This window comes from Lathyrus oleraceus, chromosome 4 (assembly GCF_024323335.1).
Source record: "Lathyrus oleraceus cultivar Zhongwan6 chromosome 4, CAAS_Psat_ZW6_1.0, whole genome shotgun sequence".
Classification (NCBI taxonomy): Eukaryota; Viridiplantae; Streptophyta; class Magnoliopsida; order Fabales; family Fabaceae; genus Lathyrus; species Lathyrus oleraceus.
Genome location: NC_066582.1, coordinates 216,250,646 through 216,322,734, shown reverse-complemented (window position 1 = coordinate 216,322,734; position 72,089 = coordinate 216,250,646).

The window sequence follows — 72,089 nt, the reverse complement described above, 5'->3', positions numbered from 1 at the left end:
ACGACATCTTGAGTAGGAAGAGGTTCAATTGTATCCAAAAAGGCTTTTTATGCTTCCACCTTAGCAACCTTCTTATTAAGTTCATTTATTTGAGTTTGATAATCTGAGATTTACTGATCGAAGGCTTGTTGTTGGTTGAGACGCTCCTGTCTCTTGGCCTCGAAGTCACTAAGTTTCTTCTCACAGTCTTCAATAAAATCCCACTCTAGCCTCATATCGTTAATTTTAATTTTAATCTGAAAATCAACATTCTGATGAAGAACAAGATCCTTGACCATTTGGGTGAAGAAAGCTTCGAACTCAATCAAGTATTTGGCAGCCGGGGCAGGAAGCTCATGAAGGGCAAGTTCGTCGAAAAGTTTAAAAATGTCGCGCGTCATACCTTCTTTTTCTTCGACAACAATTAAAACTTCGTGCTCAAATAGATAATCTTTTAACTGTTGAAGCTTGAGAGTGACGGTGGCATCCTACCCCGGGGAAGGTACAAAGGCTGAGCCATAGTCGAAACTTTATGAAGTTGTTACAGCTTCCTTAAGACCTATACCGGATTTTGTCGCTTCATGGCCAAAACTTCTTCCAAAGTCAAAGTGCTAATAGAGATGCCTTCGCCAGTAACCATCAAAGGGGCATGAGTTTGTTGAGCAGTGAAATTTTGTTGAGCCTCAGGCGACACGCTTCGGAACTCGTCTTGTTTTTGAGGACTCAATATAGTCTCAGCTACTTGACTTTCGTCCCTCACGTCAACTATGGGCTCAGTAGGAGTTGAATCTTCCACATGTTCCTATAACCAAGAAGTAAAGACCCACGTCAGAGAATATTTCGTGAGTTGGTAAAATAAAGGGAGACAAATATCTAAGAAGCCACGTGTTGTAGGGAAGCAAGGGTATTTGTTTCTTGACCATGAGGGGAAAAAACCTCAATGAGATCATCTGGAACTAAGGTCTTCGTGGTCGAAGAAGCAATTCTTGAAGGGGGTTTCTTGGCCTGGAATTTCTTTTTTGGGACCAGAGTAGGTGGCGTAACCGGTGGCACCTTCAATGCTGGAAAGATGTATGAATGCACACTTCCATCAGAGTCTTCACTATCGTCTGAATGCACCTCTTCAGGAACCTAAGTCATAAGATAAGTAAGAGGGTGACGAAATTTTAAAAACAAATCCTCATGAAATGCGACACGAAATATCTTCGGTTTTGGAGTCGATGGCGCCCTTTGTCCTTTGGAAGGTTTGCTAGGGGATGGTGCAGTGGCTGGAACCCTTTTTCGACCCTAACAACAGAGAAAAGAAGTGGTTATTTTTTCTCTCTAAAGAAGGAAAAGGCGAAATAACAATGGTTACCTTTTTTGTTGGGACTTCGTGAGCATTAGTAGTTTGGATTGTTGCGTCGGGGGCATCAGTAATCGGCAACGGAGGCGGCATTTCGCCAGCGAGAATGGAAAAAGAATCAATCATATGTTGAAGAAAAAGAGCACTAGAAAAACATTGACGTTAGTAGTCGACCCACCATTCGTCGAAGTCGACAGTTGTCAAAAAAGGTTGTTGGAACTTAAAAACCGATAGTTCATGGCGTTGAGTGGACTTGCGGAATCTTAGGCAAGCTTTATGGTCGTAAGCGTTTAGTGATCGACCAACCCATACGATGTCAGTCGAATGTGACACCAAAGGCTTCAGTAACATCTAGCTAAGGCCAAATTGGAGAGCCACCAAGTTAGGTTGGTAACTCATGAAACAGTACCCCTTCGACCCCGCTTCTATCCTAAAGGATAGCAGTATAGGAGTCAAAAATGCCCTCCATATAACACTCGACTATGCTGCAGCTTGAGGAGAACCACCTGGGAAAGGATTTTTGAACCATTTCGGACCAAAGCTTCGGTCCACAAATGGAGCCATACCTGGAACAAAGGAGTCGACCTCGATAAACATGTTGAGGTACTTCATAAAAAGATGTTTGCTAGGGGTTTCCTGACATGTCATCATGGAGAGTCTTGCGCCTTTGACTGGTCGATCCTTGTTCAAACGCATTATGCGGTATGACATCGGATAACCCCACTGGTATTTGAAAATGGTGTTCAACCAGTGTCGCAATAACCACATAGGACCTGGCAAGTTCAGGGCCTTGGAAGTAGAATGGAGATATTTCAATTTTAGGGTCACAAGCCCCAGAGAGTGGTACAAGGAAGCTAGCAAAATCTTACCTATAGAAACCTGTCTACCTTCGTGGATTTGGATCGCCAGGCTTATGTAACTTTTGGCTATTTGTAAAGAGCCAGGACAAAAAACATAGTATGAAAGCCATAGTGTTATGAAAGCAATATGCTCTTTGTTAGAGACTTCGACAGAATCCTTGTTATGGTGATCTTCGATATAGTTTTGAAGGCTAGCACGACTGAACGAAAAGGTGGTCTCTGTAGGAAGTACGGGGTCAAAAGTTTTGCCCAGTGGTGATAAGCTTGAGATAGCCGCCACATCAAAGAGAGTTGGCGTTAACATACCACAGGGAAACTTGAAGGTATTGGTCGAACATTTCCAGAAATATATCGAAGCCAGCAACATGCAGAGGTTGATTTGATGAGCATTCTTTGAAATTTGGATAGTGTCGAAGATCCCCTCGTTTCTCCACTGGTCTTGGCGTTTTCGTTGAACCTTGTTAAGCCAAGCTACATACTCTTTATTGCCTAGAGTAGGCATCGACCTGAAGATTCTAGCCTTTGGGTCCATGAATCTAATATCGATGGTACCGTACCTTTCAAAAGCTGGAGGAATAGAAGGAGTGTAACCAGGAAAATGGGCTTGAATGATTTTTGGTTGAGTTTTGGTGTCTGGGTAAGGCTTGTAAGAACAAATTTAGTTCTACAATGTATCTCTAAGATTTTTAGGATAACAAAGGATGAAACAAAAATGGTACCCTAACAAAAATTTTCTAAGTGTGCAGGACTCTGATCAAAATAAGCAGATAGACAATCATCAGATACAGAATCAAGCGCTAAGATGCTACTCAGAAGATACGCGGCCATGAAGCTTGACTATGATCAAACGTAGGCGTTAGATAAACTAAAGAAGTCAAACACTCTGAAGGGGAAGAATGACTCTAGACTCTGAAGACGTACGCTCTGAAGAAGTCAAATAAAGAGAAACTTTGAAGACAGTCAGCAACAAGCATCCTCTGAAGTTGCAATCGCTAAATAAAGACTCTGACTATAGGATCCTCTGATTCAAGAAAGCTTAATATTGAAGAAACTCGCTTATGGAAAGAAACTATTTTTAGAAGAAAGTTATGGCGCTCCAAATACTGCTTTGGAAAGAACATAGAGATTAATGACGTTAATCATCCTTCAATGCTCAAGATTCTGATATTAACATCACTCAACGGTCTGCCCACTACTCCTATATAAAGGACGGAACACCACCCAAAGAAAACACCGAAAACACATGAGAATACAACACTTCCGCCATTCATTATTCTTTCTCTCACGAGCTACTGCTCTAACATGGAAATATTTCTTGTTCTTATCTTGTGTAATATCTGCTTATTGTTAGAAGCATTATTCATTACTATAATCATACTATTGCTAAGATGATTCCTCAAGTGACTTGTGAAGTCTGAAAACTTGAGAGGACTAAGGGATCATTATTCTCTTAGACGGTTGTTTGTGTAATCTTTCAAGATTAGTGGATTAAGTCCTTTTTCAAGGTGAAATCACCTTGGTCGAGTGGATTGGAGTAACTTTGAATTTCAAGCGAACCAGTATAAAATTCTGTGTTGAATTCTTTTGTTTCTGCGTGTGTCTAAGTTCTAAAAAGTTTTTATTTTCCTAAAATAATTCAAACCCCCCTTTCTTGTTTTTCTCTACATTCAATTGGTATCAGAGTCTGGTTATGTTATTGATTTTCTAATCAAACACTTAACAATATAGAGAGATCCAATATGAGAAAAACACTATGGCTAACACCAATGAAAGAGATAGTTACAATGCTAAACCTCCAATCTTTGATGGAGAAAAATTTGATTACTGGAAAGATAGAATTGAAAGTTTCTTTCTGGGCTATGATGCTGATATGTGGGACATAGTCACTATTGGCTACATACCTCATGTATCTGACGCTGGTGTTGCCATTGCCAAAAGCAAGATGGCAGATGATCAGAAGCGCGACTTCAAAAACCATCACAAATCCAAAACAATACTGTTGAATGTCATTTCCTATAATGAATATGAAAAGATCACCAATAGGCAAACAGCTAAAGAAATACTTGACTCCCTGAGGATGACTCACAAAGGAAATTCTCAAGTCAAAGAGACAAAGGCTCTGGCTTTAATTCAGAAGTACGAAGCCTTCAAGATGGAGGATGATGAAGCTATAGAGATAATGTTTTCTAGATTTCAAACTTTAATTGCAGGACTTAAGGTTCTGGACAAAGGCTACACAATTGCAGATCATGTCAAAAAGATAGTCAGAAGCTTCCCAAAGAAGTGGAGACCCATGGTCACATCATTAAAATTGTCAAAGGATCTAAACAATATCAACCTTGAAGAACTCGTTAGTTCACTCAGAAGTCACGAGATAGAACTTGAGGAAGATGAGCCTCAAAAGAAGATCAAATTTGTAGCACTAAAGTCCAGATCTGAAAGATGCAAACCAGAAAGGAACAAAGCCTTCCAAGTTGAAGAGGAAGACAATGATGACTCTGAGAAGGAAGACTCCGACGATGAAAAAGAGTTATCCCTTTTGACCAGAAGAGTAAAACAACTCTGGAGAAAGAGGAATAATAACTTCAGAAGACCAAGACCCAAAGGAGATCGCTCAGAATCAACTTCCAGAGGTAAATCTAACAAAGAAGTAACATGCTATGAATGTAAGGAAATAGGTCATTACAGAAACGAATGTCCAAAGTTGAAGAAGGAAAGCTCCAGAAGAGAAAGTTTCAAGAAAATCTCCTTCAAGACCAAAAGGGACTGATGGCCACCTGGGACGATACTGGATTTGATTCCTCTGAATCAGACTCTGAAGAACAGGCAAATGTTGCATTCATGGCTACCACCTCTGGAAACACATCAGATGGAGAATTTGATCATGAAGAGGTATTTCCTGATCTTTCTTGCTCTGACCTTGAATCATGCCTTTCTAAATCTTTGAATTCATATTAGAAACTTAAACAAAAATTTAAAGCACTAAAAAGGGCCCTTGAAGGAACCATCGAAGAATGTGATAAGCTTGAGATGACAGTTTCAGAACTAAAAGATGAAAATCTAACTCTGACAAAAGAAAGAGATTCCACAAATAAACAATGTTTAAAACTTGAAGAAGCTTTATCTCAAGCCCCATAAAATTCTAACACAATGATATATAAATATGAAAAATATTTTCAAAAGTTTCTGAAAAATGGGATAGAAAGAAGCAGAATGACATCCATGATTTATGGAGTCAGTCAGAATAATAAAAGAGGAATAAGGTATGATCCTAGTGAAGATAAAACTTCCATAGATGACAAACCCAAATCTCCTTTTTCTTATCACTACACACATGTGTAGCGGGGTATTCGTTACCATTAGAGATATTGACTAAATCCAAGGTAAACCATACAAGTCGAGTCGCCACCGCACTTCTATTTATCCAAAGGAATGGTTAGAAAGCGAACAAAAACCTAAAAGTTTTAACAAAAACTAGTAAAAGAGAAACAGAGATCTGGGTAAGGGGGTTGGTTATGTAATGGGAAGGTGTTAGGCACCCAAAACATCCTAGGTACTCCTAGGGAGCCCTTTTTATACTTGTTGCAAGGTTGTTATTTTGTGAAAGTTTATTTGTGCAAACATGATTGAAGAGATGAGAAGAGAATATACAAGTTATTTACATTTTGTGTTTGGATGGATAAACCCACTGCCTACGTACCATCTTAAAAAAGATTAGGATCAAAACCTCGTAGTTTGGGGTAAAAATCTCAAAACAAGTTGGTGAATTGATTGGTCCAAAAGCCTTGAGGTCTTTTGTTATCCAAGGGAGAAAACTCAACCTAAAACCACAAATCCACCATGTGAGGATAGCTTCAACATGTTAGTGAGGGGTTAACCCTATAATAAGCATGGAAGACTCATTGTCCATCACTAAGGATATAGGTGAGTATTACATCTACCACAAGGATAACTCAAACCTAATATCTAAAGGTTATGAAAAATTTGATTAAGAAAGTGGCCATTGGAACCACAAAAAGACATTTGAATGGGTTATATTTACCAATTAGAAGTATATACAAAAATGGTCAAAGTTGACTTAAAGATTCAATTCAAAATAAGTGTTATGAAAAGAAAGTTTGAAAATCAAAAGCCTAAGGCTTAGGTTTCTAATGTTTGAAAACAATGGTTAAATGTTTGCACAAAAAGTTTTGGCTTGGGTTAGAGTGGAGAGAAGAAGAAGAAGGGCTAAAGTCCTAAGCAAAGCAAAAAGAGGAGGGATAAAGAAACAAAACCACAATGGAGTTCCTCTCTTGAGATCATATAGATGATCCAAGTAGCTCCCATCCTTTGGAATAAGCAATCACAATAATAGTAAGCTCAAGCAATCAAACAAGTCTCTTAAGAGATCCCCAATGTATCTTGTGTCTTTCACTTTGGATGAACATGGCAATGGCCCTCCAATTTGAGCTCTCATAGAATTCCCTAGCACAAAAGCACACACATCAAAAGTTTCATGAAGTAAACCAAGGATGGACAAGAGTGAGTTTAAAGGCTTGGTCCTTTTAATCCAATTTTTCATAGGAATGTCCTAGAAACTAAGTCCATTTCTCCATTTTTGCATAGGGAATGTCCTAAGATCTAAGTCCAATTCCTTGCATTTGGTTCACAACAATCAAAATAAAAACACAAGCACAATAGTATATACACAATTATGTGCTCAAGTGAGCAAAAGGCAAATGACATTAACATAAACATGTGCTCAAGTGAGCAAAGAGAAAAGCAAATGGATAAAATGTGCAAGAATAGTAAATTGCATAAAAGTAAAGAGCAAAAAGTAAATGTTAGTGGTTAATGATTAGTGTTAGTAGTTAGTGTGCCATAAGGCAAATTTAGCACTATGTTAAGCAATCGTAATTGGACTTATGTAGAAGTCACAACTATCTGAGGCCGGTCAATAACAATGTAGGCAACAACACAAGTTAGAAGTCTTGATTAGTGAACCAAGTTCCAACAACTTGCCATGCCAAAAAGGAAAAGAGAATTGATCTTGTATTGGTTTAAGCCTTTTGCATGATTTAGAAAACAACCTATCCTTAATGCAAAGCCATTCACTTGATCAATTGATCAAGATGAATTAGATTTGAATCCAGGAAGATTAAGTCTCCCTAATCAATGCTAACTTATCAACCTTCAACTCATTGATCAAAAAGAAAGAAGAAGAAGAAGAAGAAGAAGGAGATGAAGAATGGATAATGAAAATGGAAAGATCAAAATGCATAAAGTGAAATAAGATGTACCAATCCATATGTACTGACTAAATGACATTGAAAGTCAAAGCCAAACAATGAGAAATCAGAAGTGAGATGAAGATTGGAGATCAAACAATAAGCATAATATTTTTGGCATTTTTAATATTAAAATAAACTTGAATTAAAAATAAAAGAAAGGTCAAACTTCAAAATTACTTCAAATTAACCTTGAAAGGTCCAAGTAATTTATCCCAAGTTCAACAAGATCAAACAAAGTTTGACAAAAAATTTCAGCATTTTTAAAAGTCAGAAACTATTTTTAATCAATTAAAAAATGAATAAAAATAACCTAATTGAACTAAAATCTCAAATAAATCTCAAATCAATTACAAAATTGATGAGAATATTTTTCATAGATCCATCATCATTCAAATAGGTTAGGAAAATATTTTTGTATTTTTTGAATATCAAAAACTATTTAAAATGAATTAAAAATTACCAGAAAAGAGAAAATTCACAAAAAATATCAAATGACAAAATAAAAAATATTAAAAATAATTTTAAGAAACTAGAAATTAATTGGAGACTAATGCAATTGGTCCCATATTTTTTGGATTAAAAGTGAGAGAGTTATGAATTTTTGAAATAAAAAGGAATTAAAGAAAATAAAATCAGAAATTGAAAAATGTGGAAAATCAGGAAGCGTTGGATCACGTTCATTAATTGACGTGGCCAATCTGATGGTCCTGAAGCGCGCGCTCATGGTGAACCTTGGTCAAACGCGTCACACAAAGAATTAAAAAAAGTAATAACATCTAAAGGCTGAGATTGAATCTGGAGATGAGATCCAACGATCCAGATTCAAACTGGCAATGGACGGCCACTGGAGCCACCTTCTTCTCCGGTGAGCTTCCAAATTCCGGCCAGATTTGCAGGTTTTCAAACCTTTACCATTTTGTACGATCCTTATACCAAAATGAAGCTGGGGTGATGTACATCACCCCTGTAACCTTGAATCACACTCAAGATTCCTATAGGTTAAGAAATTTGAGGTGGAAGATTCAGGTATGAAAAATGCAGATCAAAGAAAAACAAAATTGAAGCTACCACTAGCTTGCCTCTCAAGTGAGGACTTCAGAAAACACTTTGGCCAGGCAAATGGATCAATATATGATGAATTTCGAAGAAAATACCAGTTGGAGAACAAAATTGAATTCTGGAGATTTGAGCTCGATTCCTTGCTTGTTTTGCCAAAACAGAAGATCAATGAGCTGAAGGATGAAGGTTTAGAAGCTTTAGATCCAAGGATTCAACCAGATGTAATTGAATTTTGGATCTGAAATTTTTGAAGAAAAGTGAAATAGCTTCTTTGGTAATGGTTATGGAATCAGTTGTGCAGCATCTCAGGCGCCATTAGGTTGAGAATTGAATGAAGAGGAGCATGTACTTATAGCTGAGCTTGAAGCAATGCAAGGCAATACTCGTGTGCATGAGAATTGGGTCCTCCATGCATGGGCCTGTACAGGCGCATGTGAGGCCCAAAAGCTGATGCAAATGAATGCTGAACATAAACCAAGTTGAATTGGACGTGTAATTTGAATGGCATTTGCTTGTGTATCAAGATTTCATGTGAATTCCATATTTGGACCTAAATGTTCCCTTCTTCGAAAGTCCCATTTGGAAAATCCAAACATGGGCATGTGAGTAATGGTTGGAAAGGTTTTGATGTAAGGAACAATTGTAATGTTGGGCAAAAATCCATTTGAAGTGTGGAAATTGGTGAATTTTGAGTTTAAAGTGTAATGTGGAAGACATGTCAAGGCAAGGTTTCCAAATTTGGCCAATATTCAAGCCCTTCTGTCTTGATGATGCAAGCCTCAAATAAGAAAATCTCCAACATAAAAGTTGTATATCTTTTCAAGACAATAAAAATGGACTTAAATGTTGCATCATTTGGATTTTTGATGAAAGAGTTATGGGCAGTTGAAGTTGGATTTTTTTGCCTTTTAATGCATTTGGCCCAAAATGACCTATAATGTCTTGCATTATCACATGTATTTCCTTTGAGATTTTAAGATTTTGTTCAACATAACATTTGAAGTAGACATCTTAAGATTTACAATGCATTTGATCCCACCTCAAAATCATAAAAAATGGATGAGTTATGTCCTTGGGAAGTTGACCCAAAATTAGGGTTTCAGTCAAAATGACCTATAATGTCTTGGAATGGGAGATGACCTTCCAAGCTTCAAATAAATTTTTGATGAACATGAAAGTTGTTCATATTGTCCTTAAGAACATGTTTTCTTTTGTAACCATATCCATTTGACCAACACATAAAAAGTTAGATCTCAGTGCATTTCAAAATAGTTAGATGAATTGACTGATCAACTTCTCAAGGCCATGACTCATGTCTTGATGAATTGATGATTGAGGACACTCAAATAAGTTCAAATATGCATGAAATGATGAATTAAAGAACTTACCTTGATTGTATTTGACCATGGGTTGAGGTTGCTTCATGAGTAAGGCATTGTGGTGCACAGATGAATTATGGTTTCCCTGAGGAACCACCCTCAAACCCTTTGACTTGCTTTGATAAAAATGATGAATTGAGATGCTAGGGAGGCATATTTGATGGATGAGAGCTTTGGGAACCAATGCCATGCTTGCTTTCATCTTCTCTTGGCCATGTCATTGCACAGATGATCTCCTAGAAGCTTTGAACCTTGTGATTGCTCTAGCTACAAACAAAAGATGTTAGTGACATATTTTTGTGCTTTTGGTTAGTAAACAAAATGAGAAAAGCAATGATATACAATTCAAGCATGCTTGGTGATCTCAAACCACTCACAAGAGGTCCCACCCAAAGGCAAAGGGAACCAAGATGCTAATGATCCTTGAGGCAATGCAAATGCAATGTTATGATGCCATGAGGGATCTTAGGGCCAAAATTGGGGTCTTACAACATGCACAAGCACAACATTTTGATAATGCTAGAAAACCCAAAGTTCTAAGAAACTATGGGAAAACTAATCACAAATGACCCAAAAGATTCTGGGTATCAAAGGATAAGATTGTTTATGTTAGAGATATCTTATGCAACATAGTTAAAACACCAATCATGGTACCTGGACTCTGGATGCTCGCGACACATGACGGGAATAAAGTATATGTTCCAAAACCTGGAACTTAAAGATGTTGGCTTCGTAGGTTTCAGAGGAAATCAGAAAGGAAGAATCAGAGGCTCCGGAACTATTGGTAATGGAACTCTTCCCTCTATATCTGATGTTCTCTACGTAGAAGGGTTAATGCATAACCTATTATCAATAAGCCAATTAAGTGATAACGGTTATGATGTAATCTTCAAACAAAAAACATGTAAAGCAATTAATCAGAACAATGGAACCGTTTTATTCACTGGCAAGAGGAAAAACAACATTTACAAAATAAATCTTCCAAATCTAAAATATCAAAATGTAAAATGTTTGATGTCTGTTCACGAAGAGCAATGGGTATGGCATAGACGCTTGGGCCACATTAGCATGAGAAAATTTCTCAGCTAAATAAACTTGAGTTATTCAGAGTCTACCTAAGCTGAAGTTTTCTTCAGATGCTTTGTGTGAGGCATGTCAGAAAGGAAATTTTTCTAAAACATCTTTTAAAAAGAAAAGTGTTGTTTCCACCTCAAAGCCTCTGGAACTTCTTCACATTGACCTTTTTGGGCCTGTTAAGACATCGTCAGTCAATGGAAAGAAGTATGGACTAGTCATTATTGATGATTTTAATCGCCGGACATGGGTAAAATTCCTAAAGCACAAGAGTGAGTCTCACTCTGTATTCAATAGCTTCTATTCTAAAGTGAAAAATGAATTTAACTCTAAAATTATCAGAGTCATAAGTGATCATGATGGCGAATTCGAAAATAAGTTCTTTAAAGAACTGTTTGACTCTAATGGAATATCCCATGATTTCTCCTGCCCTAGAACTTCACAACAAAATAGAGTTGTAGAAAGGAAGAATAGGACACTCCAAGAAATGGCCAGAAACATGATCAATGAAACAAACGTGGCTAAGCACTTTTAGGCTGAAGTAGTAAATACATCATGTTATATTCAGAATAGAATCTCTATAAAACCTATTCTGGAAAAGACTCCCTATGAACTGTGTAAGGGAAGAAAACCCAACATTTCTTATTTCCATCCTTTTGGATGCTCTTGTTTTATTCTCAATACTAAAGAACATCTGAATAAGTTTGATTCAAAAGAACAAAAAGGTATTATGTTAGGATACTCAGAACGCTCTAAAGGCTACAAAGTATACAACACAGAAACCAAAATTGTGGAAGAATCAATACATGTTAGATTTGATGATAAGCTTGACCCTGAAAAGTCAAAGCTAGTTGAGAAACTTGCAGATTTGGAGATAACTCTTGCAGTCTCTAACGAAAAGACTAAATCATTAAAAGAATATGAGAAACAAAGTCCAGATGCAACTGAAGTTTCAACTATCCAGAAAAGATAAAAAACTCGCCCTAACATCTCTGAAGATTTGATTCTGGGAAACAAGGATGAACCTGTCAGAACTAGGTCAACATTCAAAGTATATGAAGAAACTCCTCTAGGATTAATATTTATAATCGAGCCTACTTCCTGTGATGAGGCACTTCAAGACAATGATTGGGTTCTGGCAAAGAAAGAAGAACTAGATCAATTCTCAAAGAATGATGTCTGAGATCTTGTCCCAAAGCCTAAAGGAACTCACATTATTGGAATAAGATGGGTATTCAGAAACAAACTGAACGAAAAAGGAAAAGTAGTCAGAAATAAAGCATGACTGGTGGCACAAGGTTACAGTCAACAAGAAGGCATTGACTACAATGAAACCTTTCCCCCAGTCGCCAAGTTAGAATCTATTCGCTTACTTGTTTCATTTGCTGTAAATCATTCCAGCAAACTATATCAGACGAATGTCCAGAGTGCATTCCTTAATGGTTATATATCATAAGAAGTGTATGTCAATCAACCTCCAGGCTTTGAAAATTCTAAATGTCCAGAACACGTTTTTAAACTAAAGAAATCACTGTATGGACTAAAACAAGCTCCTAGAGCTTGGTATGAAAGATTGAGTAACTTTCTCTTGGAACATGATTTTATTAGAGGAAAGGTTGACTCTACACTCTTTTATAAAAACATTAGAATGATCTCATGATATGCCAGATATATGTTGATGACATTATTTTTGGTTCAGCTAACCCCTCTGTATGTCAAGAATTCTCTGAGCTAATGCAGGCAGAATTTTAAATGAGCATAATGCAAGAGCTAAAGTTCTTTCTGGGAATTCAAATCAATCAAGCCTCAGAAGCTACCCACGTATATCAAAGTAATTACATAAAAGACATTATGAAGAAATTCGAAATGGAAGAATGCAAACCTGCTAAGACACCCATGCATCCAACCTGCATTCTGGAGAAAGAAGAAACTAGTCAAAAGGTTTGTCAGAAGCTTTATTGTGGTATGATAGGCTCTCTTCTCTATCTGACTGCTACGCGCCCTGATATTCTCTTTAGTGTATGTTTTTGCGCTAGATTCCAATCAGATCCTAGGGAATCTCACTTAACAACTGTTAAAAGAATCCTAAGGTATCTGAAAGGAACCCCTAACCTTGGCCTGATGTATGAGAAAACATCAGAGTATAGGCAAAAGTACATCTGGGAACTGTCAGTTCCTGGGAAATGATCTCATATCATGGGCCAGCAAAAGACAGTCAACCATCGCCCTGTCTGCTGCAGAAGCAAAATATATATCAGTGTCACTCTACACTACTCAGATGCTCTGGATGAAAAATCAACTAGAAGATCTTCTGATCTTTGAGAGTAACATTCCTATCTTCTGTGATAATACTGCTGCCATCTGTTTAAGTAAAAATCCTATCTTGCATTCCAGAGCTAAGCACATAGAAATAAAACATCATTTTATCAGAGACTATGTTCAGAAAGGGGTAATATCATTAAAATTTATTGATACAGACCATCAATGGGCTGACATTTTTACTAAACCCCTCGCTGAAGACATATTCTCTTTTATTTTGAAAATTTTAAACAGTCAAATTTGCCCAGAATAACCCAAATGTGCTTCTATGAAATAGCAAAATAAGGCTATGAATTAAACATCTGGTATCTGGATCTGACTTTGATACTTCTACCAGTTAGGAGTTATCTGAATCAGAAATCCTCAGGATCCAATCCTTTGGTATTCCTGAAGATCAGATAAATCAACACGTGGGGCATCATACATATGACTTTGGATCTTCTAGACATCTGTCTAGCAGAAATTAAGAGACATACCCTTGAAATCTCCTCAAGCAGTATGCTGATTTGGGGATTAGACCTCCATCATGGGCGGTAATCATTTCTCCCCTAAGCGTGTAAACTTGGATAATGTGCATCATTAATTTCATAACTTCTAAACTACCTCTAACATTGTCGTTTTGCATGCATCTATTTGGGTATTAATACTTTTAACTCATCACAAGCTCACACTTTACACTCACGCCCTACACAAACCCTCTCTCTCTCTCTCTCTGTTCATCATCTTCATCAAGGCCTTCATCATCTTCAAGCAAGTTCTTCATCTTTCAAACCTTTTTCAACATTTTCTACATGGATGCTCAACAACAATCCGTCTACAACTACTCACAACAGATGGATTCAACTGATCAAACACCCATTTCTACTCAACAAACAACTACAACTACTGGTGTCGTCTCAACCCCCATCTATAGAGAACCCCACATTCTTGATCATGAACCTCACATCCATCTTGCAACACCATTTGAGAAGCTTGAGGTACTGTGCGAATCACTGGTAGATTTCGATAATATGAAGCGTAATGGCATAGACCTTACTGAGGAGTTAAGAATGCAAGGGTGGGAAACCTACTTCCAGAGACTCTACGGTCCGGTGTACACCTATCTGGTGAAGGAGTTCTGGCGTTTCACAGACTCAGATGATCACTGTGATACGGTGAACTGACTTTGTGTTGTTGCTTTGAAAAACTATGTTGCGGATAGCAAGAGTCGCCACCGACTTTTCTTTTATCCAATAAGGAAAGGCGGAAAAGAACAGGAAAGACCTTGATTAGATTTTGAGTTCGGGAGGTACATTATACAAAGGGAAGGTGTTAGCACCCTTTGTATCCATGGTTATCCATGAGCTCTTAATTGCTTAACTCACTTATGTTTTCCTTGTTTGAGAAAGTGTTTGAGAAATGTGGTGTGTTTAGAAAATATTTTGAAAGGAGAGTTTAGCTTTGTAATGATTCTTGTACTAATGTATACAAAGTGTTTATCTCGTTTGATTTTGAAAGATGTTTAGAAAAATATAACTCGGCGATGATTCTGGTGCGAATGTATACCAAGTGGTGATTTTCTAAAAGATGTTTTGAAAAGTGTGAGGTGTGAAAAGTATTTTAAGCTGTGAGCAAGCATTTAAGAGTTATACCTAACCAAGGTCTTTATAGGTATTTCCTATCCTTAGGAGGGTAAAACTGTCCTTACTATTGAGAAGTAAGTAGTCTTATCCTTTGGATGTAAAGGGACATCGTGGGGTCGTCGATTGGTCATTGAAGGAAACATTTGTAAGGATATCTTAGCATTCGAAGAGACGATTATCATTTAATCGTAGGCTACAACGAAGGGTCATCGAGGGACAAAGTCATATATTCGAAGGCAACGTTCGAGGGACAAGGTCATATATTCGAAGGCAACGTTCGAGGGACTATGATTTATCTTGTAGGGACATTGCCCTTTTGATCGAAGGGACTATGACTTATCTGTTTAAGGATGATGATGATTTAATCGAAAGGGTCTTTGCTAAGGGTATCCCCACATTCGCGGGACATGACCGTAATATCGTAAGACAACAAAGAGAGGGTTACCTTGGAGGTGCAAGTATGGAAATGATTGGATTCAGATATATTATCTTGAATTAATTTATCTAAGTTCGATTATTTATCTTTCCATGCAATCCTATTAGCATACATGTAGACAGTTATATTCACGGTATGGAAAAATTAAAGTGCGAAAAATAAGACTACGCTATTACATGGCTTCGGGATGGGGGTACATAATTTAAAAGGGGATATAAAATATCTAAATCTTAATTAACGAGTACAAAATTAAAAGGGCATACAAACTAATAAAACCTAATTAAACTAAAAAAAAATAATTAGATTTTTTATTATTCAAAATAGCCCATTTTAATTAATTAAGTGATATATGAAAATTTAATTAATAAACTAGATTAAATTATATCCTAGTTTAAATAACTAATATAATATATTAATTAATGGGTTTTATTTTAATAATAGAAAAATAATGGTGAATTAATTATAGTGAAAAGGGAGTAAACATAGTAAAAACACTGAAAAGCTACCCCAGGACCTCTACGTTGCAGTGAGGGGGGAACTACCAACGAGCCATGTTGGTCAATTCGTTATTTATTCGTCTTCATTAAAATATATATTAATTCTACATGGATTTTTCCCTTTTGACACAACACCACCATGCATGTTACAACTTTCTCTCTTACGGCAAGCTACTTTATTTTTTCTCCCGCTGTTTCTTTCATGTGAATATAACAGACCTGTAACTTCATATTATATCAAACCACACACATAAAATAAGATCATATGTAATCATAATGCAATAATAAAAATAGCCATGCACAAATCAAGAAGCTTATATTATTTTACTCATGTATTAGTTCTCTTTACTGCAAGTGATAATGATAAAACAAACTTTACACATACATGTTAAAGACAACCAAGGATTTATATTATCACCATTATAACATCATCATCATTATTATGTAATAACAGCATGTGAAATAAACATAATCATGCTAGAAACAACACTCATATAATAATAATTAAATGGCAGATATAATTCTTTAATCATGCAAACAAAATTTCTCCAACATGCTATGACATATCACGAACATATGCATACTTGAATAAAGCAATATCAACATCCACCAAACCATGAATACATCATCTCAATATATATATTAAACCAATATTATTCATGCATGAATTAAGGAGTATTGCAAGGTAATCATGCTGGATGCAAATTCCCTAATGAACACTTACTAGGGATTTGATTCTTCTAGCTTGCTCACTGTATGTGTGTTGTTCTTATTCAGGCAAACAGTGCTTTATGGTTGCTTCTCTTTTCCCTGCCCGTGAACCTTCTTGCTTCTGCCTTGCCTTGTGTATCTTCTTCTGCTGTATCTCTCCTCTTTTCCGTCTTTCCCTCTCGCTGCAGCCATATGAAGTATTTATAATGGTGTGGATTAGGGTTTAACCTTGCTAAATATTTGGATCCCTTCCTATACTTTAGGATCTCACCATATAATTTAGGAGAGTTAGCTCTAACATTTTGCACAATTAAAATTTAAATTTTTGTTATTAAATTAGAGCCAAAATTATTTTTATAAAACAAAACCATCATATGATAAATAATACTATGATTATTTATATATTTTTGGTTTGGATTTGGTCTTAAATATCTATTATTATAAATAAATATTTATACAAATATTATTATAAATAATGAATAATTTAAATGACTCTTAACAAATAAAAATTAATTTAAATTTTAGTTACATAATTGAATTAAAATTTAAACCTATTTCTATTTTTTACTTTCATCATTTAAAAAAATCAAAATTATTCTTACTTATATCAACCAAAATTATTTTATAATTTATGGACTTTTAAAAAATGTTACTCTTATAAATAAATTTTATTAAGTAAAAAACGTGAATTACTAAATAAATACTATTTATAAATAATGAATAAATGGAATATGAGTCACTAAATTATAAAAAATAGTTATTATAATTTAATGAGCTTTAACAAATAAAATTAATTTAAAATTTTAATTATACAATTTAAATTCAAATCTATTTTTATTTATCATTAAATTAAAACTATTTTATTTATATATATATATATATAATTTATTTATATCATACAGATAACCAAAATCATTATTATTTTTTATATCTGTATCATATAATAAATAAATTAAAATTTATAATTTATATGAGAATGTATGCTAATGAATGAATGCAAATGTGAAGTGAATGCCATGCATGAATCAATTTATCATAAAAATTAATAGGCAAATTTTGGGGTATGACAGTTGCCCCTGTTCAATATTCTTAAACCGAGAGAATTAGAATGGTATGTACGCCATTCGTGATCTGGAGGTGGAAGATTATTGAACACTTAGAATGCCCCAAAAATTTGCACTTGTTAATTAAAAGATAGTCTTGATGGAGATGGGCTTAAAGATGCCATCCAGAAAGTTTGATGATGAGAGCTTCAGAGTGCGTCGTACATTAGACCATATCTGAAGACATGGGTGTCACACTGGGTCGTACGCTAGACCGTATAATGAGTCATCCATTAGGTGATATTAGGGTGAGCTGAACCTGATGAGATAGGGATCAGAATGGGTCATACGCTAGACCGTATCTGAGTAGCAGAGTGAGCTGTCCGTTAGGCTGTATCTGGAGAAATAAAGATCAGAATGGATCGTACGCTAGATCGTATCTGAGTAGTAGAATGAGCCGTCCGTTAGGCTGTATCTGGCGATAAAAAGTAGTCGTACGCTAGACTACATTTCAGAATGTACCGTATGCTAGGTAGTATCTGATGAGAAGAGCCAGACTGGGTCGTACACTAGACCGTATCTGAGTTGCAGAATGAGCCGTCCATTAGGCTGTATCTGAGGATAAAAGATCAGAATGGATCATACGCTAGATCGTATCTGAGTAGCAGAATGAACCGTCCTTTAGGCTGTATCTGATGATAAAAGGGGGTAGTCATACGCTAGACTACATTTCAGAATGTACCGTACACTAGGTAGTATCTGAGGGGATGAATATCCAAATGGGTCGTACGCTAGACCGTATTGGAACAGTTGAAGGAACCATACGTTAGGCTGAATCAGAATGAGTCGTACGTTAGGCTATATCTGATAATATTTGTATATGTTGTATTTGCAATAAATGTCTGGGATGGGCTTAAAGATGCCATCATTAGGAAGATATCAGAATGCTTGTCAGAATGAATATTCATATGGATTATATCTGAAAGATGTATCTGAATCTTGAATGTAATCGATAAAGATATCCGTCTGAATGAATCTTTATTTTGACTGTATCAGGAGGATAATTAACCTGGAAAAAAAGAGAGTTAGCCTCATGCCATGTCATGATGCATGAGATGTTTTATGCTCTTGAAAATAAATGCGAACATTGCATGCATGTATATGCTGTGAAATGATGCATGAATGAATTATGCGTCTGAAATTTTTTACCATGGGAAAATAAATCCCGATATTCTGGTTGGAGATATTTGTATTGATAACCCTTTCTTAGCTGGGGATATTTGATTTCTGTCTGATGGTAGAAATATTCAACAGAACCTGACTGGGGATAAAAGAGATGACCAGTCTGTCTAGTAGTGCCAATTTCTTCTGGGAATAACTGGTTTTGCTGGGGAATAGGATTTGCAACCGGATTTGTTAGAACGCATGGTTAAACCTTATCCTTGATCCTAAAGTCTTTTAGTAATTGCTATTTCTATTTTATGCATGTATTTTCGGTAAACATCAATCATATTCAAATGCATATATTAATTCGAATTAAATCAATGGACGTTTATGCAAACAAAACGGAGAAAGTAAAACAAAAGTATCTTTTTGGAAATAAAATTGTATTGATTTTGAAAGAGGGCCTATAAACAAGCAATTTTAATACAAGGAGACAGAAATCCTAGTAAGAGGAAATTGTCAAGAAAGCAAAGAAAAAACAGCTATGAAAAAAAAGTCCTATTGATTTTAATTCTACTACTGCTATTATGTCTTCAAGCATCTCATCTCTTGTTGTCGGATAGAAGTGATTGGCTTGTTCAGTCTCTTTGACTTTGGTGAAGCTGACAGAGAACGGGACATAGTCATACGCTTTAATCCCTAATTTTTGCCTGGACCGCCTTTTCAGGTTTTCAGTCCACCAGGATACCCTTTTTTGCCCAAGCCGCCTTTTCAGGTTTTCGACTTGCCGGGTGTATATTTTTGTATGTTTATCCCTAATTTTTGCCCGAACCCTTTTGGTTCGCCGGGATTCCCTTACTTTTGCCTAGATATGTCGACCTAGCGGGTCTCTTTTATGCGTAGTATTTTTTAACTATGTCCGCGTTCACGGGATGCGGGAAATCTTCGCCATCCATTGTAGCAAGCATCATGGCTCCACCAGAGAATACCTTCTTAACTACAAATGGCCCTTCGCATGTGGGAGTCCATTTGCCTCTAGGATCACCTTGTGGTAGAATGATACACTTTATCACCTGTAAGACCCCAATTTTGTCCCTAAGATCCCTCATGACATCATAACATTGCATTTGGCATTGCCTCAAGAATCATTAGCATCTTGGTTCCCTTTGCCTTTAAGGTGGGACCTCCTGTGAGGTGGTTTGAGATCACCAAGTATGCTTGAATTGTATATCATTTGTTTTTCTCATTTTTGTTTACTAACCAAAAGCACAAAAATATGTCACTAACATCTTTTGTTTGTAGCTTGAGCAATCACAAGGTCAAAGGCTTCAAGGAGATCATTAGTACAAAGACATGGTCAAAAGGAGATGAAAGCAAGCATGGTAATGGTTCCCAAAGCTCTCATTCCTCAAATATGCCTCCCTAGTACCTCAATACATCATTTTGATCAAAGCAAGTCAAAGGGTTTGAGGTCTTGTTCTTCAAGGAAACCCTAATTCATCCGTGCACCACAATGCCTTGCTCCTGAAGCAACCTCAGCCCATGATCAAATACAATCAAGGAAAGTACTCTAACTATTCATTTCATGCATATTTGAACTTATTTGAGTATCCTTAATCATCAATTCCTCAAGACAGGAGTCATAGACTTGAGAAGTTGATCAGTCAATTCATCTGACTATTTTGAAATGCACTGAGACCTAACTTTTTATGTTTTGGTCAAATGGAGATAGTTCCAAAAGCAAAAATATTCTTAAGGATAATATCAACAACTTTCATGTTCATCAAAAATTGATTTGAATCTTGGAAGGCCATCTGTCATTCCAATACATTATAGGTCATTTTGACTGAAACCCTAATTTTGGGTCAACTTCCCAAGGACATAACTCATTCATTTTTTATGATTTTGAGGTGGGATCAAATGCATTGGAAATATTAATATGTCTAATTAAAATGTTATGTTGAACAAAATTTCAAAATCTCAAAGGAAATACATGTGATAATGCAAGACATTATAGGTCCTTTTTGACCAAATGCATTAAAAGGCAAAAAAGTCCAACTTCAAGTGCCTATAACTCTTTCATCAAAAATCCAAATGATGCAAAATTTAAGTCCATTTTGATTTTCTTGAAAAGATATACCACTTTGATGTTGGAGGTTTTTCCATTTGAGGCTTGCATCATCAAAACAGAGGGGCTTGAAAATTGGCCAATTTTAGAAACCTTGCCTTGACATGTCATGCACCTTGCACTTTAAACTCAAATTTCATAAATTTCCACACTTCAAACGGATTTTTGCCCAAGATAACAATTGTTCCTTACATAAAGACCTTTCCAACCATTACTCACATGATCATGTTTGGATTTTTTCATTAGGACTTTCGAAGAGATGAATGTTTAGGTACAAATGAGGAATTCACTTGAAATCTTGGTACATAAGCAATTGCCTTGCAAGTCACACGTCCAATTTCATTTGGATGATGCTCAGAATTCATTTGGCATTGTTTTTGGGCCTTGTGCATGATCATGCAAGCCCATGCAATGAAGCTCCACATGCCATGCACACGGATTGATCACATTCTCCTTGCCACTTCCTCTATAAATAGAGACCTCATTCCATTCATTTCACACACCTGATTCAACCTGAAATGCTGCAGAATTATCTCCATAGCCATCACTAAAGAAGCTAGTTCATTTCTCTCGAATTTTTTCAGATCCAAAATTCAACTACATCTGGTTGAATCCTTGGATCTAGAGCTTCTAAACCTTCGTCATTCATCTCACTGATCTTCTGTTTTGGCAAAGCAAGCAAAGAATCAAGTCCAATTCTCCAGAAATCAAGCTTACTCTTCAACTGGTATTTTCTTCGAATCTCTCATTTCTGTGATCTATTTGCTTGGCCAAAATGTTTTCTGAAATCCTCACTTGAGAGGCAAGCTAGTGGTAGCTTCAATTTTGCTTTTCCTTGATCTGCATTTTGCATACCTGAATCATCCACCTCAGATTTCTCCATTTATAGGAATCTTGAGTGTGATTCAAGGTTACAGGGGTGATGTACATCACCCCAGCTTCATTTTGGTATAAGGATCGTGCATTTTCATTAAAGTTTGAAAACCTGCAAAATTGACCGAAATCTGGAGGCTCACCGGAGAAGAAGGTGGCTCCGGTGGCCGCCTGTTGCCAGTTTGAATTCTGGCCATTGGATGTGTTTCCCAAATCGAATCCTGACCATTGCTTGTTATGACTTTTTATTCTTTCCCATATGATTGCATTGACCTGGATTACCATGAGCGCGCGCCTCTGGATCCTTGGATCTGCCAGCTCAATTAATGAGCTCAGATCCAAGGGCTCTCGTTTTTTTCCAATTTCTAATTTCTGTTTTTATTTTCTTAAATTCCTTTTTATTTCAAAAATCAATATCTCTTTCATTTTTAATCCAAAAATTATGGGACCAATTGCATTAGTCTCCAAATAATTTCTAGTTTCTATTTCTGATTTTTTTTTTGTCATTTGATATTTTTTGTGAATTTTCTCTTTTTTGGTTACTTTTAATTCATTTTAAATGGTTTTGATATTCAAAAAAATACAAAAATATTTTCCTAACCTATTTGAATGATGATGGATCTATGAAAAATATTCTCATCAATTTTTGAATTGATTTGAGATTTATTTGAGATTTTAGTTCAATTAGGTTATTTTTATTCATTTTTAATTGATTAAAAATAGTTTCTGACTTTTAAAAATGCTGAAATTTTTTGTCAAACTTTGTTTGACCTTGTTGAACTTGGGATAAATTACTTGGACCTTTCAAGGTTGATTTGAAGTAATTTTGAAGTTTGACCTTTCCATTATTTTAATTCAAGTTTAATTTTAAATATTAAAAAATGCCAAAAATAGTTTATTCATTTCTTGACTCCCAATCTTCATCTCACTTCTGTTTTTGATTGTTTGACCTTGACTTTCAATGTTATTGGTCAACATATGAGGATTGGTACATTGTATTTCATTTAATGCACTTTAATTTTGCCATTTCCATTTCTCTTATCCATCTTCTCCTTCTTCTTCTTCTACTTCTTTTCTTCTTGATCAATGAGTTGAAGGTTGATAAGTTAGCATTGGTTAGGGATCTTCAATCTTCCTTGATTCAAATCTAATTCATCTTGATCAATTGATCAAGTGAATGACTTTGCATTAAGGATAGGTTGTCTTCTAAATCATGCCAAAGGCTTAAACCAATACAAGATCAATTCTCATTTTCTTTTTGGCATGGCAAGTTGTTGGAACTTGGTTCTCTAATCAAGACTTCTAACTTATGTTGTTGCCTATATTATTATTGACCGACCTCAGATAGTTGTGACTTCTACATAAGTCCAATTACGATTGCTTAACATAGCGCTAAATTTGCCTTATGGCACACTAACTACTAACACTAACTATTGACAATTAACATTTACTTTATGCACTTTACTTTTATGCAATTTACTATTCTTGCACATATTATCCATTTGCTTTTCTCTTTGCTCACTTGAGCACATGTTTATGTTAATGCCATTTGCCTTTTTCTCACTTGAGCATATAATTGTGTATATATTATTGTGCTTGTGTTTTTGTTTTGATTGTTGTGGACCAAATGCAAAGAAATTGACTTAGTTTCTAGGACCTCCCCTATGCAAAGAAATGGAGAATTGGACTTAGATTCTAGGACCTTCCTTATGCAAAATTGGAGTAAAAGGATCTTAATGGTGAAGATGGATTAGAAGACCCAAATCTCTAAACTCACTCTTGTCCATTCTTGTTTTACTTCATGGAACTTTTGATGTATGTGCTTTTGTGTTAGGAGTTTCCATTTGAGCTTAATTGGAGGACCATTGCCATGATCATCAAAGTGAAAGATACAAGATACATTGAGGATCTCTTAAGAGACTTATTTGATTGCTTACGCTTTGTGGTTGCTTATTCCAAAGGATGGGAGATACTTGGATCATCAATATGATCTCAAGAGAGGAACTCCTTGTGTGGTTTTGATTCTTCATCCCTTCTCTTTTTGTTTTACTTAGGACTTAGCCCTTCTTCTTCTTCTTCTCTCACTCTAACCCAAGCCAAAACTCTTTGTGCAAACATTTAACCATTGTTTTTTTAACATTAGAAACCTAAGCCTTATGCTTTTGATTTAAAAACTCTCTTTTCATAACACTTATTTTGAATTGAACTTGTAAGTCAACTTTGACCATTTTTGTATATACTTCTAATTGGTAAATATAACCCATTCAAATGTCTTTTTGTGGTTCCAATGGCCACCTTCTTAATCAAAATTTCCATAACCTTTAGCTATTAGGTTTGAGTTATCCTTGTGGTAGATGTAATACTCACCTATATCCTTAGTGATGGACAATGAGTCTTCCATGCTTATTATAGGGTTAACCCCTCACTAGCATGTTGAAGCTATCCTCACATGGTGGATTTATGGCTTGGTTGAGTTTTCTCCCTTTGATAACAAAAAACCTTAAGGCTTTTGGACCAATCAATTCACCAACTTGTTTTGAAATTTTTACCCCGAACTACGAGGTTTTGATCCTAATCTTTTTATAAGATGGTACGTAGGCAATGGGTTTATCCATCCAAACACAAAATGTAAATAAACTTGTACATTCTCTTCGCATCTCTTCAATCATGTTTGCACAAACAAATTTTCACAAAAAAAACAACAACCTTTGCAACAAGTATGAAAAGGGCTCCCTAGGAGTACCTAGGATGTTTTGGGTGCCTAACACCTTCCCATTGCATAACCAACCCCCTTACCCAGATCTCTGTTTCTCTTTTACTAGTTTTTGTTAAAACTTTTAGGTTTTTGTTCGCTTTCTAACCATTCCTTTGGATAAATAGAAGTGCGGTGGCGACTCGACTTGTATGATTTACCTTGGATTTATTTAATATCTCTAATGGTAACGAATACCCCGCTACATCCCCAAGTTGCCAATTTGATACACCTGTCTCTTGACTTTTTTATTAAATGCCTGGGTCATGCGCTTCTGATATATCTTCCCATGACAAACAGCCGCAAGTCTCTTTTCATCAATCAAATTTATCTGATCGAGTCGAGTCTAAATCCATTCATCTTCATCTAAGCCTGCATCTTTCATAATTCTTAGAGAGGGAATCTGAACTTCCACTGGTAAAACGACTTCCATTCCGTAGACTAAAGAGAAAGGAGTTTCCCCTGTCGAAGTGCGTACTGAAGTGCGATAACCATGAAGAGAAAATGGTAACATTTCATGCCAGTCTTTGTATGTTACTGTCATCTTTTGTATAATCTTCTTAATATTCTTATTAGCAGCTTCTACGGCGCCATTCATCTTTTGCCGGTACGGAGAAGAGTTATGGTGTTTTATTTTGAACTGCGTGCAGAGTTCAGTAATCATCTTGTTGTTCAAATTAGTACCATTATCAGTGATAACTCTTTCAGGGATGCCATACCGACAAATAAGACTATTCTTGATGAACCGTGCCACCACATTCTTGGTGACAGAAGCAAATGAGGCTGCCTCTACCCACTTCGTAAAGTAATCAATAGCAACAAGAATGAAACGATGTCCATTAGAAGCAGTAGGTTTAATCTCTCCAATCATATCAATGCCCCACATTGCAAAGGGCCAAGGGGATGTCAACACGTTCAATGGAGCAGGAGGTACATGTACTTTATCCGCATAGATCTGGCACTTGTGAAAAGTTCTGGAGTGATGGTGGCAATCAGCTTCCATGGTAGACCAATAATACCCTGATCTCAGAATCTTCTTGGCCATCGTATGTCCACTAGAATGAGTCCCAAAAATACCGTCATGCATGTCTTCCATAATCTTTTCTGCTTCCTTTTTATCCACACAGCAAAGCAAAGTCGAATCATGATTACGTTTGTATAATACTCCATTACTCAAAAAGAATTTAGCGGAGAACTTCCTCAGAAATTTTCTGTCATTGTGGATGCCCCTTCAGGGTATTCCTGAGTTTCTAAATATCTTTTTACTTCGTGGAACCAAGGTTTCTCTTCTACTTCATCAGCATTAAGTTCATAACAATATGCTGGTTCATCTAATCGTTCAATGGTGATCATGGGAGCTTCATTGTCCCATCTGACTCTGAACATAGATGACATGGTAGCCAATGCGTCTGCCAACTGATTCTCTTCTCGTGGAATATGTTCGAATGTAATCTCTTCAAAGTATGGGATTAATGTCAACACCCTCTCTCGATAAGGGATGAGATTTGTATGTTTAATGTCTCATTCTCCTTTGATCTGACTGATTACTAAGGCTGAGTCTCCGTACAAACTCAAAAACTTGATTCTCAGGTTTATAGCAGCTCTGAGCCCCAAAATACATGCTTCATACTCAGCCATATTATTGGTACAATCAAAACATAGTCTAGTAGTGAAAGGCGTATGGCAACCCTTGGGAGAAATAATTACAACACCAACACCATTGCCCAATGCATTAGAAGATCCATCAAAAACTATAGTCCATCGGGATCCCAGTTCGGGTCCTTCATCCGGTCCAGGTTCTTCATAATCAGTAACAAGCATAACATCCTCATCAGGGAACTCAAAATTCATAGATTGGTAATCATCAACTGCTTGATGAGCCAAATGATCAGCTAACACGCTTCCTTTGATTGCTTTCTGGGTAGTATACTGGATATCATACTCTGTTAAAATCATCTGCCATCTTGCTATTCTTCCGGAGAGAGCAGGTTTCTCAAATATATGTTTGATAGGATCCATCTTAGAAATCAATAAAGTGGTATGATTCAACATATACTTGTCGCATCCGCGAAAAACAACTGGCGGGAAAAACAAACAAACAGAGCCGCCACCGTGCGTTATTTATCCCAAAAGAGGGAAAGGAAACGCTCAAAGTAAACCTGGAAAGGAAATGGTCTTACGACCGGAGATTACAAGGACCGGGAGTCGGTTACGCAAGGGGAAGGTATTAGCACCCCTCACGTCTGTCGTACTCGACGGGATCCACGCTCAAAAGAATAGAATAAGGTTGCTGAATAACTGCTCAAAGAATGCACACACACTGGATTAAACAGATGAAAGAAGACGGAGGAAGGTGACTTGGTAGGATGTCGCATCCTGGGCCTACGTAGTTTGTCAGAAACAAACATCAGAGTCAACGTAGTTCGGGGAAATGGGAAACGGGCTCGCTAGGATATCGCATCCTATGCCTACGTATCTCATCTGGAATGAGAATCAGAGCTACCGTAGTTCGGCTAACGCGCGCCGAAACAAAACACACGCATAGACGCTGAGACGTCAAAGCAAACACGCAAATGGAAACAGACTGCCAATGGCTGGTCTTACGTCCGACTCCAAATAACAAACACAAACAAGGAAACCGAATGCCAATCGCTGGACTTACATCAGACTCCGAACACACAAACAAACACAGGAAACCGACTGCCAATCGCTGGACTTACGTCAGACTCCACACAAACAACCAACAAACGGGAAACCGAATGCCAATCGTTGGACTTACATCAGACTCCACACCCACACACAAGATATTAACAGACAAGCTAAAAGGGAGTCTGGAACTCGAGCCTGATAACTGTCAAGCAAACACACACAAAAAAAGAAAAAGGGTGCCCGGAGAGATCTCGCACGATCTCCTGCCTACGTACCTCATCTGGTATGAGGATCAGGGCAACGTAGTTCCCCTTAACAGGGGAGAAATTTTTATCCTAACCAGAGACTGGGAAATGACAAACTAAAAGGGAGACTGACTCGAGCCTAATAATTATCATGTAATCCACAATAGTCCTAGGTTGAGGTTTCTAACAAGAGTTTGACTCACACAGGCAGTGAGTCAACTCAAGTCTATCTCTACGTACGTCAACTTCCTCAAAAGTTGATCATACGACTCCTACAGAAAGGAGATGAGAAGCTAAGCAGATAAACATCAAAAGCAAATAGCACACACTATACACAACCAAGGGGGCTCAAGCGAGGTTGGGCTTTAGTCAAGGGGTCATATCAACCTTGACAAACAAGCCAACTGGAAAGGTGGTCAGACTCTTAACCTCTAACATTGAGAGTTAGGGTGAGCAGATGAAATGGAGATGAGGGTTATGCCTCATAGCTCTTAACCCAGGCCTGGGTGAGCTTGAATCAAAGAATGTGTGGGATCCAGAATGTGGGACTCTATTCCACATGACTTGACACGACAAGATTTTGGGTTTTTATTCAAAGTGCATCAACACAGGGTGTGAGCAAGATGAATGACACAACTGAGTAGCAGGGGATGGATTACACATCCCTTTTATCTGCCAATGCCTCTTCACTTAGGAGGTCTTTAAATGTACAAGGCACAAAAGTAAACAACCACAAGCATTGCCTCTTAAGGAGGGCTTCAGATAGGTGCCTGCCAAAATAACATGACAGGTCTTCCAGACTACATGAAGTTAAGGAAGTTACCTAAGTGGTATGCCAACCATAAGCAAAGCAAAGTTCAAATGAACTTAAAGCAACTTAGGTACCTGTGTAAATAACTAAACAAATCAGTACAGTATTCAGACAAACAGACAATAGTCAACAACAAACAGACAATCCCAATGTACAACATATAAGCCATACAACTCAAGGGAGTTATCATCAAAGCCTACAAAACAACCAATTGTTAGCAATCAATAGCAAATATCAACATTCAAACGATGAAGCAACATCAACCATGGAGACTAGATGCTTGGTCCTGAAATTCAAAGCTCACATGTAAGTACAAACCACTAGGTCAAAGCCTAGGGTCAAAGGTGAAGAAAAAATTCAAAACAGGAGCTGAAATTCAACACAATGCAACTTCAAACACATATTAACATGTCCTAAAAAGGACCAAAACAAAATCATCAAGCAAAGGCATTTCATGTGCAAGGGAAGTCAAAGACAATTTCAAAGCATTCAAATGGACATTGAGAATGAAAATTCCAAATCAAAATAGAAATGGTTCAAATAATTCTAGAAAAATTCATGAACATTCAACACATCAAACATGATCATCATACAAAAAATCAGAAGCATTAGAGGTCATTTGATATGGAATTAAATTGCACAAGTTGAACAACCAAAGGTGTGACACAAATTGTCACACCATGCAAACATGTGTATAAAACAGAAATGGCAAATGAGAAAAATACCAAACCAAGCCTAAAACATCCATTAACATGTTAGGAAAAATCATGCAAAATTTCAAAGCATTTGGATCAATATTAAGAATTTCACAATAAGATGAATGGAGCAAGGTCACAAATGTACACATGATCACATATTCTAACACAATCTAAAATCCAGCCATGCACAACTTCAGAATTTATCATCATCAAATTCTAGACATTCTAAGGAACAAGTAGCAAAAAACCAGGCATTTTTTGGAGCATTTTTCAAATTGTTATGAATTTTTAAAGTTGGAAGAAAAAATAAAAATCAAAATGATCATAGCATGGCAAATAAGGAGGGAAATGAATAAATTGAAGTGCAATTTGAAAAAAATGCCGCGCGCCAGGATCGAACCAAGTCCATTTTCAAATGAAGCGCGCGCCAAACTGAAACGACGTCGTTTCAAACGGAAACCCTAGCGAACCAGAGTGGACGCTAGGTGGACGCAAGGCTAACGCTAAGATGAAGATCATCATCTTCCTCACGAAGATGATGATGAACAGTAACAATGTCCAGAATTTTTTTCCAGAATCTCAAAATTTCTACATCATTTTAAAGCTCTTTCAATGGTGATTACAGATCAACTAACATCTAAACCTAATTCATCATGATCAAAGAGAATCGAGCAAAATAAAATTGATGCATCAAACTTCCATCACACATAACTCACTCAATATTGCACTAAATCACACAAAATTCATATCAGATTGCTCAGAGAAAAGAGATCTACAAGATTATGCATACAAAACAGTGAATTAAGAAGCTCGAAAATATGACCTCTTGAAGAGCAATTCTTGAAAACGCACGATCCAAGGCCTTGTGATGGTCCAAATCAACTCCAGGACACTTGTTATGATGATTGATGAAGAGTTTGAAGCTTGGAAACGTGTAGATCTAGCTCAAATCTCAAATGCCATGGCAATGTTCTTGAACTTCAACTACTCGATTATGGCTCCAACTCTTCAAACAAAGGCTGAATTCACACTCAATCACACTCACTGATCATGAATCTTCAATCAAAACAAGGTGTTATGTTGAAGAAATTTGAATTTTGCTTAGAAGAAAATTTTTGAGGGAGAGAGAATTTTGAGATCTAGATCTAGAATCTTCTCCAATTCTGTTATGATTATGAATATATATGCTTCATTAATCCACTCTTAATCCAAATTAACCATGTTTTAGTTGAAATTAATCAAGATAAGGTGCATGGCAAAAAATGACAAATTGGAGGGTGTGTGAAGCATGCACACGTGAACAGTAACCATTACCAGCTCAAATGCACTTAAAATCATTTTCTTAACACATTGGCAATGGTAAAAAGTTCATGTAATGCACCATTTTTAAATTTTGCAATTTCCCTCCAAAATGGGCATGGATATGCAAATGATCATGTGATAACATTTTATGCAATGTGATGATTTATTTGGAAACTTCATGACATGAGAAGCATTATGCAAAAAGAACCACCAAATTTGGAGTTATGAATCAAAAGTTATGCCCTTTTGAAGTTCCATGCACACTTGACAATGATGGGATCATATCTCCTCAACCATTCATCATAAATTCATGATCTTGGACTTTTTGGAAATGGGAGAGAGAGATCTTAAACTTTCATGTTGGACAAAATTTCATTTGAAGCTTATTTGATGATGCAAGATCAAGTTGAATTTGAACCAAAAACTTTCCATTTTTGGAAACTTCCAATTACATGTCACTTTCCATTTTTGGAAACTTTTGATCTGACCTCAAATTCTTCAAGATATGCATTTGTAATGACAAATGAACCCTATTTGAACATGAATGAGATGTTGAAAACCGTTTCTCCACCTCCTAGCCCTCAGTTGACTTTTTGTTGACTTTTTGGTTGACCGATGACTTGGAAATGCTCTGATTAGCTTGAGCCTCAACCACTTGAGGAAATGGCTCCAAAATGAAACCCTAGCTTATACAAGCTCAATAAAATCATATGATAATCTCCTTCTCAAGAAAGACCTCATCTCCTTGAAAATCCCTGACTGGTAGAATGCAACTGATTAAGGTTGACCAGAGGTCAAAACCCTAATCCCAAAGGATCTGAGCATGAACAATGAGCCCCTTGAGGAGGACATAACCATGATGATGATGATATATCCTTGCCAACAAGATAATGCTCAACCTCCTTGAGGGACCCACGAGACCCTCAGGCATGAATCTCTTAACCTCTCTATCTTCTGAGAAAGACTTTAGAGGATGACTTGCTTGTTCTCACATGATATGCAATATGCAAATGTCTAATGTCCTAAATGAAATGCAATATACTAAGCTAGTCCCAAGAAAGGAGGGAAAATTTTGAGGTGTTACAGCTGCCCCTATTCAATCCACTGTGAACCCGTCGATATGAACAGCCTCGGCTTTCAGATGATCAGGATGAAGAGTGATTGAATACCAAGAACAAACGAACAATTTGCACTCCGCGAGAAAATAATTAACAATGCCTGTCAGAATCGGCAAAGAAGCAATCTCAAAAGAAGAATCCGTCTGGTACGGTGAGAATCGGCCTGAATACCGAAAAAGAAAATTGACCTGGATACCAAAATAAATGGTAACACAGGAACCACCATGGCCTGAACGCCGCTCATCAGTCTGAATACTGAACATCAGACTGTGAGAGTATTAATGTCGGTCTGAATGCCCGAAAAAACTGGTCTAAATGCCATTTCAGTCTGGATACGACTTCGATCTGGATACCACTTCGATCTGGATACCGGAAAACTGGCCTGAATGCCGCAAGCTGCATCGATCTGAACTTCGGGAGCTTCTTCGATCTGAACATCGGAAATTGGTCTGAATACCCACCTCGGCCTGAACACCGGAAAACTGGCCTGAATGCTGCAAGCTGCATTGATCTGAACTTCAGAAGCTTCTTCGATCTGAAAATCGGAAACTCTGGTCTGAACACCCACCTCGGCCTGAACACCGGGAAACTAGCATGGACGCCATATCGGTCTGAATACCATATCGGTCTGAATACCCGAAAACTTGTCATGCCGGTCAGCATCGGCAGAAGGAAGGGACAGTGATAAATGAGGTGGCACGCGTGCCAATGACCCATGCTGGGGGTAACAAGCCATGAGCATGCCATCCTCTATTCAACCCTAGCAAACGAACAATTTGCGCTCAGCCGGGGATTATTCTCTTTTTACTTTTCTTTTTGGACCCCGAAACTTCTTTGATTTTTATTTCCATCTCCGCTAGACAGAAACTCTTCCTCCAATATCGCACCACTGGAGAATACCATTAATTCGGAATCACGATGCCGAACTCCTCAGAGTAACATCTTCACCAACCGGCTAAACCACCTCTCAAACGGTAACCACAGCTTGAGACTAGCTTATGCTTGCAATGCCGATGCATGACGATTTTTTTTTTTAACGTAATGCTCCATAATCATGGAAATGCTACGCCATTAGGCATGCAATATGCTATGCTTATCTAAATGATGAATGCATAAAAAGTATCCCCCTCAAGGGACTCTTCTGGGGAGCTCGAGGCACTCTGTTGAGGAACTCGACAACACTTCAATCTCCACCCTGCTGGGGAATAGTACTGCTGCTGGGAAAAAGACCACCCTCACCAGGGATGACCTCCTCTTCACTCGACCCGCCTAGGGACTTCGTTGGGGAAGAAAACCATAACACACTCTGCGGGGAAAACAACAATCTTCGACTTGCTGGGGAAACTAGCAACAGACACCTCCGCCGGGGCAATAGTAATCTCCAACCCTGCTAGGGGAAATAGGGAAAGTCTGGCACAGAACACCCGTCGACTCGTCGAACCCTGGTATTCCACATCTAAATCCCGTATCCATTTTCCACTTTTGAGAGCTCCCAGACTCGTCTGGACTTTTCTGATTCATCACCTTGTATTCTCGACTTCTCCGTACTCCACGGAGATTGAACGCCCTGGATTCATACAAACTTACCAGTCTTCAGACTTTGAAGAGTCTTCTTGATTAATTTCCAGGATCATCGCACGTCTTTCGCCGTCTTTTCACCATTCTTCAATCCCTTTCCCCTGATTGGACTCCACGGGGATCTTTTGTCAAAAGCTCCACATCGCAACCTGCAAGTGAGTGAAAATATCTAATAGCACCTGCAACAGAGATCGTTAGATAAAAACGTGCCCCAGGCGTGCCAAAATTTCAACACTTGGGTCACTCAACCTTCCGAATAAGATTTCAAGTTTTCAATCTTATAAACATGCATTGGAAGGGACCTGTATGTCTTAAAATGCAAAGCGGTAATGAAAACAAAAACAAAATTATTTGACTGAATATGCATTTTATTGATTGAAAAAGGTGTGACTCAAAACTGAGCAATACAAAGGAAGCAATTCCTGAAAAGAGGTAATTGCGCACAAAAGGAGAAATCTATCCTAATGGCAATGCGAACCCTGATCTCATCGAGTTCCAACTCGGTTACACCCCATATGTCCTCAGACTCTCCGTACTTTCTGCCTTCTGAACAAGACGACGCCGACTGATCTCTGCCGGGGATTACCCATGGTCATATCCAAAGTACAAAAGATCATGCTAGACGCAGTTGCTCGTTTCAATCCCTCTTTTGCCTGGACCGCCCTTTCGGGTTTTCAGTCCACCGGGATACCCTTTTTTGCCCAAGCCGCCCTTGTGGGGTTTTCGACTTGCCGGGTGTACAGTTTTTCCATTTTTATCCCTAATTTTTGCCCGAACCTTTTTCTTTTTTTTTTCTGGTTCGCCGGGATGCCCATTTTTGCCTGGACTATTTTATTCTTTTCGTCCAGCGGGTCTCTTATACGAAGTATTTTTTAACTGCGTCCGCATTCACAGGGGATGGAAAATCCTCACCATCCATGGTCGTCAACAACAAGGCTCCGCCAGAGAAAACCTTCTTGACCACGAATGGACCTTCATAATTGGGTGTCCACTTTCCCCTACGATCGTTTTGAGGATGAAGGATCCTTTTCAGCACCATATCTCCCACATGATATACCCGAGGTCGCACCTTTCGATCAAAAGTACGCTTCATCCGCTGCTGGTACAACTGCCCATGACAAATGGCCGCCAACCTCTTCTCCTCAATCAGGCTCAACTCTTCATACCGAGTCCTTACCCATTCAGCCTCTTGCAATTTCATGTCCATCAGGATTCTCAACGAAGGAATCTGGACCTCAACCGGCAACACGACTTCCATTCCATACACAAGCGAGAACGGCGTTGCCCCAGTAGATGTATGCACCGAGGTTCGATACCCATGCAATGCAAATGGCAACATCTCGTGCCAATCCTTGTAGGTCACAACCATCTTCTGCACAATCTTCTTAATATTCTTATTGGCTGCCTCGACCGCCCCATTCATCTTCGGACGATAAGGAGAAGAATTATGATGCTCGATCTTGAATTCCCGGCATAGTTCTGCCATCATCTTATTATTGAGATTAGAACCATTATCAGTAATGATTCTTTCGGGAACCCCATATCTGCAAATGATGTCTCTTTTCAGGAATCTGGCAACGACCTGCTTCGTCACATTCGCATAAGAGGCGGCTTCCACCCACTTGGTGAAGTAATCGATAGCCACTAATATGAACCGGTGCCCATTCGAAGCCGTAGGCTCAATCTTTCCGATCATATCAATGCCCCACATAGCAAACAGCCACGAAGATGACATTAAACTCAACAGATTCGGAGGCACGTGCACCTTCTCAGCATAAATCTGGCATTTATGACACTTCCGCACGAAATTGAAACATTGGGCCTCCATTGTCATCCAATAATAACCAGCTCTTAGCAGCTTCTTCACCATCGCATTCCCACTGGCATGGGTACCAAACGACCCCTCGTGTACCTCTTTCATCAATTGGCTTGCTTCTTTATCATCAACACATCTGAGCAAAACCCAATCGAAATTTCTCTTGTACAAAACCCCATCCTTGTTCAGATAGAACACCATGGCCAACCTCCTCAGAGTCTTTCGGTCCTTCTTAGATGCTCCCTCAGGATACTCTTGAGTTTCCAGATAGCGCTTGATATCAAAATACCACGGATTTTCATCATCAGGCGTTATGTCAATAGCAAACACATAAGCCGGTCTATCCAGACGTCCCACCTCAACACTGGGGAACTGATTCCACCACTGTACCTTAATCAAGGCGGCCAGAGTAGCCAAAGCATCTGCCAAAGGATTCTCTTCTCTAGGCACATGATGCAATATCACCTTGGTGAAAAACGTCAACAATCTCCTCGTATAATCCCGGTATGGAATTAAATGAGATTGATGCGTATACCATTTTCCATTAACCTGATTCACAACCAAAGTTGAATCTCCATATATAACAAGGTTCTTGATCCGCAAATCAATCGCCTCTTCAATCCCTAAGATACAAGCTTCGTATTCAGCCACGTTGTTGGTGCACTCAAATGTTAGCCGGGCAGCAAAAGGAATGTGGGATCCTTTCGGCGTAACCAAAACAGCACCAACTCCGCTACCATTCACGTTAACGGCCCCATCAAACATCAGAATCCATTCAAATTCAGGGTCAGGCCCCTCCTCCGGGATTGGTTCCTCACAATCTTTCGATCTGAGAAACATGATGTCCTCATCAGAGAATTCAAACTTCATCGGTTGATAATCCTCAATGGGTTGCTGGGCGAGGTAATCAGACAATACACTCCCCTTGATTGCTTTCTGAGAGGTATATTGAATATCATATTCAGTCAAAATCATTTGCCACCTCGCAACCCGTCCGGTTGATGCTGGCTTTTCAAAAATATACTTGATCGGATCCATCTTGGAAATCAACAAAGTGGTATGAACCAGCATATACTGTCTCAGTCGGCGAGCAGCCCAGACCAAAGCACAGCAAGTTTTCTCGAGCAGTGAATATCTTGTTTCACAGTCGGTAAACTTTTTGCTAAGGTAGTATATGGCGTGCTCTTTTCGACCAGACTCGTCATGCTGCCCCAATACACACCCCATAGACCCCTCGAGGACCGTCAAGTACAGAATTAACGGTCGTCCCTCCACAGGAGGCATCAGAATCGGAGGCTCCTGCAAATATTCTTTAATCTTTTCAAATGCCGCTTGGCAATCATTATTCCACCTGACCGTTTGATCTTTTCTTAACAATTTGAATATAGGTTCACACGTGGCTGTTAGATGAGATATGAACCGTGAAATGTAGTTCAATCTACCTAAGAAACCATGAACCTCTTTCTCTGTTCTCGGTTCAGGCATTTCTCTTATTGCTTTTACTTTAGCAGGATCAACCTCAATCTCTCTTTCACTCACAATGAACCCCAGCAATTTACCGGACCGCACTCCGAAAGTGCACTTATTCGGATTCAACCTCAGTCTGAATTGTCTCAGCCGGTCAAACAGCTTGGCCAGATCTACCAAATGCCCCTCTTCTGTCTGGGACTTTGCTATCATGTCATCAACATAGCATTCAATTTCATGATGAATCATATCATGAAACAAAGTCACCATAGCCCTCTGATACGTAGCACCGACGTTGTTGAGACCGAATGGCATCACCTTATAGCAGAAAGTGCCCCACGGTGTGATGAACGTTGTTTTCTCTATATCATCTGGCGACATTTTGATCTGATTATAGCCAGAGAAGCCATCCATGAAGGAAAACACCGAGAACTGAGTTGTATTGTCTACCAACACATCAATGTGAGGTAACGGGAAATCATCCTTCGGGCTAGCTCTGTTCAAATCCCGGTAGTCCACACACATTCTCACCTTTCCATCCTTCTTCGGCACTGGCACAATGTTCGCGACCCAAGGCGGATAACTGGTAACAGCAAGGAACCCAGCATCCAACTGCTTCTGTACCTCCTCTTTAATTTTCATGGCCATTTCAGGTCGAGTTCTGCGCAACTTCTGCTTCACTGGAGGACAGTCTGCTTTCAATGGTAACTTGTGCACAACGATATCGGTATCCAACCCTGGCATATCTTGATAAGACCAGGCGAAGATATCAACATATTCTTTCAACAAGGCTACCATTCTGCTCTTGACGTTTGCCTCCAAAGCAGCCCTAACTTTCACTTCTTTTCTGACCTCGTCGGTGCCCAGATTCACAATCTCAACTTGCTCCTCATGCGGCTGAATCACCTTCTCCTCTTGTTTCAACAACCTGGCTAATTCCTCCGGCAGTTCACAATCTTCTTCACCTTCTTCTTCGGCATGATAGATCGGATTATCGAAGTCATATGAGGGTGTAACAGGATTGTTATCAACGAGATCCGGAGAAAGATCGCATCTGCATGAATGTTGATTCATGCATTGCTTTAGAACCGGAGCGAGACAAATTGAAAAAGGAGAATGAAAATATTGCCATTTTTATTTTTGTTTTTTATTAAACTGCAAAAATAAATGAAAAACAGGGAACGCCGCTTTTAATGAAAAACATCCTTTTATTTATAATGCAAATTTTGCAAAATGAAACACATGAGGGGGCCCTTACAATGAACCATTACGTTTCGGGCAAAACGTATGACTTTCATGCAAATAGTATTGAAAAACAGGAAATATTACTCTTCACGTAGAGTGACAGTGATGATCTTTTCGGGCTTCCAGTTCTGGATTTCCATCCCCGGTACGCACGGCTTTATCCATCGATCAAGCTCACAATCACTGTCGACCTCTTCACCCACCATACAGATGTGATCTGGATCCAACATTCCAGCACTGGTGAACCTGAATGGCTGACGGCGTCCTCTGCTCTGCCCAGCCGAGCCTCGGCCCGACTGATAACCAACCCCAAACCTGTCTTTCTTGGCGGCGATGTCCATCATCTTCCCCCAACCAGGAGCTTCTCCACTCTTCACCACCTCGGCAGCCTGCTTGTACGAAGAAATGGACAACTTCTCCTCTTCTTTGGCAAAAAGAGCATTCTCCACCTTGACGGTTTCGAATGCTTGACTTGGCGTTTCCCATATCTCACCGTCCATTTCAACATACTTGAACGATGATAGGTGACTGACGAAGATATCTTCCTCCCCACAAATGGTGACGACCTGCCCGTCCCAGATATACTTCAGTTTCTGGTGCAAAGTCGAAGTCACTGCCCCAGCAGCATGTATCCATGGGCGACCCAACAGGCAACTGTATGCCGGCTGAATATCCATGACATAGAATACAGACTTAAACACCTCGGGCCCAATCTTCACCGGGAGCTCCACTTCTCCAAACGTAGCCCACTTTGAGCCATCAAAAGCTCTAACTATCAGGTCCTTGGGCGTCAAGATTAACCCTTCACAGTTCAGCTTCGCCAAGGCCTTCTTTGGCAGTGTCGCATCCGCGAAAAACAACCGGCGGGCTAAAACAAAACAACACAGAGCCGCCACCATGCGTTATTTATCCCAAAAGAGGGAAAGGAAACGCTCGAAGTAAACCTGGGAAAAGCATGGTCTCGCGACCAAAGAGAATGGGATCGGGAGTCGGTTATGCGAAGGGAAGGTATTAGCACCCCTACGCATCCGTCGTACTCGACGGGATCCACGCTCAAACGATAGAAAAAGGTTGCTAAAACAGACATCACACACACACACACTGAAACAACACAGGTGGGAGAAGAGGGGAGAGGGCTCGCTAGGATACCGCATCCTATGCCTACGTATCTCGTCTGGAACGAGAATCAGAGCTACCGTAGTTCGGCTCACGCACGCCAAACAAAACACACGCACAGACGCTAAGACGTCAAAACAAACACACAAACAGGCAAACATGGAACCCGAACGCCAACTGCTGGACTTACATCAGCTTCCGAACCAAACATACCCACACTGGAAACCAGATGCCACTTGATGGACTTATACCGGACTCCAAGCACACAACAAGAGGATACGGAATGCCAATCACTGGGCTTACATCCATCTCCTACACACACCAAAAGAAACAAACAACAAGTTACTAAGGAGTCGGGAACTCGAGCCTAGCAACTGTCAAGCAAACACACACAAAAAGAAAAAGGGTGAACACACAGACTAACAGGGAGTCGGGAACTCGAGCCTGATAGCTGTCAAGCACAACACACTCAAAAAAAGAAAAGGGTGCCCGAAGAGACCTCGCACGGTCTCCTGCCTACGTACCTCATCTGGTATGAGGATCAGGGCGACGTAGTTCCCCTGAACAGGGGAGAAAGACTAGCCTAACCAGATACAGAGGGAGACACAACTAGGGAGACTATGACTCGAGCCTAGATGTTATCATGCATATCATCCCTAAGTTAAGGTTGCTATCTAACTTGCTCAGGCAGCAAGCTAATCCTAAACAGGCAAAGCAAAGCATGCAAGCATAATCAAAACAAAGCAAACATACACAATTAGCACACACTATATACAGACAAGGTGGGCTCACACAAAGGGTTAGGCTGCAAAAGCAAACCAACTGTATCAGGTGATGTTAGCTCTTAACCCTAACATTGAGAGTTAGGGTGAAGCAGATGAAATAGGAAGTGAGGGGTGTGCCTCACAGCTCTTATCCCTGGCCAGGGAGAGCTTCAGACAAAGGAAGTGTGGGTTCAGAAAGTGGGAACCCTTCTACACTTATGACACTGACTCAACTGTACAACTGTACAAGGATCTTGGGTTACTATCCACAATGCATCAACACCAGTTGTGTGAGCAAAGGGATGACTCAACAAGAATAGCAGGAGATGGATTGCACATCTCTTGTATCTGCCAATTTCCTTAATCAAGGTCTTTTCCTGCTTGGGGACAAAAATAAACAATCACAGGCATTGCCTCTTAAGGAGGACTTCAGACAGGTGCCTGGCCAAGTAACAGGCCAGGTCTTCCAGACTACATGGAGAAAAGAAATTCCACCTCAATTGGTTAAGCAACCAAGCAATGGCACACGCAAGTTCAAAATGAACTATAGCAACTAAGGTACCTGAAATCAATCCAACATAATTAGTATACCAGACAAACAAAAGTCAAACAGAAAATTACAAGTCCACAGCACAAACAGATAACAAGCATCAATGCACATAGGTGCAAGCCACAAGGCCTAAGCATAAATCTCAATGCCTACAAAACAAACTCAAATTTAGTCATAAACAATCAATAAACCAACTCCAATTGAGTGCACATCATCAAGTATAAGCAATTGTGCTGTTTGACCTGAAACAAAGCTCAAACATTAGGCACTAACCACTAGGACATGGCCTAGGGTCAAAATGAGAGCAATAAACCAAAACAGAACATGAAACTTATCAAAAATCAAGATCAATCAAATAAGAATCAAATCCAAGTGGTCTCACATTCATATCATCAAACATTATCATTTCATGAGGCAAAGAGTACAAAGCATGCAATTTAGAACCTCATAGGACCAAACAGAAAGATCCAATTCAAATCAACCCACAAACATTTCAATAAATTCCCAAAAAATTCATGGCTAAACAGCACTCATTAAACGATCCTCACACCAAATTTCAGGACATTTGGACAAAGGGAAGAAAGCAATTAAATTCATCAAGCCAAAGCATACTCAAACAAGCTCATACAAGGCATTAAATCATGCATCAACTTCAAGCAATCATAAAACAGAAACCAAACATGATAAATGAGTGAAACCAAAACCATGGCAAACTTCAAGATGTATATAATACACATGCCAAATTTCAAGTCCATCCAATAAACCACAAGAATTTCACAAAACATATGAGATCATGACTCACAAAAGGTTCACAATTGGTCAAACAGGGGAGAAATTCTCAAACAAATAGGAAATGCATTCAAAAATTCCAGGAAAATTCACAAGAAACCTTAACATCCAGGAGATTCAACATGCAAACGTTCACATCATTTTGAGTTCATATGGCATGGTAACAAAAATCAGGAAGTTAGACAAGAAATGGTGTGACACAAATTGTCACACCTAGATTCAAATGATCATATCTCAAAACCAGGAATGATAAAATCACAAACTCAATGCCAAAATTCTCATCAAAGTGTCTAGATTACACATGCAAAATTTCAAGAATTTTGGATCAAGCATCATCATTTCAAAACCAAAATAGTAACCAATGTGCAAGCAAACACACATAAACCTGAACCCTAGGCCAAAACAGATTCCACACGTGCACAATTTTCACAAAAATAACCAAAAAATAGTAGAGGTTACAAGGATCATGGCACAAAAAATTTCATGTTAATTGGATCAATAGCTTGTGAGTTATGATTTTTGGAATGGAAGAAAAAATAAAAAATGTCATGGAGAAGCTTGTATAATCATGTGAGCATATGAGGAAAAAAATACAAAGCCAATTCATGGAATGTCATAGCAAGGAATCGAAGGGAGGGAGATTTCAAAAATCCAGCGCGCGCTACTGTGAGTGAGTGGACACGTGGTCCAATGTCTAGCGCTATAACACCAACAGCCATGCAATCAAGCGAAAAAGGGATCAAAAGCAGAATTCTGGAAAATTTCTTAAAGCTTCATACACGTTCATCACAAGTTCATCACTCAAGAACAATTGTTCACCAAATTTGACAAACCGCATATCACTAGAATCCTTGTTCAATGTACATCAACAATCTCACACTAATTTAACCTAATTCTTGCTGAATTAAAAGAATCGATCCAAAACATATTCATGCATGAAAGTTCAAATCAACATAACTTCCTTGTTTCTCAACCAAATTCAGTGGTTCAACTTGCAGATTAACCTACTCTCAAAGATCTATCTAAAGCATACATCAATTTCATGAACTATCAAAATTGAAATCTGACCTTCTTTGGATGACAATTGTGAATTCGCGCGAACCAAGCCTTGCAAGTGCAAAACAGATGCTCCTTGATGCTTGAGTTGATGAATGGAACAAGGTTTGGATGTTGCTTGTACACGATCTTGCTGAAATCTCAAATTGCCATGGATGAAGCTCACTTTAACAGTCCCAAATTCAGCTTGAAAATGATGAGATCTTGCTTCCAACAGCTTCAATAATGCACATGGATCATGGATTGATGAAGATCTTGGCACGGTTTGTGAAGAAAATTGCAGAAAAAGTGAGAGAGAGAGATGAAGAGTTTTTGGATTTCTAGATCTAGAATGCAATTTTGTTATGGTTAATCAAAAAATAGTTATGATTTAGTTTATATATGTGATGTTAATGATGCTGTTAATCCTAATTAGCAAAAATGCAAATGATTAAGTGAAATCAAGTTTCATGCTAAATGGCAAATTGACCAATCCACCCTCACATGTGAAAATCAATGTAACAGTGCAATTTCCGGTTGTGAGCAAGTTTCAAATGATGTTTGTGAGCTAATGCAAGTGGAATTGAGTGAAAACAATGAATATCTTGCAAAATGACCTTTTTCCTCCCACTTTTCAAAATTGGTTCACTTGAAAAATGCACTTTTTGTGTGATAAAAATTCAGGAAATGTAATGTTTGTTTTGGATAGAGGACATCAAAAGTGATTTGCTCCAAAAAGTCTCACTCCATTTGGCCTTGTGAATCAAAAGTTATGCAACTTTGAAATTCAACTTTTCTTGACAATGATCAATCCATAACTTGCCAACCACAAATGAGAATTTCATGTTCTTGGACTTTTTGGAAAGGTGAGAGCAAGATCTACAACTTTCAAGTTGGACAAAATTTCATTTGAAGCATTTTTGGACATGTAATTTTGAGGAGAAAACCTTTCCATTTTTGGCAATTTTGAATTACAAGTCACTTTCTATTTTTGGAAAGTTTCCATCTGACTTTATTTTCTTCATTCTTGATGTTTGAAATGTCAAATGAAACTTGTTTAGACATGAATGAAGTGTCTCTAACCCTCTCCCACCTCCAAATCCATCAGTTGACTTGTGGTTGACTTTTGTTGACTGATAGATGAATTGGCTATGCATTGATGAACTTGAGTTTCAAACTCCTGATGAAATGGCTCAAACATGAAACCCTAGCTTCCATAAGCTCAATATAATCATATGATGATCCCCATATCCATTGAAAACCTCATCTCCTTGACAAGCCCTGATTGGCACAATGCAGATGATTAGGGTTGACCAGAGGTCAAAACCCTAATCTCAAGGTATTTGATCAAGCATAATGAATCTCTTGGTGATGACAAAACCATGATGATGATGATGTACCATTTCCCATAAGATGATGCTCAACCTCCTTGAGAAACCATGAAACCCTAATTGGTGCACAACCCTCAGATGGCTAATGATCAGTTCAATGAAACCCTCAGCTTGAATCTCAACCTCTTTATCTTCTGATCAAGACCTAGGAGGATGACTTGCTTGATGTAGCCACATGATATGCAAATATGCAATGACTAATGACCTAAAAAATGATATGCAATATGTTAAGCTAGTCCCAAGAGAGGAGGGCAAATTTTGAGGTGTTACAGCTGCCCCTATTCAATCCACTGTGAACCTGTCGATATGAATAGCCTCGGCTTTCAGATGATCAGGATGAAGAGTGATTGAATACCAAGAACAGACGAACAATTTACACTCTGATGGGAAAATAATTAACAATGCCTGTCAGAATCGGCAAAGAAACAATCTTGAAGAAAAATCCGTCTGGCACGGAGGAAGTCGGCCTGAATACCGGAACAGAATGTCGACCTGGATACCAAAATAAATGGTAACACAGGGATAACCATGGCCTGAACACCACACATCCGCTGGGGATTATCATCTCTTTTTTATGCTTTTCTTGAACCCCGAAATTTTCTCTTTTTTCGTTTTCTTGAACCCCGAAATTTTCCTTCGCGCAAATGATCCCGGATCACTGCATTTGAACCCCGACATCTTGTTTGCCAAAATAATGAACCCCATTCTCCATTTGAACCCCAGTCGCCTGACGATAACTTGTGATCGCCATTGTGAACCCCATTCTCCAGAAAACACCCTGTGTCTCCTTTTCTCCATTTGAACCCCGATTTTCGCATTGATCGCGTAACGTTCTTTGATTTTATTTCCATCTCCGCCCGACGGAAAAATTTCCTCCAGTATCGCACTACTGGGGAACATTGCTGATCTGACGTCATGATGCTAAACTCCTCAGAGTAACACCTTCAACCAGACACTGACTAATGACTGGGAAGAAACTCGACGTTTACTGGACATCGAACCATGATGTTTACTTGACACCAAAGAAAACTCGACCAGACATTAACCAATGACTAGGAGGAAACTCGACGTTTACTGGACATCGAACAATGACGTTTACTGACACCAAAGAAAACTCGACCAGACATTAACCAATGACTAGGAGGAAACTCGACGTTTACTGGACATCGAACAATGATGTTTACTGACACCAAAGAAAACTCGACCAGACATATACTGATGACTGGGAAGAAACTCGACGTTTACTGGACATCAAACAATGATGTTTACTGACACCAAAGAATACTCGAGCAGACGGGGATCGACACGACACTTACTAGTATCGTAGGGATGACATCCACATATGTCAAAACCAGGCAGACGCTTGCCGGGGACTAACTGGGAAATACCGTTGCTCCAAAATCACAATGCTAAACTCCTCAGAGTAACACCCTCACCATCCGGCGAAACCAAATCTCAAGCGGTAACCACGGCTCGAGTCGCGCTGATCGCGATCTTCACTTCCATCTCTGTCCGACGGAAAAGCTTCCTCCAGTATCGCACTACTGGGGAATACCGTTGACCCAACGTCACAATGCCAAACTCCTCAGAGTATCATTTTCACTGACCGGCAAAACCCATCCTCGGATGGTAACCACAGCTCGAGTCGCGCTGATTGCGTAACATTTCCATCTCTGTCCGACGGAAAAGTTTCCTCCAGTATCGCACTACTGGGGAACATTGCTGATCTGACATCATGATGCTAAACTCCTCAGAGTAACATCTTCACTGACCGGCAAAACCCACTCTTGGATGGTAACCACGGCTTGGGGTTAGCTTGTGCTTGCAATGCTGATGTTGATCTTCCAACCAACGAAACCACCTCTCAAACGGTAACCTCGGCTTGAGACTAGCTGATGCTTGCAATGATGATGCATGATGATTTTTAGCGCAATGCTCCATAATTATGGAAATGCTACGCAATTTATTATGCAATATGCTATGATCTCCTAAATGATGCATGCATAAAAGGTATCCCCCTCAGGGGACTCTTCCGGGGAGCCCGAGGCACTCTGCTAAGGAACTCGACAACACTCTGATCTCCACCCTGCTGGGGAAGAACACTGCTGCTGGGAAAATGCAACCCTTGTTGGGGATAACCTTCTTTGCACTTGATCCGCTTGGGGCATCGCTGGGGACAAGAACCACCAATGCGCTCTGTGGGGAACCAACCGTTTTTGACTTGCTGGGGATGTACCAATCCCGACCCTGCTTGGGAAACCACCACTCACAGATACCTCCGCTGGGAAGTAACAGCCTTCAGACCTGGCGACTGGGGAAGCATTGATCTGAAACCTGCTGGGGATAACCATCCTAACCCTGCTAGGGAAGCCACAGACCTTGAATCTGCTGGGGAATTAGTCATTCCGACTCTGCTTGGGGACATGAGGAAAGTCTGGTATTGAACACTCGTCGACCCGTCGAACCATGGCATTCATCATCCAAATCCACTCTCGGCTTTCCAATTTTGAGAACTCCCAGACTCGTCTGGACTTTTCTGATTCATCACCTTGTATTCCCAACTGCTCCGTGCTCGACGGAGAACGAACTCCTGGGATTTATACAAACTTTTAAATCTTCCGACTTTGAAGAGTCTTCTTGGTTAATTTCAAGGATCGTCGTACGTCTTTCGCCGTCCCTTTTTCACCGCTCTTCTATTCACTCGTCCCTGATTGGACTCCGTGGGGATCGTTTAGTCAAAAGCTTCCACATCACAACCTGCAAGTGAGTGAAAAATATCTAACAGTACCTATAAAAGAGATTGTTAGATAAAACCGTGCCCTAGGCGTGTCAAGATTTCAACACTTGGGTCACTCAACCTTCCGAATAAGATTTCAAGCTTTCAATCTTATAAACATGTATTGGAAAGGATCTCCATGTATTAAAATGCAAAGATTCTTTATCACAAACAATTGGATGTTTTTGTAATCAAAGCGGTAATGAAAAACAAAAACAAAATTATTTGACTGAATATGCATTTTATTGATTGAAAAGCGTGTGGCTCAAATGAGCAATACAAAGGAAGCAATTCCTGAAAAGAGGTAATTGCGCACAAAAGGAAAAATCTATCCTAATGGCAATGTGAAACCCGCAATCTCATCGAGTTCCAACTCGGTTACACCCCATATGTCCTCAGACTCTCCGTGCTTTCTGCCTTCTGAACAAGACGCTTATGATTGCTCCCTACCGGGTATTATCCATGTGCCTTAACCAAAGCGAAAACGATCATGCTAGACGCAGTTGTTCGTTTCAATCCTTCTTTTGCCTGGACCGCCCTTTCGGGTTTTCAGTCCACAGGGATACCCTTTTTTGCCCAAGTCGCCTTTTCAGGTTTTCGACTTGCCGGGTGTACAAATTTTCTTTTTATCCCTAATTTTTGCCCGAACCTTTCTTTCTATTTTTTGGTTCGCCGGGATGCCCATTTTTGCCTGGACTATTTTATTCTTTTCGTCCAGCGGGTCTCTTTTACGAAGTATTTTTTAACTGCGTCCGCATTCACAGGGGATGGAAAATCTTCGCCATCCATGGTCGTTAACAACAAGGCTCCGTCGGAGAAAACCTTCTTGACCATGTTGGGGATTCATGATTGGGTGTCCACTTGCCCCTTCGATCGTTTTGAGGAGGAAGGATCCTTTTCAGCACCATATCACCCACGTGATATACCCGAGGTCGCACCGCACGCTTCATTCGCTGCTGGTACAACTGCCCATGACAGATGGCCGCCAGCCTCTTTTCCTCAATCAGGCTTAACTCTTCATACCGGGTCCGCACCCATTCAGCCTCTTGCCATTTCACGTCCATCAGGACTCTCAAAGAGGGAATCTGAACCTCAACCGGTAGCACGGCTTCCATTCCATACATGAGTGAGAACGGCGTTGCCCCAGTAGATGCACGCACCGAGGTTCGATACCCAGGATACCAGCTTCATACTCAATCACACCGTCGGTGCATTCAAATGCTAGTCAGGCAGCACAAGGAATGTGGGATCTCTTCGGCGCAACCAGAACGACACCAACTCCGCTTCCATTCATGTTAATGGCCCCATCAGACATCAGAATCCGTTCGGATTCAGGGTCAGGCCCCTCCTCCGGGATCGGTTCCTCACAATCTTTCGATTTGAGCACCTCGAGATGTCCTCATCAGGGAACTCAAACTTCCTCGGTTGATAATCCTCCACGGGTTGTTAGGCGAGATAAGCAGACAATACACTCCCCTTCATCGCCTTCTGAGAGGTATACTGTATATCACATTCGGTCAGAATCACTTGTCATCTCGCAACCCGTCCGGTCAATGCTGACTTCTCAGATATGTACTTGATCAGATCCGTCTTGAAATCCACAAAGTGGTATGAACCAGCATATACTGTCTCAGTCGGCGAGCAGCCTATGCCAAAGTACAGCAAGTTCTCTCGAGCAGTGAATGTATTGTTTCACAGTCGGTAAACTTTTTGCTAAGGTAAATTGCATGCTCTTTTCGACAGGACTCGTCATGCTGACCCAATATACCTCGTAGATCCCTCGAAGGCTATCAAGCATAGGGTTTACGGTCTCTCTCCATAGGGAGGCACGGAATCAGAGGTTCCTGTAACTTATTCTTTTATTTTTCCATGCTCCTTGGCAATCATTATTCCATCTGACCGTTTGATTTTTTTTTCACGGCTTGAATGGGTTCCCACATGGCTGTTAGAGGAGATGTGAACCATGACATGTAGTTCAATCTACCTAATAGACCACGAACCTCTTTTTCTGTTCTTGGTTCAGGCATTTCTTGTATTGCTTTTTTTTTTCTTTTTTTTTTAGCAGGATCAACCTCGATTCCTCTTTTACTTATAATGAACCCCAACATCTTACCGGACCGCACTCTGATAGTGCACTTATCTGAATTCAACCTCCGTTTGAATTGTCTCCACTGGTCTACTCAGCTTGGCCAGATCTGCCAGATGCCCCTCTTCTGTTTGGGGACTTTGCTATCATGTCATCAACATAACATTCAATTTCATGATGAATCATATCATGAAACAAAGTCACCATGGCTCTCTGATAAGTAGCATCGGCGTTCCGCTTCTCTAGAGGACAGTCTTCTCTCCATGGTAGCTTGTGCATAACGACATCGGTATCCGACCCTGGTGTATTCTGACACGACCAGGCGAAGGTATCCACATGCTCTTTCAACAGGGCTACCATTCTGCTTTCGACTCGCCTCTGAAGCGGCCCCAATTTTTACTTCCTTCCTGACCTTCTCGGTGCCTGGATTAATGATCTCAACTCGCTTCACGTGCGGCCGAATCACCTTCTCCTCTTGTTTCAACAACCTGGCTAATTCCAGCAGATCACAATCTTCTTCGCCTTCTTCTTCGGCATGATAGATCGAATTATCGAAGTCATATGAGGTGTAACCAAATTGTTATCAACGAGATCCAGAGAATTAATTTTCAAAGTCGGAACGAGCCAAATCAAAAGGAAAGAAAATGAAAACAAACATTGCCATTTTTATTTGTTTTTAAACTGCAAAAATAAATGAAAAACAGGGAACACCGCTTTTAATTGAAAAACATCCATTTATTTAAGATGCAAAATGTTGCAAAATGAAACATGAGGAGGCCCTTACAATGAACCATTACGTTTCGGGCAAAACGTAATGCTTTCATGCAGATAAAATTGAAACAGAAATTATTACTCTTCCGGACGAGTGACCCTGATGATCTTTTCAGCCTTCCAGTTCTGGATCTCCATCCCTGGTACGCACGGTTTTATCCAACCATCAAACTCGCAGTCACTGTCAGTCTCTTCACCTACCGCAAAGGCGTGGTCCGAATTTTTAGCAATTGCACCCACCATCGCCTGACCATGTGCCGGCATGGGATTGGCATTAACATTCGGAGATGGTGCAAAATTGATGGCCTTGGAGTCTACCAGATCCTGGACAACATGCTTAAAAGCTCTACAGCCCTCAATGTTATGCCCTGGTGTACCAGAATGGAATTCACACTGGGCGTTCTCATCGTAGTTAGGAGGCCTCTGATCTGATCTTAACGGAACCATCGTCCTTGGCTGAACCAACCCAAGATCCATCAACTTCTTAAACAGAACAGCATATGTCACGGGCGGCTTATCGAACTGACGATCAATCCCTTTTCCCCTCACTTGGTACCCGGCTCTCTGTACTCTCTGTTGAGGTGGCTGACGTTGCTGTCGGACCGACTGATTACCAGCAGGGGTGGTTACCGCAGCAGTGTGCTGGTAGTAACGATCCCTACCGTGTCCTCTCTGGGCATACACAGCACTCGATTCACCCTCATTCTTCCTTTGGCCATTTCCGAAGGGCTTCTTCGACCCTGATGACGAAGCATTACCACCCTGGATTTTCCCCATTCTCAGCCAACTTTCAATTCTCTCACCGGCCACTACTATGTCAGCAAAGTTGGTAATTGAGCATCCCACCATCCTTTCAGCAAAGGTCCCCTGCAGGGTACCCATGAACAGATCAGACATCTCCCGATCCACTAGCGGAGGTTGAACTCTGGCAGCCAACTCCCTCCATCTTTGCGCATACTCTTTAAACCCTTCACTCGGCTTCTGAGACATACCCTGCAGCTGGGTACGGCTAGGAGCCATGTCAGCATTGAACTGGTACTGTTTAAAGAATGCATCACCAAGATCCTGCCAGCTCTTAATATCAGCAGATTTCAGCTTGGTGTACCACTCCAAGGATCCTCCAGACAGACTGTCTTGGAAGAAGTACATCCACAGCTTCTAATCCATAGTGTATGCAGAGATCTTACGGATGAAAGCCTGAAGATGAGTTTCTGGGCAGAAACTTCCATTATATTTATCAAACGCGGGCGCCTTGAATTTCTATGGGATCACAATCCCCTCGACCAGCCCCATGTTTGACATGTTTACGACCCCGGGAGTGGCATGGCTTTCCAGAGCCCTGATCTTTTCAGCCAGTAACTGAATCTCTTTGTTTGGTGGTTGGACACCGTATTGACCAAACGGCTCGTTGTGCATGAAGAACTGATCTGCTTCTCTGTCCTCCTCCCTGTCATCATCAACCCCAAAGAACGGAGGGAACAGACTGTCCTTCATATTATTACCCACTGGACCTGGTCCACCACCTGTGGCAGCACCAAAACCACCAGCATTGTTTACTACGCCCACAGTCGTTCTCTTTCCACCATCTCTGGAACCACCAAGCCCCTGGTTGGAGACACCATCCAGATTAACACCACTGTTGGCCACTGAAGCCCGCTCGAGCTTCTCAACTTTGTCAGCTAAAGCTTTCTGACCAACTGCAAAACCCTGCATGATGTTGATCAGCTCATTCATCTTCTCCTTCAGCTCGAGAATATCTGTGTTAGGGAGATCCATCAGTCTGGGTGTATTACGTCTGGTGAAGTATCTGTGAGGACGGGTTGAGTGCAAGGGTACAACTCTACGAGCACGAGCAATGATTCCTGAAACAATCAAGCACGTTAAAACCCGACACTTGCAAAACAGCAAACAGGTTAATATGCATGAATGCAACGTCTATCCATACGAGGAAGCTTCTGTCTTTTGATCCTGGTTTCATCGAGACAGATAATATTTCGACAGCAATACTCTGACATTTGGATGTCTCTCAACCAGAATCTTAATCGAGAATGTACCCTGAGTATGGATAGACATGAGTTAGATGCCGATGAATGCAAAATGTGGATGATGTTGATGCGTGAATGCAATGCACTGTGCCATCCTCCAAGTCATTTGAACATCTGCTGCGCTGAGTTGCGGCCTCTGAATTGATCACAACCATCTGAAGGAATATGTAACCACAAATCCGACTTAGGGGTTCCGAAATAAACGGAACTGAAAGGTACATCATCATCATCACCAGGCAATCTCTGAGCAGATAACCACAACAATCTCTGAATCGGCCCGGGGAATCCTGAAATAAACGGATCCCCACTGATAAATAACACGGACAGCACTCCGGCGTCTCTGAAATAAATGCCCATAAATCCGACTTATAAATATGACTCTGATCAACGGAACCAATAGTCACCATCAAAGTCACCATCTGAACAGCATCTGTAAGAATCACCCTCCCCTCACAGGTAAATTCTAATCAGGTCATCCTAAGGCGGATAATAGTCTCGACAATCGGGCAAAGATACTCAATGGGTTTGCCTTTTCGGGTGTGCCATTGTAGCTCCCTTAAGATCGTCTAAACCAAAGATCCGGGAAAGATCGGTCACCGAAGTCAACAGCTCAGATGAGGTGACTCAACCAGAGTGGAGTACCCCACAAAGGAAGAGCACTATCAAATGAACCTCGTCCGGCTTGTGGTACATCACATTGCCAAACACATGTTGACCTAACATGAAGGAGGCAACATGAGACCACACTAATCCTAGGTGTATACTCGGGCCTGGGTTTTAGCCCCACTCAGAACATCCACCCCAAAACAGAGGAACCACCTGTACAGAGGACAGCAACATGATAGTATGATGCATGCAAATATTTATGCAAATATATACACAATCAGAATAATAAATGCAATAAATAGAGCAACAAGCAACCTAAACTATCCTAGAACGCTAGGAGAGACTCGCTTAGGGAAGATGGACCAGCAATAGGTCAACTGCCTGTCCCCAGCAGAGTCGCCAGCTGTCGCATCCGCGAAAAACAATCGGCAGGCTAAAACAAAACAACACAGAGCCGCCACCGTGCGTTATTTATCCCAAAAGAGGGAAAGGAAACGCTCGAAGTAAACCTGGGAAAAGAATGGTCTCGCGACCAAAGAGAATGGGATCGGGAGTCGGTTATACGAAGGGAAGGTATTAGCACTCCTATGCATCCGTCGTACTCGACGGGATCCACGCTCAAACGATAGAAAAAGGTTGCTAAAACAGACATCACACACACACACTGAAACAACACAGGTGGGAGAAGAGGGGAGAGGGCTCGCTAGGATACCGCATCCTATGCCTACGTATCTCGTCTGGAACGAGAATCAGAGCTACCGTAGTTCGGCTCACGCACGCCAAACAAAACACACGCACAGACGCTGAGACGTCAAAACAAACACACAAACAGGCAAACATGGAACCCGAACGCCAACTGCTGGACTTACATCAGCTTCCGAACCAAACATACCCACACTGGAAACCAGATGCCACTTGATGGACTTATACCGGACTCCAAGCACACAACAAGAGGATACGGAATGCCAATCACTGGGCTTGCATCCATCTCCTACACACACCAGAAGAAACAAACAACAAGTTACTAAGGAGTCGGGAACTCGAGCCTAGCAACTGTCAAGCAAACACACACAAAAAGAAAAAGGGTGAACACACAGACTAACAGGGAGTCGGGAACTCGAGCCTGATAGCTGTCAAGCACAACACACTCAAAAAAAGAAAAGGGTGCCCGGAGAGACCTCGCACGGTCTCCTGCCTACGTACCTCATCTGGTATGAGGATCAGGGCGACGTAGTTCCCCTGAACAGGGGAGAAAGACTAGCCTAACCAGATACAGAGGGAGACACAACTAGGGAGACTATGACTCGAGCCTAGATGTTATCATGCATATCATCCCTAAGTTAAGGTTGCTATCTAACTTGCTCAGGCAGCAAGCTAATCCTAAACAGGCAAAGCAAAGCATGCAAGCATAATCAAAACAAAGCAAACATACACAATTAGCACACACTATATACAGACAAGGTGGGCTCACACAAAGGGTTAGGCTGCAAAAGCAAACCAACTGTATCAGGTGATGTTAGCTCTTAACCCTAACATTGAGAGTTAGGGTGAAGCAGATGAAATAGGAAGTGAGGGGTGTGCCTCACAGCTCTTATCCCTGGCCAGGGAGAGCTTCAGACAAAGGAAGTGTGGGTTCAGAAAGTGGGAACCCTTCTACACTTATGACACTGACTCAACTGTACAACTGTACAAGGATCTTGGGTTACTATCCACAATGCATCAACACCAGTTGTGTGAGCAAAGGTATGACTCAACAAGAATAGCAGGAGATGGATTGCACATCTCTTGTATCTGCCAATTGCCTTAATCAAGGTCTTTTCCTGCTTGGGGACAAAAATAAACAATCACAGGCATTGCCTCTTAAGGAGGACTTCAGACAGGTGCCTGGCCAAGTAACAAGCCAGGTCTTCCAGACTACATGGAGAAAAGAAATTCCACCTCAATTGGTTAAGCAACCAAGCAACAGCACACGCAAGTTCAAAATGAACTATAGCAACTAAGGTACCTGAAATCAATCCAACATAATCAGTATACCAGACAAACAAAAGTCAAACAGAAAATTACAAGTCCACAGCACAAACAGATAACAAGCATCAATGCACATAGGTGCAAGCCACAAGGCCTAAGCATAAATCTCAATGCCTACAAAACAAACTCAAAGTTAGTCATAAACAATCAATAAACCAACTCCAATTGAGTGCACATCATCAAGTATAAGCAATTGTGCTCTTTGACCTGAAACAAAGCTCAAACATTAGGCACTAACCACTAGGACATGGCCTAGGGTCAAAATGAGAGCAATAAACCAAAACAGAACATGAAACTTATCAAAAATCAAGATCAATCAAATAAGAATCAAATCCAAGTGGTCTCACATTCATATCATCAAACATTATCATTTCATGAGGCAAAGAGTACAAAGCATGCAATTTAGAACCTCATAGGACCAAACAGAAATATCCAATTCAAATCAACCCACAAACATTTCAATAAATTCCCAAAATATTCATGGCTAAACAGCACTCATTAAACGATCCTCACACCAAATTTCAGGCCATTTGGACAAAGGGAAGCAAGTCAATTAAATTCATCAAGCCAAAGCATACTCAAACAAGCTCATACAAGGCATTAAATCATGCATCAACTTCAAGCAATCATAAAACAGAAACCAAACATGATAAATGAGTGAAACCAAAACCATGGCAAACTTCAAGATGTATATAATAGACATGCCAAATTTCAAGTCCATCCAATAAACCACAAGAAATTCACAAAACATATGAGATCATGACTCACAAAAGGTTCACAATTGGTCAAACAGGGGAGAAATTCTCAAACAAATAGGAAATGCATTCCAAAATTCCAGGAAAATTCACAAGAAACCTTAACATCCGGGAGATTCAACATGCAAAAATTCACATCATTTTGAGTTCATATGGCATGGTAACAAAAATCAGGAAGTTAGACAAGAAATGGTGTGACACAAATTGTCACACCTAGATTCAAATGATCATATCTCACAAACCAGGAATGATAAAATCACAAACTCAATGCCAAAATGCTCATCAAAGTGTCTAGATTACACATGCAAAATTTCAAGAATTTTGGATCAAGCATCATCATTTCATAACCAAAATAGTAACCAATGTGCAAGCAAACAAACATAAACATGAACCCTAGGCCAAAACAGATTCCACACGTGCACAATTTTCACAAAAATAACCAAAAAATAGTAGAGGTTACAAGGATCATGGCACAAAAAATTTCATGTTAATTGGATCAATAGCTTGTGAGTTATGATTTTTGGAATGGAAGAAAAAATAAAAAATGTCATGGAGAAGCTTGTATAATCATGTGAGCATATGAGGAAAAAAATACAAAGCCAATTCATGGAATGTCATAGCAAGGAATCGAAGGGAGGGAGATTTCAAAAATCCAATGCGCGCTACTGTGAGTGAGTGGACACGTGGTCCAATGTCTAGCGCTATAACACCAACAACCATGCAATCAAGCGAAAAATGGATCAAAAACAGAATTCTGGAAAATTTCTTAAAGCTTCATACGCGTTCATCACAAGTTCATCACTCAAGAACAATTGTTCACCAAATTTGACAAACCGCATATCACTAGAATCCTTGTTCAATGTACATCAACAATCTCACACTAATTTAACCTAATTCTTGTTGAATTAAAAGAATCGATCCAAAACATATTCATGCATCAAAGTTCAAATCAACATAACTTCCTTGTTTCTCAACCAAATTCAGTGGTTCAACTTGCAGATTAACCTACTCTCAAAGATCTATCTAAAGCATACATCAATTTCATGAACTATCAAAATTGAAATCTGACCTTCTTTGGATGACAATTGTGAATTCGCGCGAACCAAGCCTTGCAAGTGCAAAACAGATGCTCCTTGATGCTTGAGTTGATGAATGGAACAAGGTTTGGATGTTGCTTGTACACGATCTTGCTGAAATCTCAAATTGCCATGGATGAAGCTCACTTTAACAGTCCCAAATTCAGCTTGAAAATGATGAGATCTTGCTTCCAACAGCTTCAATAATGCACATGGATCATGGATTGATGAAGATCTTGGCACGGTTTGTGAAGAAAATTGCAGAAAAAGTGAGAGAGAGAGATGAAGAGTTTTTGGATTTCTAGATCTAGAATGCAATTCTGTTATGATTAATCAAAAAACAGTTATGATTTAGTTTATATATGTGATGTTAATGATGCTGTTAATCCTAATTAGCAAAAATGCAAATGATTAAGTGAAATCAAGTTTCATGCTAAATGGCAAATTGACCAATCCACCCTCACATGTGAAAATCAATGTAACAGTGCAATTTCCGGTTGTGAGCAAGTTTCAAATGATGTTTGTGAGCTAATGCAAGTGGAATTGAGTGAAAACAATGAATATCTTGCAAAATGACCTTTTTCCTCCCACTTTTCAAAATTGGTTCACTTGAAAAATGCACTTTTTGTGTGAGAAAAATTCATGAAATGTAATGCTTGTTTTGGATAGAGGACATCAAAAGTGATTTGCTCCAAAAAGTCTCACTCCATTTGGCCTTGTGAATCAAAAGTTATGCAACTTTGAAATTCAACTTTTCTTGACAATGATCAATCCATAACTTGCCAACCACAAATGAGAAATTCATGTTCTTGGACTTTTTGGAAAGGTGAGAGCAAGATCTACAACTTTCAAGTTGGACAAAATTACATTTGAAGCATTTTTGGACATGTAATTTTGAGGAGAAAACCTTTCCATTTTTGGCAATTTTGAATTACAAGTCACTTTCTATTTTTGGAAAGTTTCCATCTGACTTTATTTTCTTCATTCTTGATGTTTGAAATGTCAAATGAAACTTGTTTGGACATGAATGAAGTGTCTCTAACCCTCTCCCACCTCCAAATCCATCAGTTGACTTGTGGTTGACTTTTGTTGACTGATAGATGAATTGGTTATGCATTGATGAACTTGAGCTTCAAACTCCTGATGAAATGGCTCAAACATGAAACCCTAGCTTCCATAAGCTCAATATAATCATATGATGATCCCCATATCCATTGAAAACCTGATCTCCTTGACAAGCCCTGATTGACACAATGCAGATGATTAGGGTTGACCAGAGGTCAAAACCCTAATCTCAAGGTATTTGATCAAGCATAATGAATCTCTTGGTGATGACAAAACCATGATGATGATGATGTACCATTTCCCATAAGATGATGCTCAACCTCCTTGAGAAACCATGAAACCCTAATTGGTGCACAACCCTCAGATGGCTAATGATCAGTTCAATGAAACCCTCAGCTTGAATCTCAACCTCTTTATCTTCTGATCAAGACCTAGGAGGATGACTTGCTTGATGTAGCCACATGATATGCAAATATGCAATGACTAATGACCTAAAAAATGATATGCAATATGTTAAGCTAGTCCCAAGAGAGGAGGGCAAATTTTGAGGTGTTACAGGCAGCACATTGAGCGACGAGCCGGTATCCATCAAGACGTGCGAAAGCACCGCTCCTTTACACTCCATCGCAATGTGTAATGCCCTATTATGATTACGCCCATCCACCGTCAGATCCAAATCAGTGAAACCCAGCCGATGGCTGGCATTGACGTTTGATACCACCGTCTCCAACTGATTGATCGTGATCTCTTGAGGAACATAGGCTCTCTTCAGTATTTTCAACAAAGCCTCCCTATGCCCCTCGGAGCTCAGCAATAAGGACAAGATTGAGATCTTGGATGGAGTCTGTTGCAGATGGTCAACAAGCTTGTACTCTGACTTCTTGATGATTCTCAGAAATTCCTCAGCTTCATCGTTAAGTTCTCTTTCCGACCCTACGGGCGTCGGTGTCACCACAGGAGTACCCTCATTTACCACCTGCTTCCCTCTTGCCCTGGCTAAAGCCTCGGCCTTATCCTTCTTTTCTCTCTCTCCTTCCCCACTCCTCAAAGCGTCCGGTGCAAACAACCTTCCACTGCGAGTGAAACCACTGGGTCCAGCATTATCCACCTTTGAAATGGTGGTTTCACCTGCAGTCTGATCTTCCTGCTTCTCCCCATTACAGTATACTTCTCCACCATACTGCCATGGCACGGCGTCATCATTGTCATAAGGAATAGGCTCAGGTACCGTGATGGTAACTGGAGCCGCATCTGCCAGCGTGGACAAATCAACCGGATCAAAGTAGATAGTTATGGTGGAGACATCTTCCTTCACCAAATCAATCTTTTCAAATCTGAGGCTTCCCTCATCCATCAGCCTCTGGACAACCTCCCTCAATAAAACACACCCATTGGGAACAACGGTGCACGCAGCACAACGATCATCGCAGCCCGGAAAGACCCCATTCCTCAACAATTGTCTCTTGACCTCAGCCAATGGAGTCTTTAACCGGTTCACATCCGTCACCCAGATTCGGCCCTTATCCTCAGAAATCGCATTCACCCCCATTTGACCATGCGCGGGCATGGGATTAGCATTCACATTTGGTGATGGAGCAAAATTGATAGCTTTAGAATCCACCAAGTCCTGGACCACATGCTTAAAAGCTTTACAATTTTCTACATTGTGTCCAGGGGCACCTGAGTGGAATTCGCACTTGGCGTTCTCATCATAGCTGGCCGACCTCTGATCCGGTCTCACTGGAGCCAAGGTTCTCAACTGAACCAACCCCAAGTCCTTCAACTTTTTCAACAAGAATGAGTAGGTCACAGGTGGTCTATCAAATTGACGATCATTCATTCGCCCTCTCACCTGATACCCGGCCCTCTGCGGTCTCTGTTGAAATGGTTGTCGTTGTTGTGGCGATTGTTGTTGTTGTTGTGAATTATCAGCAGGAATGGTTACCGCAGCAGTGTGCTGGTAGTAACGATCCCTACCTTGTCCTCTCTGGGTATACACAGCGCTTGTGTCACCCACCTTCTTTCTCTGACCATTCCCAAAGGGCTTCTTCGATCCAGACGACGAAGCGTTACCCTGTATCTTTCCCAGCTTCAACCAGCTTTCTATTCTTTCTCCAGCCACCACTATATCAGCAAAGTTGGTAACCGGGCATCCAACCATCCTCTCTGCAAATGTCCCCTGAAGGGTACCCATAAACAGATCTGACATTTCTCTATCCACCAACGGAGGTTGGACCCTGGCTGCCAACTCCCTCCATCTCTGTGCATATTCTTTAAACCCCTCATTAGGCTTCTGAGACATACCCTGCAATTGGGTACGGCTAGGAGCCATGTCAGCATTAAATTGGTATTGTTTAAAGAACGCATCACCAAGATCCTACCAGCTCTTGACATCAGACGACCTCAATTTGGTGTACCATTCCAAAGACCCCCCAGACAGACTGTCTTGGAAGAAATACATCCAAAGCTTCTGGTCCACCGTATAAGCAGAAATCTTCTGGACGAAAGCTTGGAGATGAGTTTCCGGGCAAGAACTCCCATTATACTTGTCAAACACAGGCGCTTTAAACTTTTGCGGGATCACAATCCCCTCAACCAGCCCCATATTCGACATACTAACAACCCCCGGAGTAGCACAACTTTCAAGAGCCCTGATTTTCTCCGCCAACACCTGAATCTCTTTGTTGGGTGGTTGGACACCATATTGACCAAACTGTTCATTAAGCACGGAGAACTGGTCTTCTTCTCTATCTTCCTCGGCCCCGAAGAAAGGAGGAAACAGACTGTCCTTCAGATTGTTGCCCATCGGACCTGGTCCTCCGCCTGTGGCAACACCAAAACCACCACCATTGTTGATCACCACACCAGCAGTAGTTTTCTTTCCGAGATCTCCTCCATCCCTGGAACCACCAAGGCCATGGTTGGAGACACCCTCTAAATTGATACCACTGTTGGCAGCTGAAGCCCGCTCGAGCTTCTCCACTTTATCAGCAAGCACTTTTTGCCCCACGGCAAACCCTTGCATGACATTGATCAGTTCATTCATTTTCTCCTTCAGCTCGAGAATATCTGCATTGGGTAGATCCATCAGCTTGGATGTGTTGCGTCTAGTAGGATATTTGTGCGGACGTGCTGCGTGCAAAGGAATGATTCTACGTGCGCGGGCAATGATTCCTGAAACAATCAAGCACGTTAGAAACCGACACCTGCAAAATAGAAGATAAGTTATTATGATTCATGCATGAATGCAATGTCTATCCATATGAGGAATACTCCGTCTTTCGATCCTGGTTTCATCGAGACAGATAATAATTTGACAGCAACATTCTGACATCAATCATCTGATTTTGCCAATCCGAGCAGAGATATATGATTTAGCAAAGATATCACCCAACCATGTGTGTGCGATGTGAGTGTGCACAGGAAAGCAAATAAAGCTTGAAGATCAATCACTGAATGAAAATAACCACTGTATATCAAAAGTGCACTACAAGTGCAAGAGTCATACATCAGGCTGATACAAATCAGATACAATTCTCCAGAATCAGAAGGAAAATACAAACAAGTGAACTCCGTCAACAGGCCTGACGGTAATCCAACACATGATAACAAAAGTCTACACCGAAGGAGGTCCCACAGAGGGCTCTGTATCATCGACCATCTTGGTAAACTTCACGGCGAACCTGAGCTCAGTGTTCTTCTGCTGCAATCTTCCTATCTCCTTCTGGTGAATATTCATCTGTCGGAAGTAATGATCCCTCTCAGCTAGATAATGATCTCTCTCAACAATAATCTTCGCTATCTCCGCTTCCCATTATGTGGCAAGGACTTTGGCTCTGGCATCTCTCTGATTCTTCACAAGGACCTGTCTCCTCTTCTCATCTTCAATATCCCTCAAAGCTCTAGCTAGCTTCTCCTTGGTAATGTCATGCTCCTTTGTAGACGACTCCAACGCTCGGCTGATCTTGCGGTAATAAGCAGTGTCTACCTCAAAGCGCTTCACCTCCATAGCATGTCTCTTATCCTGATCTTCTATTCTCCCTTTGATTTCCTGATTAGCCATCTGAATCCGAGCAACACTCATCTCCAATTCAGTCTTTTCTGCTTGCAGCTGATCTCTGGCTTTCTTCATCTCAAGAAATTCTTCCATACTGACAGAAGCACATGACCCCTCAATCAAAGGACACCAAGGATCACCTCCAGGAAATGGTAGATGTGTGAGCTCAATCCTCTTCCTAAGCCAATCATCAAACAGAGGAAAAGACCTGCTATTAACCTTGCCAAAAGGAACCTTGCCCTTTCTCTGAATGTCACGCCACTCATCAGACACTTGCCTCAACTTTGGCTGATTACCCTCAATTGGGAAGTAGAAAGACTCCTGAATCTCTCGCCCAAGGGGAGGACCCTCCACAGCAAATCCCATTTGTCTCCTAAGAAGCACCGGGTTGTAATTAATGCAACCTTGAACTCCTATAAGAGGCACATTGGGAAGACTTCCACAACTATAAATGAAATCTCGTCCAGCCATACCGTTGTGAGTCCAAGCTATGTGCTTGGCTCGCAAACCCATCAACCTGACTGACCATTTGACAGTAGGATCAAGAAAAACAAAGGCACCTCTGGAAGGCAAATACCCCATGAACCATTTGTACAACAACTGAGCACAACATCTGATCAATCCACCATGCCGCTTCTCGTTCCGATTATGGACCGAGTAATAAACATCCCCAACCAGAGTAGGAATGGGATTCCTCTGCATAAACAACCTGATGGCATTAATGTCCACAAAGTTCTTCTGATTAGGGAACATGATGATCCCATAGATGCTCACAGCAAGCAAAGCACAAACAGCCCTCCAATTACCCACAACAGCATGCTCCTTGGCCTTAGCCTCCAAGAAACTCAGATGAAAACCGAGCAACTTTCCCTTCTCCTTCAAACCCCCCTTGGCCACCTCTGGGCTCAAATAAAGAGCACGAGAAATCTCAGCAGCATCAGGTTCCCCCTTAGTGACATAGAATGGAATCTGGTCTCTGATCTGAAGACCCAGGATACTGGCATAATCCTCCATCAAAGGCCCCAACAGGTAATCCGGGAAAACAAAGCACCTCAAGCCCGGGTCATAAAACTGGAGAAGAGTATGGATGACACTCCTATCTGTATCTGTAAGCCTGAAAACCAACTTCAGAATACCACAATATGCCTCACGAAACATCCCCACATGGTCAGGTGTAACCAATGCTATCATATCTCTCAGCACACCAATCTCTGGGTTGAAGAAACTGTAGACGACATCGTCTTTCAAACCCATTGAGGATAAGAAGTAACAGCTAGAAAACTTGCATTAAATTGTTTCATAACCTCGACTTTGATTTTCTCAGACATTTCAGGACGCATGCGACGAACCTTTTGCTTAACAGGATGACAATCTTCCTTCATCGGCAAACGATGTACTACTATATCAGTATCCAGTCCTGGCATGTCTTCATAAGACCAAGCAAAAATCTCTACATAGTCATGTAACATCTGAATCAATCTTTCTTTGACACTGTTTTCCAAGCCTGCTCCTATTTTGACTTCTTTCTTGTCTACTTCAGTACCCAGATTTATAATTTCAATTGATTCCTCATGCGGCTGTATAGTCTTTTCTTCTTGCAGTAACAGTCTGGCAAGCTCTCCAGGCACTTCGTAATCTCCCTCACTTCCATCCTCGGCTTGGTAGATCGGATTTTTAAAGCCATAATTAACAGTAGCAGAATTATTATCAACAGGATCCAGAGTGGATATGGATCTGCAATTTGTTACGTGAGTGTGTGTAAGAAAACATAGCTTATTTGAAAGATGACAGGAAAGATAAAGAGCGCAATATTTGAATGCAAAAAGTCCATTGATTTATTGAATGTGAATATGCTTATGAAAATGACAAAACCCTTAACAAATTAGCTATTGTGCCCCGGGCATAGACACAATGCTTTAAGAAGTTCAATTGTTCATAATAAAAATTACAAAATTTGAAACACTAAAATAAGCAATAACAATTACTCCTGACTAAAGGAAATCGGGATAGTGTCTTCAGCCTTCCAATTATTGAGTCCGTCACCAATTGTTGGGAAAATCCAGCTATCCAAGTCGCAATCCCTATCAGCATCTTCTACAACATTAATATGATCTTCGACTATCTTTTCAGAGCTAAACCCCAGGCCAAATTTATCAGACTTGTACGGTACATCGATCAGTTGACCCCAGCCAGTACGACCACCATCTTCAACCACGGCTTGAGCATCTTTCAGAGAAATCATAGCAGGAGGAGCACGAATAACCTTGGGCACACGGGAAGTTGGCTTAAGGACAGGACTGGTCGGAGGAACTACTTCAAATGACTGAGAAGGAGTCTCAAAGAATTCACCATCCATGTCGATGTATCTGAAGGCATGCACACTACTGACAATATACTCTTCTTCTCCACACATAGTGACAATCTTGCCCTCTATTGGATACCTTAGCTTTTGATGGAGATACGAAGCTACAGCACTTGCCCCATGGATCCAAGGGCGTCCCAGCAAGCAGGAATAGGTAGGACGAATGTTCATTACGTAACAGGTAGTGTTGAAGACTTGAGGTCCTATCTTGATAGGGAGAACCACTTCACCATGGACAACACTCTTCGCACCATCGTAAGCACGCACCACAACGTCACTAGGTTTCAGTTCAATGCTTTTACAGTCAAGCTTATCGAGCACAGCTTTCGGTAGCACATTCAAAGAAGAGGCATTGTCGATCAACACATGAGACAAGGTGATCCCCTTACACTCAATGAAGATATGCAGAGCTTTATTGTGATTCTTTTCTGCTGGTGTCAGGTCAGCATCAGAAAAGCCTATGCCATTATCAACAGCCAAGTTAGCAACATAATTTTCTAACTGATCGACAGATGTCTCCTGAGGTACATGAGCGGTCTTCAAGAATTTTATCAACGCACTGGCATGAGATTCAGAAGATAACAACAAGGATAACATCGAAATTTTAGGTGGAGTATGCCCCAACTGTTCTACCACATCAAAATCACTCTTACGGATGATTTTCAGCATTTCTTCCATTTCCTGCTTGGCAACATCTTCGGTAGTAACTTTGACTGGTGTCTTTGACTGAGAAGGATTGATTACTGGTCCCTTTCCTCGAGTTTCAGGGGCGGGAAGTGAGATTTCTGGACAGAAGATCCTTCCACTTCGAGTAATTTTACTAGTCCCAACAATGTCAACGTCATTAGAATTAGCAGAATTATCATCTTGCTTTATGCCGTGGATGTAAACATCACCTCCATAATTCCACGGAATGGCTTTGCTTGAGGAATACGGTACTGGGCCAGGTGCAGTAATAATTAGGGGAGCTACCTTGGGCTCAGCAGTAATCTTCACAGGCACTCTAGTAGCGGTAATCTTCACTGGAACTTTGGACCTAGCAATCACAGATATTTCTTCAATAGGGTTTTCCACCTTAGGAATCTTTTCAAAAAGAATTGTACGATCATCCATCAGCCGTTGAATACCATTCCTCAACTTCAAGCAATCATTGGGTTGGAGTATACAGAGATCGCAATTTTTAGCACAACCTGGAAATAAACCAGCTTGCAATAAATTCTTCTTGATGATCAGGAGAGGAGATGCTAAGTCAGCTACATTAGTAATGTGAGAATTGTCATCCACATCATTAACAGTCTTGTTATGATTAGGCATAGGAGCAGTGATGACATTAGGAGTCTCCGGAGGATCAAATTCAATTTCTCCAGCGTCGATCATATCCTGAATCTTATTCTTCAACAACCAACAATCGTTTGTATCATGCCCGGGGCTATCGGAGTGATATGCACACCTGGCATTGGGATTATAACGAGGAGAAGTAGTGTTGGGATTTGCAGGAGGATCTCTGAGGGTAATTAAATTTGCTTTTAGCATACCCTGCAGTGCTTGTGCTAAAGTCATATTGATCTTGGTAAACTGCCTTCTTGGCCTGTCTTGTCTATGTTGGAAGTTTTGAGATGGCGGTGCTGCAATCGTAATTGCTCCAACAGTATGGTCACGATTTTTCTTGTTATGACCCCTTTGACCGTACACAACATTTGATTCATTCTTCCCCTGATAGGACTTCTTGGTGCTTACAGAGGTAGCCGCATGTATCTTTCCACTTCGAATGCCGCTTTCAACACGTTCACCCGTCAATATAAGTTCAATGAAACCCGATGAGGAACTTCCCAATAGATGGCTGTAGAATGGTCCAGTCAGTGTACCCATGAACATGTCCACTAATTCTCGATCAGTCATAGGGGGTTTGACTCTGCCAGCCAAGTCTCTCCATTTTTGAGCATATTCTTTGAAGCTTTCTTTAGAGCCCATAGTCATATTCTGCAGTTGTAGCCGAGTAGGCGCTAATTCAGAATTATACTGGTAGTGCTTGTAAAAAGCTGTCGCTAAATCAGTCCAGGTGCGGATGTTAGAGCTCTCGAGCTGATAATACCACTCTAACTGTGTGCCAGACAGACTCTCTTGGAAGAAATGGATCCATAGCTTCCTATCAGTGGTATACGGCTGGATCTTTCTCACATAAGCTCTCAGATGCATCTGAGGACAAGACGCACCATCATACTTAGTGAAAGCGGGGACCTTGAATTTGCGAGGAATTACCACATCAGAGACCAGATCTAAGCTTTCGAAATCCAGATCGGGCGCCTTCTGACCCTCCATAGCTAGCATACGTTCTTCCAGCAACTTATACTTATCATCTTTCGGAGAGTACTGTTCATTTTCATAATTTTCATAGTCGTCCTCGGGGTTGAAGAGATCAACATTCTCATCTTCCGAATCATTTTCTGTCTCATCTTCTTTATCCTTCGGAATTCCAATCTTGACTCCTGGAGCCTGTCCTTTAAGCCTTCTTCCCGGGTTAATGTAACTCACAGATTTCTTGTCTTTCTTCTGCTCGAGCAATAGAGTCTTCAGTTCCTCCTGCCCCTTGGATAAGTTCAAGATCATCTCCTGGAATTGAGCATTCTGAGCCTGGAGATCCTTAACAGTTTGTTCGAGGGCCATTTTTCTGTTTGAGAGGAAGACCGTGAGAACATTGATCCTTTAGAGTACCTGTTATGCAATGTTATGTTATGCTATGCAATGTATGAAATGTTTTCAAGGACTTTTGGAATTTAACTTTGTGTAAACCGCCAAAAAGGGGAACTTTTATTAATAATTTCTTTAATCAATGTTCATTACAAGAAAAAATGAAAGCTCAAGTCTCCCAGGGACGGCTTCTTTTTGGGCGGAGATATGCATTGAGACTTCGTTCCTCATTAAGCTGACTGGTGAGCTCTAATACTTTCTTCCTTTCAGCACAGAACTGAGCTTCAAAAGTATCCATTTCCTCTCTTAGCTGGATCCAAGATTTCTTCAATTCTTCAACATTGGTAGGCATATCTGGATAAGGAATGATCTGAGGGGTACCTCCTTCAACTTTTGGTTCAACAATCAGAGGTCCGATTGCAAGATACGGCATGATAAGCTCACGAGCTCTGGCGCGTACCCATCTGAGATAAGGTTCCATAGGAATAGAGTTTTTCTGTCCTAAAATACTTCTTTTCACCATGCCCCAAGCTCGTACAAACCTTTGAAGGAGACCTTGAGAATCGTTGTCATAGTCAAACACAGTGCCTTGGATAATTATTTCATGTGGACCATCTCTTCGAGCATAACCAAACTGACGTAGGGATAAAGCAGGATTATAAGTAATACCTCCTCTTATCCCCAGGAGTGGTACGTTAGAGAATTCTCCACAACGGTCAATGATGATAACATTTTCTTTGGGTTGGGGACACCAATGGATGTCTGAATGGGAGAGCGACATTATCCTTTGAGACCATTTCAAATTTTGCTCATTCTTCAAGACTGATTGAGGAAGGTGCTGTCATACCCCAAAATTTTCCCGTTAATGTTACAAGGCATTTTTTAAGGCACTCCAACGTATTTTCCAAGGCATTGATCTTAAAGGAACAAAGACCCAGCTCACAGATGGCCAAATCCAGAAAATGGCCCAAACTGGCATGCTCGCTAGGCGAGCAACTCCTTCGCCTAGCGAACCCTTCGCTACACCACTCGCCTAGCGAAGCTTGCGAATACCAGAAAATTTTGGGCTTCATTCTGAGCCCATTAGGTCACAAAAACTATTATAAATACCAAGGACTTCATTCAGAAAGGGGGAGGAGGACGAAAACGGGACAGAGGCGGACGAACCGGAACCCTAGCAATCAAACCCTGGAGGCTAACCAAGAGAATTCAGAGCAACCCTAAAGGAAACCCTGAAGGCAACTCATCTGCACAAAGGTTACCTCCGCCCAACTCAATCCGATATCAAAAGTGATCTGCCAATTCAACGTTGCAATTCAATTGCAAACAGGTTTGCGCATCACTACTGTTTTATGCTTCCAACCTGTAATCTCTAAATACATAATGCATCATGACTGAATTTTTGGATATGTAATTAGATTTTGCGTGTGAGTTTAAGTATGCCTGAATATCCTGAATGTTTGACCATGTTATTTCTGTAATTGAATGCCATAGGGTTCGGAGTTCCGGAAATTGTACTGCTGTCAAACTCAAAACCCGTAGCCGCTCGCTAGCACATCGCTAAGCGAGCATGTAGCGAGCACTCGCTAAGCCTTCGCTAGGCGAGGCAGCAGCGAACATGACAGTCGCTGAATTTTTCTGTTCTGTTTTGTGCCTACCTGATCTGATTCCTTATAATCATGCATTATTTCGCCTGACATTACTACTGCTGTGTTTCTTTTGTAGTGCAATTCTCAATTGCACTTTGTCTCGATATTCTAACCTGTTTGCTGAATTTTGTAAGGGCTTACATACTCCCGAAGAAACGGCCTGCTAGGTATTCCACTTTATTTGTGGGATACCCTTATGGAGATATATTTGGAATTGCCTAATTGATTATAATATGGACCTAATTACCTAATTGATTACAACTACCTAATCGATTGTAAAATATTGCCTTTGAATATGTGATTTCGGACCTCTCTTTGTTGCCTTACGATATTACGGTATTATGGTCATGTCCCGCGAATGTGGGGATACACTTAGCAAAGACCCTTCGATTAAATCATCATGTCCCTATAAAATAAATCATAGTCCCTCGGATGTTGCCTGCGAATATATGATTTTGTCCCTCGATGACCCATCGTTGTAGCCTACGGTTAAATGATGATTGTCCCTTCGAATGCTAAGGTATCCTTACAAATGTTGTCTTCAATGACCAAACGATGACCCTACGATGTCCCTCTACATCCAAAGGGATAAGACTACTTACTTCTCAATAGTAAGGACAGTTTTACCCTCATAAGGATAGGAAATGCCCATAAAGACCTTGGGTGGGTATAACTCTTAATTGCTGACTCACAACCTAAAACATTTTTCATACATCACACTTTGCAAATACTAGAAAATCACCACTTGGTATACATTCGTACTAGAATCATTGCCAAGTTATATTTTTCTAAACCGCTTTCAAAATCAAACGAGATAAATACTTTGTATACATTCATACAAGAATCATTACAAAGTTAAACTCTCCTTTCAAAACATTTTTTAAGCAATCCACAAACATTTTTTCAGACAAACATAAGTGATCAAGCAATTAAGAGCCCATGGATAACCATGGATACAAAGGGTGCTAACACCTTCCCTTTGTATAATGTACCTCCCGAACCCAAAATCTAATTAAGGTATTTCCTGTTCTTTTCCACCTTTCCTTATTGGATAAAAGAAAAGTCGGTGGCGACTCTTGCTATCCGCGACATTTGCTTTCCAAAGCAAAAACACAAAAAGTCAGTTCACCGTATGACAGAACTGGCGACTCTGCTGGGGACAACAAAGAGAGGTTACCTTAAAAAAAAAAAGATCACTTATTTGAATTGTCTGATTTACTTTTCAGGGATTGCTTGGGTATTTTTGAGTGAAAGATCCTACACCCGGATCTAGTGTACCTTAGGTAAGTAGCAATAGATCATCGCGACTATCCGGCGTATACTGGAATGGTTAAAATGATGGCTACGGTTAATGCGACACTTTGGATGTCCTGATGTTCCTCATGTTTACTTGAGGAAAAATTTGGCTTCCGCGTGGTGTCATCAAAGCGTTAACCAGACCTTTAGAACCCTAATTGACTCATCCTAGCCATTAGAAAGTAGTGAGATAACTGACTTCGGTTCCGACTGGGGTTGGTTGAGACTCGATACTACACTCTTTGAGATTGGACTTTAGGGAAGCTTCGGTCAACCACTTGGTGTTGCACTGAAGTGGACTTGAAGAAAGGTCAATGATTGGAGATCCTTCTAGAACCCGGTTACTATTCTAGGACAGGTGGAACCAACCGAACTTCAGTAGGGAGGGTACTTACCTATGGAACTCATGCAAGCCTTAAAAACTTAGGAATGATTGTTGTGTGACTTACTTGTGCTTGTTATTTACTTAACATCATAACATCATAACATCATAACATCATAACATCATGACATCGTGGCATTGTACTAACCATTTCAAGGACTTTAAACATTGAAAACATTTCATACATTGCATAGCATAACATCACATTGCATAACAGGTACTCTAAAGGGATCAATGTTCTCACGGTTTTCCTCCAAACAGAAAAATGGACCTCGAGCAAACTGTCAAAGATCTCCAGGCTCAGAATACTCAATTCCAGGAGATGATCTTAAACTTATCCAAGGGGCAGGAGGAACTGAAGGCTCTCTGTAACACCTCAAAATTTGCCCTCCTCTCTTGGGACTAGTTTAACATATTGCATATCATTTTTAGGTCATCAGGCATTGCATATTGCATATCATGTGATTACATTGTGCAAGTCATCCTCCTAAGTCTAGAAGATGGAGAGGTTATGTGCAAGCTAGGGTTTCATTGGACTGGATCATTAATCATCTGAGGGTGGTGGTTCAAATTAGGGTTTTGATTTCTCAAGGAGATTGGTCTTGGTCTTGGTTGAAGTGATTCATCATCATCATCATGGTCTTGATATCATCCAGAGATTCAGAAGATTGATCAGATACCTTGAGATTAGGGTTTTGACCACTGGTCAACCCTAATCAGTTGCATTGGGCCAATCAGGGCATGGCAAGGAGATGGGGTCTATAATGGATATGGGGATCATCATGTGATTATATTGTGTTTATGGAGGCTGGGGTTTCATCCTTGAGCCATTTCATCAGAGAATTGGGGCTCAGATTGATCAGGACATTGCCAAATTCATCTATCAACTGAAAAAGTCAACTGTGGTCAACTGTGCTTGATTTTATGGATTTGGAGGTGGGAGAGAGCTGGATACACTTCATTCATGTTGAAACAAGCTTCATTTGACATGTCAAAGCTCAAGAATGAAGAAAATAAAGTCAGGACAAAAATTGCCAAAAATAGAAAGTGACTTGTAATGGAAGTTTCCAAAAATGGAAAGTTTTTCACCACAAAATTACGTGTCCAAAAATGCTTCAAATGAAAATTTGTTCAACATGAAAGTTGTAGATCTTGGTCTCACCTTTCCAAAAAGTCCAAGAACTTGAAATTCCCATGTATGGTTGACAAGTTATGGTCCATTCATTTTCCAAAAATGCCTATAATCAAAGTGGCATAACTTTCACATGGAGTGTCCAAAATGGATGATCTTTTTATGAGCAAACTCCATTTCACATGTACTTTCATGATGCATAATCAAAATTCATCAAAATTGGTCAATGCAAAAGGTCAATTTTCAAGTGCACTAATTAAATCCAAGGGCAAAATGGTCCAAATTGAGAAATACATGGAATTTTGGAATGAGGATTTTTGCAACACATCACAAATGCCAAATAGAAGTTGTTTGAGCTGTCATGAGCTGTCATGGTTCAATATTTGGCAAGGGCATTTTGGAACTCTCACTTAAATTTCACATTATGCTCATCACATGAGTTTTTGCTAATTGGTGATTAAGAGAGTGATTAAGGTGAAGTATAAAGTTCTAATCATAACAGAATGTTGATGATAATCACAATTCTCAAGATCCTAACTAACTTTCCCTCCAAATTCACAAAAACTCTCCAAAATCTTCATCAAACAATTTTGATCCAAACTCCATCAAATCTCAATCAAATTGCTTGATTCTTTTTGGTTCGTGTTCTACAAGTCAAGATCTCCATCTGTTTTGAGGAATCATTGCCAAAAGCTTCAAAACCGCGACTGTTCATCATGAACTCATCTATGGTGATTTGAGAATTCTTGCAATTTAAGCAACCTCGAGCCAAGGATCTTCTTCCAATCAGCTTCCTCAACCTTCTTCTTCATCTGTTTTTGGTTTTGGCTCGAAGAAACATCGAATTTAACAGCTGCTTCATTCAAGGTGCATAAATTCGAAGTTCACCATTTCTTAAATTATCATATGCTTATTGTAGTGTGTTTAATGTAGATTAACATGATGTGCGTGGTTTTTGAAATGATTAACTATTGAATGAGTTATATCGATTTGAAGTTTTGTGCTCGTTTCTATTTCTGCTCGATCCCGTCGCTACAATGAGAGTTGAGAGAAATCGTTAGCATATTTGTGATCTAGGTTGAGAGACGGTTCTATTGATTATAATTTTGTTGATTTTGGTTGAGTTGCATTGTTCTTCATTTTCTGCAATTTTCTGGAATTGTTTGCTCAAGAACATGAACAGTAGCGTGTTTGATCCATGAAATGCATTTGCCATTTGAATTAGCTGTTTGCCGCGCTCAACTACCAATTAGGAAGCGCCTTTTTCACTTAGCCAAACGGCGTCGTTTTGCGCCTGGACCTCAAAATTGCAAAAATGCCACTGGATTTAATTATTAATAATTATTTCATTTCTTTTTCTTTTGGTTATTTCATTTTGTTACATGATCTTTATAAATTCATATCTCACTCAAAATTCATCCAAATTGAGTGAAAATTTTTTCATTATTCTCATGATGATGTGTAGAATTTTATGGTAATTTTTGTGGATTTTTTGCATGTGTAGAAAAATAATTGGCCTAGGGTTTGTTGCATGTGTCACTTTTATGTATGTTTTGCCAAAACCTTCATGAAATGCTCATACTTCCAAAGAAATGAATGAAAATTTTTGTGCTTATTCTGGACATGTTGATGGTGATTTTCATGTAGAGTTTGTGATTTTTGGATACTTGGTTGATTAGATATGATTTTTGAATTAAGGTGTGACAATTTGTGTCACACCAAGCTAGGTCAACTTCATGATTTTATTTAAAATGCCTAGAGATGTTGAATTGAGCTGAGATTTTGTGTGGATGATCATTGATATGTCAAGATTACATGTGATTTTTGCTGGAATTTTTGATGTCATTTTCTAATTGATTGATAATTTTCTTCTCTGTATGCTCATTTTGTGACATTGTGTGACACATGTTGGCATTTTGCTTGTGAAATTCTCATATGGTATTGGATGAAGATGAAATTTGACATGAGCATTATAGACACATTATAGGACATCATGGTTTTGATCCCATTCATTTCTAATATGTTGTAACTGTTTTATGATTTATGGAAGATGATGCTTGTGTTGATGCCTTGTATTGGCTTGTATAATTGTGTCTGGACTTCTTGATTTTCATTGACCTACTTTCTTTTGTCCAATTGAGCTGAAAATTGACATGCTATACACTGAATGGGTCCTGTTTAGGTGTGAATTTTTGTGGAATTAATTGAATTGTTTTGATATGGATTTGAT